General features: G+C 34.2%; 2 protein-coding genes across 2 annotated transcripts in view; both read left to right on the plus strand.

Moving 5' to 3' along the window:
* Positions 1–775, plus strand: part of LOC145804429 (uncharacterized) — a 3,433-nt gene extending 2,658 nt beyond the window's left edge. Inside the window, exons 4-6 of the mRNA XM_082898265.1 lie at positions 1–182; positions 304–352; positions 603–775. The exon at positions 1–182 is cut by the window's left edge and continues 7 nt beyond it. Coding sequence (XP_082754391.1) covers positions 1–70 — 70 coding nt within the window. The 3' untranslated portion in view covers positions 71–182; positions 304–352; positions 603–775. The remainder of the gene's footprint in view (positions 183–303; positions 353–602) is intronic.
* Positions 776–15,508: 14,733 nt separating this feature from the next.
* LOC114312448 (adenylate kinase 1, chloroplastic) lies at positions 15,509–45,399 on the plus strand. The gene is made up of 4 exons (XM_082896744.1): positions 15,509–15,514; positions 30,464–30,568; positions 41,643–41,915; positions 45,050–45,399. The coding sequence occupies exons 1-4, from the start codon at positions 15,509–15,511 to the stop codon at positions 45,062–45,064; spliced, it is 399 nt and encodes a 132-aa protein (XP_082752870.1). The 3' UTR covers positions 45,065–45,399.
* Positions 45,400–72,089: the final 26,690 nt, after the last annotated feature.

Consider the following 72,089-nt stretch of genomic DNA (forward strand, 5'->3'; position numbering starts at 1 on the left):
TCCTTCTTCTGATACAAGGAAAAGGACAGTTCAATTGCTCTACTCCTGGTATACAAGCCGATCTTTGTAATGCTACAAATCCTGAATGCTCTCCTTATGTTCTCAGGGTTATTCCTGGAAAAACATACTGACTACGGATTGGTAGCTTAACTGCTTTAGCAGCTCTCAGTTTCGAAATAGAGGTAATTTATTTTTTTAACATAGATTTGAACAACCACATTCTAAACCATTTCTTTTTTGCCGATCTTTGTTTCCTTGTTTTGCAATATCATAGATTTGACTTCTTTTTTATATTTTTGGCAGGCCACACCTTTACTTCTGACAGTGGCCTACTTTCTTTTTGATCTTCAAGGTATGTTTCGTTTCTCTACTTTCTTTTTGATCTATACAAATTGCATATATATATATATATATATGTGTGTGTGTGTGTGTGTATATGTATGTATATGATTGTGCTTATGAAGTTTAATTTGATTGTTGCTTGTTTGTTATTTGAGCTTCAAATCTGTGATTCTGTCTGTTTAGTTACTGAAAAATAGTTTGCTGGAATAAATTACTGTGTAGATTTTGGGTTCTAATCTAAGGCTGTTTAACTTTTTAAGGCATTCAATTATGACAATGAAGGCTGCCAAGGGTAAGGGGGCACCAATCAGGGTCCCAAAGGAGGCGTTGAAGCCAGTTGATGACGGGTTTGCTAAGTTTGTGTAACATTTTGGTGGTTGTAGTTGCATCTTTGTGGGGTTTTTTTTGTTTGTTTTGTTTTTGGTGTTTACATTAATGTGAATGTGTAACAACCCTCATACTGTTTACCGATTACTGACTGATTGATTACCGATTACCGTTAAACTGAATTGATTATGACTGATAATTGGACTGATTAAAGTACTGAACTGACTGATTGAAATTGGAAACCGAATTGATTGAGTATATGTTAGTTAAATTGCATTTTATCTGTTTGACCGTATGATTATCTGTTCATGCTTATATGTTTAAACTGCTAATTGAAGGCCATATCGGCGGCCGAATTAGAAATTGATTGATGTTTTATGATCCACATAATTAATGTAATTTTATGGTATAATTATCTGAAATTTGACTAGGTATGATTAAATTTGATTAAATAATGAGTTAATTGCAGAGTTGACTTATTTACCGTTTCGCCACTTAGTGGCCACCACTTCACACCTCTTGAGCCTTATTACACTCCACGTGCTTGATCAAAACAAACTTTTCTTCTCCCATTCTTGCACTCAACCGACCCAAGAGGAGAGTTAGAGAGAGAGAGAGAGAATTGTTCTAGAGAATTGGCTTGAAAGGCTTGAAGAGATCATAGGAGATTTGCCTAATTGGACTCCTAAACCTTGAATACAAGCTCTAGGTAAGGATTTTATCTTCTCATTCTTGTGTTTGAACTGGTTCTTGTATGGTTCATGTCTAGTTGTAGAGCTAAGTCATGAATTGGTCCATTAATGGTGAATTGAAGCTCAATCTTTGCATGCATGTTTGTATTGTAGATGTTTGAGTTGTTTTCATGGCAAAAGGTTACATGCATGTTCATAATCATGTTTAAGTCCATGATTTCACCATGTTTTGAAAAAGAATTGGCTCCTGAGAGCATCAATTGAAGCTTAAGTGTTGCATGCATGTACATATATTGAAGTTTTGAGGTGGTAGTTCACCATACCTCACATGCATGTCCATCTTTTGGTCATACTCCATGAGTTCATCTTATCTTTGAAGGTTTGAGCTCTTTTGAAACAGCATTAAAGCTTTGAAAACGATTTAAGATCATGCATGTCATGTTTGAAGATTGTTCTTGAAAATGATTTGAAATTGGGTTTGAATTAAACACCATTGGGCTTTGATTTCTTAAAAATTGAGCTTTGAAACATGATATCCTATGTGTTTTTAAGTGTTTTCCAGAAAATGGGCCCAAGAGGATTGGTTTTGATGTTTTTGAGCTTGGTTTTAGACCTGGAGATCGAATCTGGGATTTCCAGATTTCAGTTGTCCGCTCGAGCGGGGGAAGTGCCGCTCGAGCGGGAAAATCGAGCTTCCAGCATCTTGCACTGTTTTACAGTCCGCTCGAGCGGAGGATTGGGCGCTCGAGCGAAGTCATGTCTCAAGCTCGAGCGGGCGTCGAGCGGAGATTTCACCCGTCCAGTATTTTCACAGTACGCTCGAGCGGGAAAGTTTACGCTCGAGCGTGTACCTTTGTTGCATGTCCGCTCGAGCGGGTAAACCTGAGCTCGAGCGGGACTCTGTTTTTCTGAAAATGCTTTTAAATGTACATCTTTGCATCCTCATCCCATTCTAGGCATTCTTAGGCCTAGTTTACGACATCTTGTTGAGGATATAGACGTAGAACACACCGAGGCATTAGGGATTAAGTTATTATATTTCCCAACTGTGTAGCTTAGTGTGTTCAACCTGTGAACTGTGTAGGGTTGGCGACTGGGGAGACACGCTCTAGCATACTGTAGCCCGAACTCTGTGAGTAACAATTGTGTAAAGATATGTTCAACTGATTATCTTTTGAATACTGAACTGAACTGTTTACTGAACTGGTATTACTGAATGAATGTATGTCCTTATTTCTGAACTATACTGTGGCATCCTTAGTACCTACGGTTTACTGTACTGTTACTGTTACAGAGATCTCTGTCGGTTCCCTCGTGGAGCCACTACTGTTTACTGACTGATGGCCATCATTACTGTTCGGTCTTTTAAGACCTACTGTTACTGTTATGCTAATGGATGTACCACATATGACTGTTTACTGTACTGAACAACTGGAATACTGATTGAATTGAACTGTTTTCATTACTGTAAGGACATTCATTCTAAACCCCTTTACGCATTATGTTATTCACTGGGCTTTAGCTCACTGCTCATATATATATGTAGGTGTACAGGCACCAGATCGGAGCTAGGAGCGTCAGGGTAACTCCAGTTTTGTCAAGCCAGCCTTCGTGCCTCACTGCGAGGTTCCGAGCCTATCTGCTAAGGCTTAGGGGCGTTTTAAGAATTCCCCCTTCCGTATTGTTTCACTGTTTTGTATAGACTGACTGTTCACTGTACCGCTATCTAGGGTTGAGTCCCTAGTTTGAATGAATGTAAATATTGTGCATACTGTTCTGTACTGTTTATGTATGAATGCATGAAAAATCTTTTTGGCATACAGACTGTCACAGCTCATTGGACATTGTTTAATTACTGTATTGGCTTCCGCCAGGCCCTGTACTCTGTTTTACTGTATTACTGTTCTGCAGGCCTTCGGTAATCTCAGATTACTGGCCGGTTACGGTGCTAAACCCATAGGGCCGGGTTTGGGTCGTGACAGAATGACTCTGTTTAATAAACTTCTTATACAATTTTTGGGGCTGCAAAAAATAAACTTTGTCAGCCTCTGACCAGTAAGCAAGTGAACATAAACTTTATCAATAGGCATTCAATAAACATAATATTGATAAAGTTTATTTTTTATCCTCTGACATTAGGTTTAACCTGTTCAAAAATTGATTTTCAATAACTACATTTGCGAACCCGTTACTGATTTCCCATTGCTGGTTATGCCTAACTCTGAAAAATGCTTTTTCTGTAACCCAACTTTTTCTATTATGTAGTTTGCTTTGACGTAAGTTCTGTTTCATATCCTTGCTCTCTTGAAACTGTGCTTGGAGAAACAAGCCCTTCATTGTCTTAGTTTCCTTGAGAATTGTTACAATAATTCAATATCCATTTCTGCAAGAAAGTGTTTTTTTTTTTTTTTCTTTTTTTCTTTTTTTCAACTCATGATATAAGAATGTCTTTTTGCTGCCAATGTATGCAATTCTGGGAAACCTTGGAGTGGTTCTTTTCAATACTTCAAATGTCATTTCTGCTAGAAAATTGATTTCCTCTTCTTCTCCCCCCCCCCCTTCCCCTCAACAAATCCTAGACCCAAACATAGCATAAGAGTGTGCTCTGATTGATGAGAATTTCTAGCTACACTGGTGTTCGTGGCCTAGATTTCCCTAATGGATCTGCAGGAGTATACCTTTCCGAATTTCTGTCTGGAGAGAACTCCATTGCCTGATCCTCTATCTCATTGCTTATAATCCCATGCTACTTTTTCGTATTATGCATAGTAAGGTTGTTTTGTTCTTATTCCTCGCCTTTGTCATGAATATTTAGCATGAAATAAATAGATGTTGAGATGTCTCTTTCTAATTATGGAATGGGAATTTCACAGTAAGTTATTTTTTTCCAAGTCAAATGATATCAATATTATGTTTATTGAATGCCTATTGCTGGTCATACCCAACTATAGAAAATGCTTTTGCCATAAATTGACTGTGCTTATGTAGTTTGCTTTCTATGCTGACAGAAGTTCTGTTTTCAGATCCCTGCTATTTTGTAACTGAGCTTGGAAAACTAATTCCTTCTGTTGTCTTAGTTTCCTTGAGAATTGCTTCAGTAATTCAAAACTCAAAAGTTATTTATGCTAGAAAGCAAACTTCTTCTTTTTTTTTTTTTTATCCCTTTTTCAGATAACGATACAAAATGTCTTTTTGCTGCCAACATGTGCAAATTCTGCTAAAACTTGGAGTGGCTCTTTTTAGTAATTCAGTAGTTGTTTCTACTAGAATGCAGCTTTCTTTTTCTTCTTCCTCAACAAATCCTTGATCCAAAGTTCCAAACACAGCTTGAGAGTGTACCCTCCTATTGATGAGAAGTCATAGTTACTTTGATGAGAAGTCAGATGGATCACTTCGTGCCCTGAGAACCAAGGTATGTTTGGCAATACAAGTAGAACTTTCTTTCTGTTTTCATTGTCTGATTTGGGTGCCCTTCTACTTTAGTCATGACTTATGGCTATTCTGGACTTGTTTACTGTTGATAATGATGATGTTCTTCCACGATGAAACACTGCCTATGGAAACTGAATGTTTAATTCAAGTTTTGAAGTTTCAATGGCCACATGTTGAACTCGCATACTACGAAATTAGTACTATTTAATTCAAGTCTACTGTCTGTGGTTCAAATTACCTCAAAGTTTACTGTCTCATGTTCTCTTTATATCCATGTGTGACAATAATTCAAGTCATAAAATAAATATTTAATTAACAAAACCATATTTGATGTCTTGAACTGCTACAGGTTTGTACTCTTTCAAGCCTACTCATATGTGCTCTCTACTTTAGTCAAGCAGTATGAGTTTTAATTGTTGAAACTACGCTCTTCACTGTTAACATGTCATAATGAAAAGATAAGTGATTTCTAAAATGGGTTTAAGCAGTGTTTTTTTCTCTTACTTTTCTGGAGCTATATTCTTTTGTCTCTAATGCTTCTAAATATGAGGATACATTCACCATTATGTCAATTTCTATGTATGAAAATATATTTTGGTTTATTTAGATGATAAACATTAATTAGAGAACTCAGTAGTGATTACCAGTCTGTCTATTGGTTAATTTGGGTATTGACTTAAATTTGATTTTTTTTTTTTTTTTTTCTATCACTCATCTATCTTTCGTTATATTTTTTCACAATATTGTATTGAAGGTCATTCGCCAAAGCTGGGTTTGGCTGGAACAGGTTTGTCATTGATTTATTGATTGAAAAGGAATTACATAATAAAATGTTGATCTAGAACCAGGTTCCTCCTTCCCGTTCTCTTAGTAGCATCATAATAGTGCTATTATTTATCTTGCTTGCTTGTGTTTGTTTTTATTTGCTTGTGTTTGTATTGTTTCTTTGTTTCTATTACATCTATACTTCAGTAATTACAGTTTGGGGAGTACATAACAATACAGGCTAAACTAATCTAAACACAAAAATAACTAGCAAGTCATAACAATACATAACAATATATGTCTATGCCAGCAGAGTCACATTTGAGAGATGTTTGGATGACAGGGAACTAACTAGCAATTAAACACAAAAATGATAACATAGGATATGTCCTCATAAATCGAATAAATAATAGCATTTATCCAAGATATTAATGTATGCTTACATGGGCTTTAATAATTGTGGATAGAGTTTTCGCTCGTTTCAACAATCCAAGTTCAATGCGATTCCTTTTCACAGTATCGCGCAGACTTGATATCTCAACTCCAAGAGAATAAAGTTTTCTCAGCAGGATAGAAATAAACTAGCTTGATTAATGAAACAAGAAAAATAAGGGGGTGAGGGTTAAATGACATGTTTCCACAATTTCATTATCAGTGAAGTGAACTATTATACAGCACATGTGATATGATGCAAAGATGTTGAACAAACATTTAATAGTTTCTAGCTTGGCTGTTCTTTTATGTGCACTTTTTGTTGGGAACACCACTACAAACATTTTTAACTGATAAATTACTTGAAAAGAGTGAAACCATCCACTATTGGTGTTATATAATTATCTTGCATATTTTTTCTCCCATCTTTATCTAACTACTTATTTTGTTTTGTTATTTTTTGGTTGGCATTATAGGAGTTAGCTATAACCTCTGACGAAGCCTTGAGCTTGGAAGAGTTACCTAAGCGTGCTGTCATACTTGGGGGAGGGTTTGTCTATATTATCTATCTGCTGTGTTGATTTTTCTTGGCATGCTTATGAATTTTAAATGACATATTTTTCTCTTGTTTTTAGGTACATTGATGTTGAATTTGCTTCAATATGGAAGGGTATGGGTTCTACAGTGGATCTATGTTTCAGAAGGGAACTTCCATTAAGGTGGTTGTACTTGGAAGAATTGCTTGTGCAAATAGCAACTCCCCTAGTATTTTGGATTTCATTCCATTCCTATCCCTAATTATTGGGTGTTAGGAGGGGTAGATTGGGTCTGACTTAACCTATTTTTTCTTTTTCTTTTTTGATTGTGTTTGTTGTTTAATTTTGGTTCAGACACAATCATGTAATGTTTATTTAGTCAATATATTGAAGTAGTTGTAAAATTTTATTCATATTATTATTTTTTTCAGCTTTATTACAGGTATGTTTTTCAGTTAAATATAATAGATTCAGAACAATTTTTTTTTTTAAAGAAAGAGCTATAACGGCGTTTTTTCAAAACGCCACTACAGTGCCAACGGATATTTTTTTTAAAATAAAAAAATCTATTACGGCGTTTTAAAAACGTCGCTAAATATTGGATGACGTCATTTTATCATTATTTAACGCATTTAGCGGCGTTTTTAAAAACGCCGCCTATACTAATTTTACGACGTTTTTAAAGCGTCATAAACTTATAGCGACGGCCGCGTCCTCGACGTTTGGTGATAAGCGTCACTAAAGGAATTAGCGGCGTTTTTCATACATATAGCGGCGTTTTTAAAACGCCGCTAAAAATCATTTTTCCAGCAGTAACATCACTTGATCGGGCAAATGTCTGTCCGGTCGACTGGCCAATGTAATTTTTTCAAAAATTTTTGCCTCAAGGTAGTCATCTGGAGGACATCTATGGAGATATTTGGTGGTAAAAATCCAACGACTATAAATAGTAATTTGATGGAAGGCACGAACATCCATCTTTAATTTGATGAAAGATTTGGTGTTGGGTTGGAGCTGTAAAAAGTGAGTTTTTTATTTTATTAAATTTAAATTTAATAAACCATTTGATAAATCATTAGAAATGGTCTAACCATAAAAAAATACTTAACAAAATTAACATGTTAATGGTAACCAAATTATACGCATATATAGTTTTAACCAAATCCACATTAGTCATAGCACAATCATTTGATCTTTGCGTATTAAAGATGTGTTTAAATTATAAATTTAAGTTAAAATTTTAATAGAAAAAAGAAAAAAATAAGTGAAATATAAATTAAATATAATTATATTTTACTTATAATTTATTCAATTTATTTTTTATTTTATTTATTTTCTTTCTAAATTAAATATATTATTCAAATACAGCCTTGAGTCACTAGTACAGTTATTAAAATGAATGGAGGACACCTAACCTAATTTATCAGCCATGTTATCCCATTATTGCCAATGAATAAGGTCAACATGCCCATCAAAAAGAAATCCAAAAGGGTCATGACAAAGCTAATTCCAAATGATACACTGTTGTACCCAAGTATAAAGTCAATGATGTGTAATCAAACAAAGAAAACTCCATAACAACAAAGACTAAAGTCACTGACGTTGTAGAAAACAAATTATGTACGGCCTGTCTGGTTGAGCATTTTCAATCCCTTTTTATCTCACCCTCCAACCACATCGAGCCGTGTATGTCTTGATGTTATTACAAAGAGCGAAAATATTCAGCGTTATATATATTAATTAGTATATTAATATAATATTATTATTTTATTAATCATATTTATTATATAAAATTATATAAGATCATCTATTAACATATTAATTAATATATTAATTGACACATATAATTTTATTTAATAATATTATATTTGTTATCAATTTAATAATTTAGTTGTATTATTTTATAAGATTTGCTGTTTTCATACAACAAAGTTTAAAATGCTAAACTAATTAATAATCGTGTTCAACCGTTGAAAGTGTGCAAACATTGAGACATAATAATGACTATTTTAGTAAGCAATATTTAAAAAAAAAAGTTTTGTTAACAAGTATCCTGAATAATGGTATGTGCATCAATTATTATATTAATTAATGTATCAATTGATTATGTGACATAATTTAATAAGTTTTTAATATTTATAATGTGTTTAATGAGTAGGGTCAATAATAATATTATAATTAATGTTAATATACTAATTAATACATTAATTAAAGCATATAAGACGGCCGCAAATATCCATGATATTTGTTAAGAATGCATCAAATGACATGAACTACCTTCACTATATAGAAAGTTAAGATGGTAATAAATGTCCTTGAATTGTTATTTTCTGAGGAGACCAAAATACCCTTCTTTATTTTTTGGCTATAATTCTTTGAATTTTAGTTTTTGTTTAATTTTTTTTTATCTACTTTTTTTTTACTTTTTATTCGGACACCACATGCTCTTATTAACAACCACATGTATATAATTATTTCATAAATTAAATTAATCAAACCTTTTTTTCTTAATTGAAAGATATTAAAAAACAAAATTTGATGTCAACATAGAAATTACTATAAAATTAAACACAAAATATACACGAATGAACACAAATTTACATGATTTGTTAGTGGGTTCACTTTTAAAAAAATTATCAATTCATATGTATTTTACATATATTTTTTGTTATATATTATTCTTCATATTTAAATATTAAAAATCTCACTTTTAAATATGCATGAATTTTGTATTTTTTTTTGTTAATTAAATACTATTCAGTGTGTTTAGTTTCAGTTTTCTAAATTCAATTTTTTAGATATTGAGTTTTTTGTTTTTCGTGTTTTTTTTTATTTTTAGTGAATATTTTTAAAATTTAAGAATTTTTTTATCTTTTTAGATGCACTTTACTTAGATGTACCTAAATAGTAAAATATTTGTGAAAAAATATTTTAAAAAATTAATAAATACACAAAAATATGAAAAATATACTGAATTTTTATATTTTTGGTATTTAGTGAATTTTTTAAATATTTTTTTCACAAATATTTTACTTTTTAAGTATATGTATGTTAAGTGTGTCTAAAAATTTAAAAAAAAATTGCTTAAAATATTAAAAAAATTTAGTGAAAACAAAAAAATACGAAAAACAAAAATGTAGAATTTTCTAAAAACTAAAACCAAGCAAAGTGATTAATTTTTATTTTTTTTTTGGGTGATCATTAACACTATTGCAGACAAAAACATAAAATTGTGAAAATTACAATATATATATATTGATAAGAAGGGTATTTTAGTCCCCTTAAGAAAAGAATAATTTTCTTTAATAGGATGCATTTATTATGTTGTCAACTCTCTATTATATTTAATACATTCTTAACACGTATATTAACTCTATTATATTTATCTCATCTAATACACTCTTAACAAATATGTTTAAGGTATTTGTTAACAAAATCCTTTTAGAAAGTGCCAAAACATTTGCTCAAAGGTGTTTCACTTTGTTTCTTCCTAGAAGCTGACACATATTCTCGTAGTCAAGATTGATACCTAATATTTTACTAAGCAACAGTTGATTGAGATTTAGATAGTGTTAAAAAATTGTTTTCTTGAAGCATTTCATTTTGTTCCTTCCAAAGAGTTTTGTACACATTTTCTTTGTCAGCATTTCAATGTCAAAGCAATCTACAGTGACAGAAAAAAAAAAAAATATATATATATATATATATATAGAGAGAGAGAGAGAGAGAGAGAGAGACATGGGTGTTTGTACTATTTATTTGTAATATTCCTTTGATAACAAGTCCTCAAGTCCCAACAATGGATTGTAAAGATGCCCTTTTGTCTTTGGTGAACACAACCAAACATGGCATAGTGGGGATGAGCCTATAATCAATCAAAATTCACTTATTGCAATGAAGAAAGATAGAGAAAACAATAATATACACACACTACGAATTCCTCAATTCCTTCGGGTAGATGTGGGAGTGGGGACGGTATTATTAATTTTGCTTGCCATGTTTGCCAATATTGCCTTTTTTTTTTTATAAAAAATAAAAAATTAAAAAACAAATTTGTCAATAATGCTTGGTTTCTCCATGTTTGTCAGTGTTTGGTGAGGAAATTAGACTTGATTTAGCATAACTTAAAAAAGTTAAAAAGTCAAAAATTTATTATCTTATACCTCTCTACCACATCATTTTAAACCCAATCCATATCTAATCCATATTTCATAAAAAGTAAAAAATTACACTTATTTAGTTTATTCCAAACAAACCCTTAACACCTTGAAAAGAAAAAAAAAATTACATATAATATATACTCAGCTACTTCTGACTGTTGAATTTAAAAGAATCGATTTTGAATCATTAATTTAGTCTATAAAATCACTATGAAGTAAGTTTTTATAAATTTCACAAATATGAGTAGTTTAGAATTTCATGAATACAGTCTTAAAATAAAATTTTAGATCACCATAAATCTTTCTTTTCTTTTTACATAAAGAGGAGGAAAAGAAAAAAAAAAAAAAAAAAAAAAAGCTATGAAAATTAAGGCTAACTTTATTTGACATTATGCTATAATATGGCAACCTTGACAACGAAACAAAAATTTGACTGTTAAATTATTTAAATGACCCCCAATGAGAATAATGAAACCTAAAATAAAACACACATATATATATACATATAACAAAATTCACTTTATCCCATGTGATTTGGTCTCGAAGTATTTTACTCCCCTATAATTTAAATATAGGCAGAGAACCTGTTTATGATTTTAGACTAAAGTAAAAATAAATACAAAATTACCTAAATACCCCTATATTATATTATCTTTCTCTCTTCACACATAATTTTCTATCTTAATCACATTTTTAACAAATTAAATCATGAATTAAACTATAGACCCTGATTTATTACCATAAAATTAAATTAAAATATTTTTTATTTAATAACTTTTTTAATTAAACATAAAATTATTATAAATTAATCTAAACACCTTAATTTATTAACCATAAAATTAAATCATAAAATTACGATAATCTATGTTTTAATTTTTAATTTAATTTCTTATTTAATAATGTTTTAAAATATATATATATATATATATAATTAAATAATAAATTAAACTAAACTCCTTAATTTATTATCATAAAATTACATTATTTAATCACGTTTTAAATTAAATATATACGTATATATATTTAACAAATTAAATCATAAATTAACCTAAATATCTTAATTTATTAACATAAAATTAAATCATAAAATTACCTTAATTTAATTTTTAATTTTTAACCCGATTTATTATTTAATAACATTTTAAATTAAATATTTGTATAGATATACATATATATATATATATATATATATAAAATAAATTAACCTAAATACTTTAATTTATTATCATAAAATTATCTTAATCTACATATTAATTTTTAGCCTAATTTCTCATTTAATAACATTTTAAATTAAATTCAATTCAATTATTGATGGAAGATGACAATTAGGATTATTGTTTGGTTAAGATTAAGATTTAATTTGGAGAATAAAATGAATATGAAGGTATTTTTGACATTTGATTCAATTTTTTTATTTTGACTTAGAACTTTTGCATTGCCCGCTCTCAATTTAGGAGAGTGTGGCACACCTTCCGATATCTTTAACCAAAAAAAAATTAATCTAACACTTTAGTCCAAAGTCACGAGGGAGTTCTCCGCCTATATTTGAACCATATGGGGGTAAATTACTCTGAGGCCAAACCACAAGAGGATAAAACTACAGTTATGTGGTACTCCATGATAGTATAATTGATAGAGAAGATGAAATATTAACTATTTATGTTACATGATTGAATAATATAAGTAGTATAATAAATGATAATTGGTAAGTGAGTATGACGACGTGATACCCCGGAAATATTGTGTAAATTTTCAACTGAATTTTGCCATATATATGTACACACACATCAATAACTTGGTAGATTATTTAACAGTGTATACACAAAAGATTTCCAAATACAACTCCACAACCACTAATCTAGACTCTTGCAGTGGACCCTCTTCTCTTTGAATACCTGAAAAGATAACCATCAAAGAATGTGAGCTAAACATACTCAGTGAATGAATTGGCTCAACTGAAATGAAGCAAGTAGTAGTACATAACGGACAATGATTATATATGTAACTTTCTTGGCCCTAAGGAAAATAAATACATAATTTGTGTCACTGTAAGATGCAAGTGAATGCAGCTCAACACAATTCAAGGACTCTTCGGGCTGGACTCTCTTGGCATTAAGCTAGTATAGAATAGAGTACTCAGGCCTAGGCTCCTCGGGTCAGAGCCCACATGAAATATCAATTCATTGGCTAATACCAAACGATAAATTGAATTTAAAATATTCTATCACACATAAGCTTAAATTTTCATTAAAAGATAATATGTCACACTCACACCAACCAAAAAAACGATGAATCTCCAAGTCACTTTTTAGGGGAAGCCGAAGTGTGTGTCAATCGCCTCTGAGCCTAACATAAATGGTATTAATATCCAAACATAAATTTTTAATACAATGATCAATGAAAATGTATAATAATTCTAGTTCCATTCTTAATATGGCATAAACTCTTTTTCTTAATCACTTCCTAGGTTAAAATCACGTTTGGTACACCCAAAAGTTATTAGCCAGTGCAATATCTCACAAGATAAACCCTAGCAGTCATGTAGCGTCTCAAGTCTTAAACCTGACTTGTTTATACTAATCGTTACTTGTTACTTAGTACTTATATTGTTTCCGAACTCATGATAATGATATATTTGCATTTGACCTTTAATTTTTATAATTGGGACATCCTTCGATATGTTTTGAACCTTGATTGAGATAATAACATGATGGATTGACAAGATTGGACCAAACACTCCAAATTCAGATATTTATTTTTGAGTAGTCTTTACTTTTTTGTCCTTTTCTCTCTCCACATTTTGAATCTTAATGTGAGGATAGAACCATTAGAAAATTTACTTCTGAGGCTTATATTTTGACATAAGAATGACTTAAAATAAAGTTTGGACGAGAGAGTTATGCCCCTTCAAAATTTGGACCTCTGAGTTCTTAGCATAGTTCGCTCGAGTTAACTTTTGACTGCTTGAGCAGTCCGTAGACCTAGACAGATCTAAATTTTAAAGATTTAGATCCTGCAAGCATCAAATCACCACTCAAGCGCACTTTTTACTGCTTGAGTGGTCTGTTCCAAAAACCGAGTTACCACAAGTACGATTTCATCGCTATTTGAACGGTTTGTTCGACTTTAGTGCTACTCTTTTGGTTTGATTTGTTGGACTCAAAGCTACTTTTATGACTCTACTACATATATGGAATTCAACCAATATTATATACCACACCTTTCTGCTCTATATCTCTCATTTCTCTACACTTTCTCTTTGTACCATTACTCCCCCGTTAAATCTTGGATTTCACCACCTTGGAGCAAGAATCTATCTCTAACACAATGTAACGCATTGTAAGGCTCTACGAGGGCTTCGAGATCATCAAAAGCCAAAAACCCATCTAACTTATTTTTGATTTTCGGATTTCTTCTCTTCTCCATTTGAAACAGTTTTTTATTTCATTTGTTCAATATGAGTTTGTGGATGTATGTATGGTACTTTTATGCAAAGTATTTTTGTTGTCGGAGATTTTTGGGAAATAGCATGCGGGGTTAGGGTATATGAAATTAGTTGGGTGATTCTCTATATTTTTGTTATAAAATTGATTTTTCCTATAAAAAAAAAATTGCATGTGGGTACTTAAAATTGAGAAAGCCGCAATTTGTGAAAAGCTCTAAATTTTGAAATGTCTTTAATTGAGAAATTGATGAGAAAATATTGAAATTGGTGATACTGTATTGGTATTTGTGATATCAAATTAAAAGATAAAATATTATAATGATATTGGGAATTTGTTAAATTATAATGTTATAGAGAATGTGGCCATTGATAAGAATTGATGTTGTTGTTGATATTAATACAATAGGATGGTGGAAATCCACATTTTTTATATTATTGAATTGGTTGATTTTAAGAGAATGAAAACCCATTGTTGAACGAAGATGCAAGGAACATATTTTATGAGAATTGAATATTACATTGTTGCATTGGTTACATTAAAATATCATGTTTTAATTAGTTATTAGTGGTAAATCCGGGTCATGTATAGATAAGATTGAGGTTATTGGCTTGATAGTCCATGGTGAAAGATTGAAAACATGAACGGTGTATGTGTCATGGTCCTTTCAATCAGCAATCGAAAATTTTGGTGGGTTTAGATGGCTCTTAACGATGGTTACTGGTAGAGTATAGTTTCAGATTGTGCACTAGATTTGTGGTAGTACAAAATTTGATAAATGTGATGGAAGGAGATAAAATAGAAAATAATTAGAAATACTTCAAGGCGTGTTGCAGTGTCGCTCTCTTCAAGACGATATTCACTTCCATTAATTCTGTCGAATATGGTGTGTACCAGGTTATCCACGAATCCGCCTCCAAGATACAATGAAACCTAGTCTAAGGACTAACGTCTAACTGCAACATGCACGGACAAAATCAAATCCCAAGTACCTTCGAATTATCTAATCCACCAAGTAGAAGAGGAAAATAACAATATGAATCTTTGAGAGAAATTCCATGATTTTCGATGAATTTTGTATATCCAACTGCCAACCTATTTCATTTTTATATAGGTATGGGTTTGTGTCCCTTAGACCACAGGTCTTATCCTTTAAATTCAAAAGTGGCACGCTTTAGATCCAAGAGCATATCTTTTGTTTTAAATTCAATACTTACACCCAATGGTTTAAATCCAAAAAACACAGTTCTCTATTAATTCATATAAACAAAATATCTATTAAATATACAAATGTATTATGAAAATGTTCCAATAATCCGGCACCATTTTAAAAATATATAAAAATAATAACTCGATTAGATTAGGAAAATTTTGCATAGATGAAGGTATCTTTTGATTTGAAGCATTTACTTGGTGAAAACACATCAAAGTCAATTAAGATGGCATAATAGACTTATCTTTGAACTAGAAATCTTATATGACTAACCGAAACGTCTCACAAACAATTTTTCTTCTTCTTAGGTAATTCAAACGTCGACACGTAGATTGGCTTTATGTTTATATCTTGTTTCATGAGCACTCTAGAGTTAAGCCCTTGAACTCATAGGAAGCGGCACCACCCCCTACACTGTAACGCCCTCAAAAAAACAACATTAAACCCATTATTATAGACATGCATTGATATATAAAAGTTCCACATTCTTCCATTTATCAGAGTTTCATTACAAAAAGTATTACATGTTAACGACAAAAGCAAATGCCCTAAAGGCTTACAGCTTTCCAAGTTAACACTTCGTTACAACAAAAGAGTACTAACTCATTTACACATTAAGCCCTTGGCTTGAATTTACATGTAATACATCAAAAACAAAACGACAAAAGTGTGTCCGCCTCTAGCCTCCCAAGCTATGTCCTTGGAGGTGGCATGTTACCTGTACCTGAAAATGATATTCCCATATAGGGTGAGCCACAGCCCAGTAGAAATACACTAAACCAAATATGAACAATGACTAAAAGATTAGCAGTTGATAGATGGCCAACACTGATACTTTCTCTTATCACACTTTACAGTTTCATGACATGCAAGTCCATGTTACAATTCATTTTTTTTCAGTTCCTTTCAATTCTCATTTTAAAACCATGGCTCAGAACCTGGCCAAACAACTCACATGAGACAATAACTCATATCAAGCACTTCCCATTTCGTAATAGATAAGCATACTAGCTATATCACAACCAACAGATAAGCATACAAGCTATATCATCAATTCCACAGATATGCATATGAGCACTATCACACTTCCAATGACAAGCATATGAGCTCTGTCAATACGTCACTAGATAAGCATATGAGCTCTATCTACGGAGTCCATCCCCTATCTCCTCCCAACAACATCCGGTTTAGAGGTCCATCCCCTATCTTCCCCTAAACCGTGGAGTACATCCCCTATCTCCTCCAACACAACACAATGCATATAAACAACAATTATACACATCATCACACAATACATAAATTTAATGTATTCTTTCAATCGTCAATCTCAATGACACATTCCAGTGATTAGTTTCAGTTTGCCTAATCATCATGCATTGTCTACAACAATCACGACTATCCTCCACCGACAGCCCAAAGCAGTTATTTCTAAACAGAAAAATAAATGCACAAATGGATATTCAATCAACATTTCAATTCGGTGAGTGATAAATAATTCAACTACACCCCTTTTCCCATACATTCCCAATCTCAACATTTCCATTTCATTTCCTCATTTCCTCATTTCTCACCATTAATTATCCCAATTAATCAAACAATGTAATTAGGGCATTTTTCATAATTAACATTACAACCCTTAGGTTCCATTTTCATTAATGTCTTAACATTAATTCCACATTTTTCATGCCAAATATGCATCTAGGTTTTATATAGTTAAAACCCCAACTTCTGTAAATTTACACAAAAGCCCCAAACTTTCACCAAATTACCAAACCAACCCCAACATCTCAAAATACTAAAATTTAAAGACAAAGCTCATAGAAAGGAGTAGGATATCCCTACCTCAAAGTTTGAGCTCCAAAGGAGATGAAGACCAAAACCAAAATGCTCCAAATTCTGAAATTTTCAGATTAAAATGTAGCCCTCGACGATCAACACAACTTTCGTAAAGACGAAAAGTGAGCAAACAACTCCTACTAGATCAAATCTAAGAGAGAAGGGCCGGTTCTAGAGTGAGAGGCTCTGAAAATGACTTTTTGGAAAAGTAAGAGAGAGGAAAGATCTTGAAAAAGTGATCCAAAAGTCGGATCTCGGATTTATATAAAAGTCGCCCCGCTCGAGCATCAAACTCCCCGCTCGAGCGGCACTCACAGATTCCCGCTCGAGCGGCCAAACTCCCGCTCGAGCGCCGGATGCACTCTCCCAGCATCTCGACACAATAGGTTCCCTCTCGAGCGCTCGGATCCCCGCTCGAGCGTCACTCACAACCTCCCGCTCGAGCGTCCAATCCCCCGCTCGAGCGTCCAACACTGCACAGGAAATACTGGATGGGTGTATTCCCCGCTCGAGCGTCAAAACCCCCGCTCGAGCGGACAAGCCAAAATCTGGGCAACTAGTTTTGGTTTCTAAACTCAACCAACCTGTAACAAACCTTCCCAACACATCCTATAACTCAAATACAAAGTAAGAAAGGATGTAAATAAGATAATGATCAACTACCAACATCCACGGACACATGTCCGGATCATTGTACAACAAGGGTAAACCCGGGATCGCTATATACACTCACATAGGTAAGTTTACTGAGACTATCCCTGTAACTCTAGTACCCTAACACCACTGTAAACTTATTAAGAGCTAAGTAGTTCAACCTCTTTAGTTAACATTACAGGTCCCAAGCACTTTACCTTGGGATGGTTATAAAAATAAAATTCAAGCCTTTGTAATCATGACATATGGTGTACTTGGGTTCATTGGACTCAACGACTTGATGTTTTTTCAAGCGTTGAATTGAGTTTTTACTAGGAGTGATTATGTTACATGGACTTAAGACCCATCCCCTTTTGATGATTTCATATCAAATCCCTTTCAAGTATTTCTACATAATTCACAATCATGTGGACAATATTCTTACATAGCTATGCGTTATCATAGTTTATGATGTGATCTACATGTCTAGACTAAGAATCATTGTCATAACTATCAACTCATACTGATGATGAGTTTGTATATCTTGAAAATTCAAGAAAAACTTGTGACAAAAATACCACGTCACTCCATTTCTTTTGTTACAAGAGACTAGAAAAAATTCTTCAATTTTGAAAGATAACCCCCACCAAGAGTAATCTTTATTTAATCTCAAGCCATAGTTTTAATTCTAAATGTTCAAACAAGTGCCTTTGTATCCCACTTAACATATCAACTAACTCTTCTCAATGATTTTGAGAAATTAAGTTATGGGGCTTTAAACAATCAAATACTCAAGATATTAAAAAGTACTTTCTCATATCTTAAGTTTCATAACTTGTATTTGTATTTGTATTGAGTCGTAAACTGACCAATCAGTATGAAATTTCCATTCAAATACAAGTTACATAAATTAGAAATTCTAATTTAATTAAATTCAAAAAATTTGCCAGGCACATAATATATACTCTATGTTTTCTCAATATATCCTGACTTTTTATAATTAAAATCATAATCTAATTTTAAAAACACATTCTTGAAACTTTCACAAAATATATTCTAATTCGTGTGGACTTTTTCATAAATCCAAAATAATGATTTTAAGTTCAAAATTCCAAACTTGATCACGTAGCTCAAAATATGGATTTGGGCCTTTTTCCAGTAAATTCAAAATTTATTATATTGGGCCCCTAAGATACCCATTATGATGGGTCGTTCTCATGGGCCCATAAATACAAAACCAAACAACTCATTAGTTTTACTATTTGGGCCTAGATAAAAAAATTAAGAACATTACTAAGTAGGTGTTTGAAAAGTGAGTTTTTTGTTTTTTGTAAGTTTTTTTAGTTGTAAGATATTACTGGAGAAATTTTTTTTTGTGTTTGGGAAGGTAGTTGGGTGTGATATTTGTGAGATAAAAAGTGAAATGCTTATGGGGTTTGATGTGATATTTTGTTTAAATTGATTTTTTTTAGTTTTGTAAACAATTTGTCTTTTAGTTAAAAAAAAAACAAAAAACATATTTCCCAAACAGCGCCTAAATGGTACCAAACCGTTTGGTTCATACCCAAAGTTAAATGAAGCGACACCACCGCATAAAAAATTTCGCTTACCTGTTGGTGACAAAATCGAACCGATGAGATTTATCGATGAAGAATTTCACCCTTTTAATTTTGATGTGAATGTAAAAGATTCAAGTTATTTCCCTTTGGTGTTATTTCACAAGCCACACTTCTAGCAGATTTGGCCAAAGACATAATCATTTCAATTATAAAAAAGTTAATAAGTGTCTTTGATTTGAGTTTTTTGGATTAAGTTTTTTGAAAATTGAATTTTTTGATTTTCGTATTCTTTTGTTTTTAGTGAATATTTTTAAAATTTTAAATATATTTTTTTATTTTTTTAGATGCATCTTAGTTAGATGTATCTAAAAAGTAAAAAATTTATAAAAAAATATTTTAAAAAATTAGTACATACATAGAAATACAAAAAATGTACTGAATTCTTATATTTTTTTTGTATTTTTGGTATTTAGTGAATTTTTAAAAGATTTTTTTACAATTATTTTACTTTTTAGGTATATTTATGTTAGGTGTGTCTAAAAAGTAAAAAAAATTACTTAAAATATTAAAAAAATTCAGTAAAAATAAAAAAAATACGACAAAAAAGAAAGTAGAATTTTCTGAAAAATAAAAACAAGCAAGCTGATAGTTTCATAAATCTCAATAAACAATATGGGTCAAACTTGTAAGCAATGAATCAATCATCAAACAACAAAACAACAAAAACATGAGTTTCATAAGGGAGACACCAACAAATCAAGTTTTGTTCATGGGCTAAGTTTATCATGATCAACTGCTAAAAACACAAAACTTGGTACAATCAAATTGTTTAACAGGTATAATGTTTGCCCCATAAACTAAATACGTGGTTTTTCCATTTGAATCACTAGCAGTTCTAATTTCTACTTATGACTTTGTTTATAATATGTTCAGTTTGTATATGAGCATGACTAACTTTTATTTGATGAATATTATGCATTTAAATTTTATAATTGTAAGAATTTTCAATAATGTATATTTGTTTGTAACTTAAGTATCTCGAAATCCTTATTTTGGATTTAAGGAAAGGCACAAAATATTTGAAATGTATTTTGTGGAAGTTTGCAAGAATGTGTTTTTAAAATCAGGTTATGATTCTAATTATTAAAATCAAGGTATAATTTTTGATTTGTAAATTCTTGAAACTTGAGAAAATGTGGTGTATATATTATATACATGGTAAATTTTTTTAATGTAATTAAATTAGAATTTTTAATTTATGCAACTCGTGTTTGAATCAAAGTTTTATATGAAAGTTTAAGTTTCAAATTAGTTGGTTAATTTATGACTCAAAACAAATACAAGTGCAAATCATCAAACTCAAGATATGAAAAAGTGTTAGTTGTTCATATATAAAGTATTTGATTGTTTAAGTCTCACAATTTAATTTCTCAAATTATTAAGAAGGGTTAGTTTATATGTTAAAGTGGATATCTAATTATTTGAAAAGATACAAAGATGACTTAACAATAAAACTATGGCTTAAGAGTAAATAAAGATTAGTCTTGGCAAGGATTTATCCCTTGGAATTGAAGAGATGGCTCTTTTTAGTTTCTTGTAACAAAAGAGAGGGAGTTACATGGTATTTCTATCATAGGTTTTTCTTGAATTTTCAAGATATAAACTCATTATCCGTGTGGATTGATAATTATTATGACAGTGATTATTAATTCGGACATGTTGATCACGTCATAAGCTATAATAACACATAGCTATGTAAGAATTTAGTCCATATGATTGTCACTACAAGAAAACAGGGCAAATAACACGGAACTTTTTGCGACGGGGTAAGTGTCGTCGCAAAAAATGGTTTTTTGCGACACAGTGTAGTTGCCGTTGCCAAAAAAGGTCTTTTGCGACGGCGTGTATCTGTCATCGAAAAAAATGACCTTTTGCGACGGTTCTGGCCTCCGTCACTAATGACTGTAAAAAGTAAAATGCAAGAACATTTGCGACGCCTATGCACCATCGCAAAAAATATTATTTTGTGACGGTAAAAAGTTACCATTGCAAATAGTGGACTATTTGTGACTGCAAAAGCCCATCGCAAACAAATATTGATAAAACGGCGTCATTTTGATTGGTTAATATGTAGCATTTGTGACAGTTGAAATATGCCGTCGCAAAAAATAAAATTTTTGCGTCCCACTCATTTGTATCCCATTCGCGGTCAAGTGTGCCCCAAAATCCCCAAAATCCTCAAAATCTGAAACCAAAATCCCCAAAATCTCTAAAATTCTGAAACCAAAATCCTCAAAATCCCTACTCGCATTCAACATTGCCGGAGTGAACGAGGGTGAACGACGGCCTTTGCCGAAGTGACGAGGGTGAACGACGGTCTTCGCCGGAGCAACGAGCAGCAGTGTCTGTGAACGACGAGTAACTAGGGTGAACGATGGCCTTCGCCGGAGTGACGAGTAGCAGCGAGTTTCGTGCTCCAGATCTCACTCCGCTCTCAACTCCCTTGATTTATATGTCTCGCTTGACTTGAATCTCGATATAAAATGCCCAAGTTGGAAGCTCGAAGGGACACCTCTCCACGGGACAAAAGGTAAGAAAGAAAAAAATAGTTCCATATACACTCCAATTTCTCTTCCCAAATTCCTAATTTACATGATTAATTTTCGATAAAATCCAGTAATTTTGTCACAGATTTAAGCCTTATCCAAAGCTCATGTGAATTGGGTTTTTTTTTTTTTTTTTTCAAACTTTGTCCCAATTTTGGTTTCCAATTTAGGGTTTCTTGACCACTTTGTTTGTTGATGTTCTTGATAGATCATTTTACTCGTAGTAGAAAAGTGGTTTGTGTTGGACAATCTTCACTGTATTTAAAAGATTTAATTCTATTGTGTACAAAACAACAATTAGAATTTAAAGAAATAAAGAAAATGAGAGAATTTGTTTGATTACAAAAATCAAACTCGAAATAAAAATAAATAAATAAAGCCACAGATTTTATTTTGTTACAAAAACAAAAAATAAAATCTGATTAAATAAACAAATAAAAAACAGAATAAAATTAAACAACTTACTTGGTTAATTTATTTGAATAACTTTTCTGATCAAGTCCAGTGTTTAACACTGTGTCCTTAAGACAGATTCGTCCTCTCCACGGTGCTTTCAGAATTTGGACGTCTATCTCCCAGGATGAAATGATCTTACCACAAACAATAGCAGCACTACAAATTGTTTGCCTTACGAACACACTAAGTATTTACACTCTTTCTTTCAGAAATAAAATGCAGCAAGATGAAGAATATAATTAGCAGAGGTGAAATACGAAATTTCTGAAATTGAAAACATCAAATGAGGGTGGTCCTATTTATAGATGTGAAGGTGGCTCTTGGTTTTGAATTGAACAGGTATGTGGCTCTTGGTTTTGAATTGAACAGGTATGATACCTGTTGGTTTTGAATTCAAACAGATAGCAAAACGGGAAGGGCTCTGTTTGGATGAGCAATAAATCCAAATCAGTTTAATTATGTTTGAAAACGGGAAGGGCTCTGTTTGGATGAGCAATAAATCCAAATCTGTTTAATTCTGTTTGAAAACGGGAAGGGCCTTGTTTGGATGAACAAAAAATCCAAACCAATTTAATTTGAATTCTGGATTTTATTTTAATAAAAAATAAAATTAAATTCAAATGGTTTTGGCCCAAAAAGATTAGAAGCCCAACCCAACCATGCACTCGCGCCCAAGCCCAGCCCGCCCAACCGGACGGACGGCTGCCGCCGTCCGAGCGCGCGTGGTGATTTTTGGGTCCAATGGGTCTAGCCCATTTTGCCCATAACCTCTCTCTCTAAAACACTTGGGTACCCCTTGGGGCACACCCCAAGTATCTCACCCTAAGCCTTATAAACCCTTTCAAAACTTCCCACCAAATCAATGTGGGACAAGCCAATTTACAACCTTAAGGAATTTCTATCAAAACTCCATTTCCATGGAGCACACTTTGGCTTCAATTTCCCATTCACTCGGTAATGGTTTTGAGCAACCAAATATACCACGTGAATCACAACGCGGCATAGAACGCGTTACCACTTTGACCCGAGTAAATCGACACTCGGGGCCCACCTAAAAAATAGACCAAACTTGAGGAAAAATTCTGGTTTTACCACCATTTCCAACAATCCCCCACATGAATGGAATTTGATGACAACGGAAATGCAACAATATGCAGACTTAACGAAAGAGTATAAGTCGAAAATATCTTGCATCAGGATAGGTAGTTTTCGGCCTTGAACCTTCCCTAGTGATAACCTATCGGACTTACTGGCTAACCAATGGACGCGATGCCTTGAATTGTTCAGCCGTTTGTGTAAGCCAAGACAATAGATTTCACACAAAATATCTTCTAACACATCGTGGTTCTCACTGTTGTGTTCATTTTGGCCTTGAACGCACCTGGTTTTCATAAGTGTTTCTAGAGAATTTAGCCTCTTCATTCTCATAGAACCGGCCCCAGTTCAACACTCATATAGGTGATTCTTATTGTGAGTATCGCCTTATACTCATCTTGATTTTATGCCTTAATCAAGATATAAGTAATCATTAAAAGCAAAGCTTATCCTTATACCCCTGCATACAACATATGTTGCAGATATCACTCTCACCATAGGAATGGGTAGGGAATTTTTTTTTTTAATCCCTTGGTGATTTCTGGTGAGCCATACATAACTTAGTTGTCCCTTTGAACTTAGTTCTTGGGATCTCCAGTCATATAAGTAGGGTTACCATTATGACGACTCTTATGTAATAGGCCTTAATCCCATCCCCTTTGATGAACTATACACTAACTCTTTTATCAAACCTTTTGTTAACGGATCCGCAATATTCTCCTTAGATTTTATATAATCTATTGAGATTATTCCGTTTGACAACAATTGCCTTACGGTATTATGTCGACGACGAATATGTCGTGACTTACCGTTATACATGTGATCCTTTGAACTTGAGACATACCTTCTGTATTTTCAAATTAATATTCTGGTTGGAAAAATAAATAGTGATTTATGCTATTTGACAGATAGTAGTAATATACTGTCTCTTTTCTTTGACAACAACTAGTAGTACGATACTGGTATCATTAACAATTCAGAATATTATTTGGTATTACAGAAAATTCTTGTTATATTTTATTTTTCTAGTTTTCGTAATAAGGAAAATAAAATTATTTTGTTGTTATAATTTATTTTCTGGTTTTAGTAACTAGAAAATTAATTTGTGTTTTAATTTTTTCTGATTTTTGTAATCAGAGATTATGGCTACTACAACTGAAACTGCATCTGGCAGTGGTACTCCTATTGTTACACCTACATCGGTCCTTATTCAGAACCATGTTCATGTACCAATCAATCATGGAGAAAAACTGGAAAAATTTAACGGTACCGAGTTTAAGAGATGGCAGCAGAAGATGCTGTTCTATCTTACAACTCTTAATTTGGCCCGGTTTCTCCATGAAGAGGCTCCAGCACTTAAAGAGGGTGAAAGTGATCGGCAAGTTGTTGCCGCTGTAGATGCATGGAAACATTCAGATTTCCTGTGCAGAAACTACATCCTAAATGGCCTTGACAATATGCTGTATAATGTATACAGTCCTCTGAAAACAACAAAAGAATTGTGGGTTTCTTCTTAGGTACATTAGGCTTCCAATGATTTGGGAGTATTTTAACTGAGACACTGCATCACCTTTATTTTTCGATAAATAAAGACTGATGTCTACAGGTGTTCTAGCTAAATTCAAATCATCCTTGATAAATTTATCAAGAATTTTCTCAATATAATGAGATTGAGATAATGCATATCCGTCAGATGTTTTAGTAATTTTCATTCCTAATATAACATCTGCGACCCCCATATCTTTCATATCAAATCTTTTGTTAAGCATTTGCTTAGTTGATTTGATCATGTTTTGACTGCTTCCAATGATAAGCATGTCATCCACATAAAGACAAACTATGACATATCCTTGGTCAGTGTTTTTAACATAGACGCATTTGTCACATTCGTTTATCTTGAACCCATTAGTAAGCATTGCTTGATCAAATTTTTCATGCCATTGCTTAGGTGCTTGTTTTAATCCATAAAGGGATTTTACAAGTCGACAAACTTTCTTTTCTTGCCCTGATACTACAAACCCTTCAGGTTGTTCCATATAGATCTCTTCATTTAGATCACCATTTAAGAAAGCTGTCTTAACATCCATTTGATGTATTTCTAATTTAAACAACGCTGCTATATCAATAAGCATGCGAATGGATGTTATTCTTGTCACAGGGGAATATGTGTCAAAATAATCCCGACCTTCCTTTTGTCTATAACCTTTAACTACAAGTCTTGCTTTATACTTGTCAATTGAACCATCTGCTTTCATTTTTCTCTTGAATATCCATTTATATCCAAGAGTTTTAGAACCTGGTGGAAGATCCACCAATTCTTAAGTATGATTTTGCATAATAGATTCAATTTCATTATTAACAGCCTCTTTCCACAAAGGAGCTTCAGGACCTATCATTGCTGCCTTAAAGCTTTGAGGTTCATTTTCTAACAAGTATGTCAGAAAATCTGGACCAAAGGATTTTGATGTTCTTGCTCTCTTACTTCGTCTAGGTTCATCATTAGTTAAATCCTATTGGTCGAGACTATTACTAGTCTCTTGTGTTTGATTGTCATTAGTCTCTTGACTTTGTGTACAATCATAAGTTCTTTTCTGTGAACTTAATTCCTGTCCTTTCTTGTAAGGAAAGACATGTTCAAAAAACACAGCATTCATTGACTCTATAATAGTGTTCACATTTATATCAAGTATTTCTGATTTATAAGTCAGAAACCGATATGCACTACTATTTTGAGCATAATCAATAAACACACAATCTACTGTTTTTGGTCCAATCTTAGTCTTTTTAGGAACAGGTACTTCAACTTTTGCCAAACACCCCCACACCTTTAAGTATTTGTAGGAAGGTGGTCGACCTTTCCACAATTCATAAGGAATGCTCTTGGTTTTCTTGTGGGGTATTCTATTAAGAACATAATTAGCAGACAATATTGCTTCCCCCCACAAGTTCTGTGGTAAGCCTGAACTTAGTAACATGGCATTCATCATTTCTTTTAGGGTTCTATTCTTCTTTTCAGCAATTCCATTTTGCTGTGGAGAATAAGGGGCTGTAGTTTGGTGAATAATGCCATGTTGTGCACAAAATTCATTTAATGGTGCATCATATTCACCACCCCTATCACTTCTAACCATTTTAATGGTTTTACCAAGTTGATTTTCAACTTCTGTTTTGTAGAGTTTAAACATTTCTAAGGCTTCATCTTTACTTATAAGTAAATAAACATAACAATATCTTGTGCAATCATCGATAAATGTTATGAAATACTTTTTGCCTCCTCTAGTTTGAATAAATTTTAAATCACATACATCAGTATGAATTAATTCTAGAGGTTCGGTTTTTCTTTCAACCGATTTAAATGGAGCCTTAGTTAGTTTCGCTTCTACACAAATTTCACATTTATGATTAGGATTAATTTCAAACTTTGGTATATGATCTAAACCAATTAATCTACGCAAAGCATCAAAATTCACATGTCCTAATCTACCATGCCATAAATTTGACTCAAGAATATAAACAAAAGATGTGTTATTCTTATTCATAGCAACTTTCGGTACAACTGTCATTACATTCAACTTAAAGAGACCATCACTCATGTATCCCTTACCAACATACATACCACTCTTTGTTAATACAAATTTATCAGACTCAAATACAAGCCTAAAACCATTTTTACTTAACAAAGACCCAGAAACTAAATTCTTCCGGATGTCAGGTACATGCAGTACGTTGTTGAGGGTCAGTTCTTTCCCTGATGTCATCTTCAATATCACTTTTCCTTGTCCAGCCACAGTAGAAGTAGAAGAATTTCCCATGAAAAGTTGTTCACCATTTGCAGCCTCATTGTAGGTAGTGAACATTTTCTTGTCCGCACATATGTGACGAGTTCTCCAGTGTCAACCCACCACTCTTTGGGATTTCCAACCAAGTTATCCTCAGACACCACAGCAGAAAGGTTGATGTCATTCACTCCGTCAGAGATGTAATCCAATTCTGTTACATTGGCCTGATTGGTGGTCTTCTTACTTGTACTTCCATGATTCTTTTTAGGGCGGCGGCAGTCAGAAGCTCGATGTCCAGTTTTGCCACAGTTATAGCATTTTCCTTTGAACTTCTTGCTACTATCGCCTTGTTTAGGACCATCTCCTGTAAACTTCCTTTTTTTGTTATGTGGTTTATGAACTTGTTCAACCACATTAGCCTTGGACTCAATGGGGTTTTTCCCATTCCTCTTTTCAGCCTTTCGGTTATCTTTTTCAATTCTTAATCTTACAATCAATTCATCCATAGTCATCTCTTTGCGTTTATGTTTTAAATAATTTTTGAAATCTTTCCAAGCCGGTGGTAACTTTTCCACTAATGCAGCGACTTGGAATGACTCGCTAAGAGACATACCTTCTGAATGAATATCATGCAAAATTATTTAAAAACTTTGAACTTGAGATATTACCGTTTGGGAGTCTACCATAACAAAGTCCAGAAATTTACCAACGACAAATTTCTTCGTGCCGGCATCTTCTGTCTTGTATTTCTTCTCCAAAGAATCCCACAATTCTTTTGCTGTTTTCAGAGGACTGTATACATTATACAGCATATTGTCAAGGCCATTTAGGATGTAGTTTCTGCACAGGAAATCTGAATGTTTCCATGCATCTACAGCGGCAACAACTTGCCGATCACTTTCACCCTCTTTAAGTGCTGGAACCTCTTCATGGAGAAACCGGGCCAAATTAAGAGTTGTAAGATAGAACAACATCTTCTGCTGCCATCTCTTAAACTCGGTACCGTTAAATTTTTCCAGTTTTTCTCCATGATTGATTGGTACATGAACATGGTTCTGGATAGGGACCGATGTAGGTGTAACAATAGGAGTGCCACTGCCAGATGCAGTTTCAGTTGTAGTAGCCATAATCTCTGATTACAAAAATCAGAAAAAATTAAAACACAAATTAATTTTCTAGTTACTAAAACCAGAAAATAAATTATAACAACAAAATAATTTTATTTTCCTTGTTACTAAAACTAGAAAAATAAAATATCACAAGAATTTTCTGTAATACCAAATAATATTCTGAATTGTCAATGACACCAGTATCGTACTACTAGTTATTGTCAAAGAAAAGAGACAGTATATTACTACTATCTGTCAAATAGCATAAATCACTATTTGTTTTTCCAACCAGAATATTAATTTGAAAACACAGAAAATTAAATACAATGAAGATACCCAAAAAGGATTCTGTCTTAAGATTGTTGGACAATCTTCACTGTATTTAAAATATTTAATTCTATTGTGTACAAAACAACAATTAGAATTTAAAGAAATAAAGAAAATGAGAGAATTTGTTTGATTACAAAAATCAAACTCGAAATAAAAATAAATAAATAAAGCCACAGATTTTATTTTGTTACAAAAACAAAAAATAAAATCTGATTAAATAAACAAATAAAAAACAGAATAAAATTAAACAACTTACTTGGTTAATTTATTTGAATAACTTTTCTGATCAAGTCCAGTGTTTAACACTGTGTCCTTAAGACAGATTCGTCCTCTCCACGGTGCTTTCAGAATTTGGACGTCTATCTCCCAGGATGAAATGATCTTACCACAAACAATAGCAGCACTACAAATTGTTTGCCTTACGAACACACTAAGTATTTACACTCTTTCTTTCAGAAATAAAATGCAGCAAGATGAAGAATATAATTAGCAGAGGTGAAATACGAAATTTCTGAAATTGAAAACATCAAATGAGGGTGGTCCTATTTATAGATGTGAAGGTGGCTCTTGGTTTTGAATTGAACAGGTATGTGGCTCTTGGTTTTGAATTGAACAGGTATGATACCTGTTGGTTTTGAATTCAAACAGATAGCAAAACGGGAAGGGCTCTGTTTGGATGAGCAATAAATCCAAATCAGTTTAATTATGTTTGAAAACGGGAAGGGCTCTGTTTGGATGAGCAATAAATCCAAATCTGTTTAATTCTGTTTGAAAACGGGAAGGGCCTTGTTTGGATGAACAAAAAATCCAAACCAATTTAATTTGAATTCTGGATTTTATTTTAATAAAAAATAAAATAAAATTCAAATGATTTTGGCCCAAAAAGATTAGAAGCCCAACCACACACGCCCAAGCCCAGGACGGCGGTGGCCGTGCGCGCGCGTGTGGTGATTTTTGGGTCCAATGGGTCTAGCCCATTTTGCCCATAACCTCTCTCTCTAAAACACTTGGGTACCCCTTGGGGCACACCCCAAGTATCTCACCCTAAGCCTTATAAACCCTTTCAAAACTTCCCATCAAATCAATGTGGGACAAGCCAATTTACAACCTTAAGGAATTTCTACCAAAACTCCATTTCCACGGAGCACACTTTGGCTTCAATTTTCCATTCACTCGGTAATGGTTTTGAGCAACCAAATATACCACGTGAATCACAACGCGGCATAGAACGCGTTACCACTTTGACCCGAGTAAATCGACACTCGGGGCCCACCTAAAAAATAGACCAAACTTGAGGAAAAATTCTGGTTTTACCCAGAATGTTTTCCACTATTTCCAACAATTTGGGGGTTAAAAGATTTGTGGGTTTTTTTGGGTACCAGTTTTAGTGTTAACGTAAAAGAAGATAATCAGACATCTGGGTAAGGTCTGTGCAAAAATAATAATAAAATAAAATATGGGTAAGGGTTAGATCTGTTGAATCTGATTCTCAAACTTTGTAATTTGTTAAATAAATTGTTGTGAGTTACAGATCTAGGATTTCTTGGTTTTTATGTTCTGGATTTACTGAATTTTGTTGTTTTCTTCAACATTAGGATGTGGTCAATGGAGTTTTGAGCTGCATTAGGTCAATAGACAGCTCAGATTCTTGGATCAAGATTATGTAAGCCTTTTTTTCTTGGATCAATTCTGGTTGTATTCTTTTTTCACACACACAGAGTAAGATTATAATAAACTTGTTATCTAAGAGACTTGAGGCTGGAGAAGCTAAAGGTGAATCAGGATTCATTATGGACGGTTTTCCTCGAACAATAAGACAAGCGGTGAGCAGATTTTTTGTTAGAAATTATTTGTTTTCAAACTTTATTTCTTTTGAAGGATAATTTTTAACCCTTAAGAAAGTGTGAAATGCTAGATACTAAGCTCCAGAAAACAGAAAAAGTCTTGTTTCCACGGGAGAGTTATTTTTTAGTTGGGAAATATTATGTTTACTGGCCATGTAATGTTGTAATTTGCAAGTTTCATTAAGAACTCCTTGTAACGACATAAATTAGTTGTTTGAAAGTTTAGATCTGTTTGAAAATATAGCTCAAAGACCTAAAAAAAAATAACAAAACACATCAGGAAAGTTCACTAATGGCCTTTGGTGGGCAGTTGGGAACTGTTCACTTTGTTGTAAGAAAGTGTGGATTATGGATCAACAACGATGGCAATTAAATTCAATAAACACCAGCAATGTTGCAAATATGTGGTTTCGGAATACATTTTTTACTTGAATGGTTTCTAATTATAGTGCATAAAAAATTTAATTTTCAATGGCCTTTATTTTAGGAGATGTGAAGAGTTAATAAGTTCGACAATGCTACGTAACTCAAATTTTGTGGCTCAAATGGTCAAAACGACGTCGTTTTGAGTACAGAACAACATAAAAATGGTCAAAACGACGTCGTTTTGGCCATTTGAGCCACTTTTGAGCCACAAAATTTGAGTTACGAGACATTTTCCTAATAAGTTTTAGGCATGCTATATGTGGGGCCACCAGCCAGCCAGGGTTGCATGAAATAGAAGATAGTAAATGCCCTTTATTTTTTCAATTTGATCAGATATACAGCTGCAATAGATTTGTCTGGGGATAATAAATTTTTTAGCTGACCTTAATTAAGACCAGGTGAGTGAGTTTGAGGTTCCCTTCATGTTATACATTTATGTGTTAGGGTTTTATCTCTGAAAAGCTTTTAAGCCCATCATTTAGTTGCTTATTTATTATGTCCTGCCATGGTGTTTTAGCCTCCATTTGAGAAGTGAGTTGACTTTTTGACTTTTTAATTTTTTTTTGGCTATTTTAGTCTGGGCTTAAAAGCTTGATTTGGGAAGGATTTTTTGACTTTTTAGCTTTTTTGAATTTTTTTATGAGAGAAGAATGTAACGATTATGGGTTGGATGTGATGTTTTGTTTGTTATGACTAAAATAGTCTATTTTATTTTTTGTGACTAAAATAGCCAAAAAAACCTGCAAACCCACTTGTCAAACACAGGATTAGTGAACTTAATACGTGGGGTTATTCTCTCAAGTGCTCTGACTCTCCAAATTTAACATGGTGTACATCTGTCTATAGTTATCCTATTCTGTTGCCATATTATATATAACATGGTCTTTGATCACACCAAAAGTAGTTTAGACTGTATTTTTCCTGTACTTGTCATTTTTGTTCAGCCTTGAAAAAAGCATGAAAGTTTTCAGATGAGTGGTTTTAGTTGGGTATTGAATAATGATGAGGTGGATGAGATTAAGTGGTTGTAACATCCGTATTTTTTTATCATCTAATAAAAAAAATCAGAGTGCTATTATGTTAGAAATTGGGCGCCCATGTGGCATGACCCTTAGAACCTTTTGAACCTCATCCAAATGGGTTTTGAATTTGAATTCAAACCTATTTGGATGAGCCACTCAGGATATATATCTATCATATCATGATATGGATAGATGATATAGATATCAGATATTATCTCATTTAACCAATGGATAAATGAGATAAATATAATATATATCTGATATATGGTTATGGGTAACCAAGAGAGAAAACAACGTAGGTTTTGTTTTCTACCCATAAACTGACTCTCTCCCAAGAAACAACGATCAAGTCAATTGCACTGTGGTTTGTGTGGGTGATATTCACCATTGTAATATCACCCCACTGCTGGGATTGATTTATCAGACTCTGGAAGCACGTGATTTATCCACGAGGTTCTATCATCGAAAGGTATGATATGATTATTTTATCCGCTGCATAATTGTTTGTTTTTATTTACATTGGTATCAGAGCCATTGATGGATATTTTCGTGTTTCTATTTTTACATGCGTATATATACATGTATATGTATGAATATTAATGGAGGAGGAAGATGAAGTGCACGGTTTTCTTTTTTGCATTTTAACTCCATTTAGATTGAGAGAGTGATATACCTCAATTTTATGTTGCTTAAATGTTATTTTTTATGCCATAAATGTTTTTATTGTGAAAAATGGAGTCCGTCAGTACAAAAATCGGACCGGAAAACACCCGGGAAGGCGGCGCGTGTGATTCACGCGCTGTATGACGCCGAGCAGCATCCCCACGCGCCACCACGCGCCTCCACGCGCTGAGCGCGTTAGGCACGCGCCCCCACGCGCCACACGCGCGATCTGTCAGCTTCCTTCCACACGCGCGCGTTAGCCGCGCCGCTTCCAGCCGCGCCACGTGTGCGACACACGCGCGCCATGCGCCGCGCCGCGCCGACTCGCGCCGAGTTGCGCTGAGCCGCGAGCCGAGCCGTTTTTCCCCCTGGCTTGGCTCTAAGGCTCTGTTTGTTTGTTTTTTAACTCTGAATTGCGTTAATTGGCCATAATTTATTCGTTATAGCTTTGTTTTAAGCATGGTTGGTACCCTTAGACTCAGAATTAATTTTTCTACATTCTGTAAAATTTTGAAAATTTTACGAAAATAAAAATATTTATTCTGTGTTAATAATTCATTTTTTATGCTTTAAAATGATTCTGGTATTACATAAATAATTTTCTGGGGTTGAAATTTTTATTGTGGACTTCTGAAATGTTTTACTATCTACTGGTAATATTGTCTCAGTTTATCAGTTTCTGGATTTTTTATTTCTAATTTTATGTGTGTTTATTAGTTATTTAAAATTCCAGAATATTTCAGAAAAATTCCAGAAAATTTCAAAATGATGTACACTTTAATTATGGCATAATCTGAATATTGAATACAGCATATTTTTTTTGGATTTGTAATATGTTGAAATTAGAAGAGCATGATTATTTATTTATTTATTAGAATTCCATTATTAAATAAATATAGCATGAGTTATTTGTAGATTTACATTAAAATGCTATTGTATGGAATTTATCATGCTTTGTATATGCCATAGTCAGTGGGAGGTTATTCGGTTGAGAGAAATCTTTGTAGATTAACTCCCGAAAACCAATATTTTGCGCATAAATTAAACTAAATTTTGGATAATTGTCACTTGTGGCGCAAGAGATGATTACGAGCATAGCGGATTTTCGATCTTGCGACTTGTGTAATATTGTCACTATTTAATTTAGATTTTTGCGGCAAAATTATATTATGCTAATCAAATTAATCCCAATGCGAATTTCTCTCTAAATTGATTTAGCTTATGGAAGTTAATTTGGTTGACCTAAACTTAGTAGAGATGTTCAAATGTGAACAAACTAATCCCATTCTTTAGATGAGCAAAAGTCTTGGAGACTTTAGGTCAAACCTTAATTGAGCCAAAGTAAGGAAACATGACTCAAAGTCGCCGTGTTTTTTGTTGCCTTGTTTGGCACAATAAAAACTAATGTGTGCGCTATAGTTAGCGGCACGCTACATAGTTTTGGTTGGCGAGTTTTGGAGTTATGAAATTAGTAAGCCCTCAATAGATCTGTATATGATCTTGACTAATGAGCTGCGCGGATTGACTTTGTAATTTGACTTGTAAATAATGTTACATCATTGGATGAAGTAACATTCAAGAGTCACGTCATCCAAGAAATGCGAGCTTAAATAAATTAGTCATTAAGTGTAAGACGAGTAGCCAGTACGAGCAGTGTTTTGCTCTCTATCCAATTATTGGGAGTGGATTGAGCGAAATTTCATGCACTATAATAGTGTGCGTTGAAATATCACGTGAAGTTAAAAGATTAGCGCTTAGAAGCTGCAAAATCTATTAACACTGAGTGAAAAGATTAGCGCTTAGTAGCTGCAAAATCTATTAGCATTGCCAACTTGTCTAAGTGTGGACACTTACTGTTTCCACACTTGAGTGTGAAACATGGATGAGGTGCTTCTTTGTGTGATTCCTTTACTAGGCTAACGTTTTGAATAACATTTACCACTAAGCGCAAACGTTGCAGCATAGTAATGAAAAGGTTAAGGCTGACAAGGTTGTTATGACTCTAAGAATTTAACGCATCGCTTGTAAGAGCATTGTGTTGAATTAGACTATTTAGCCTAATTCGCGCTTAAGTTACTTCAGGAGCTATCATAGTTGATAGCTTATTCTCTCCTTCTTGTGGATAGTAGAATTAATTGCAAGTGACTATGAAGCGAGAAATAGAGATGGCAACAGGAGTATCGTCATCTTTCAACTAGATGTATTAAAGTGTATGGAGAATAAAATTGACTTGAAGGTGCAGGGGATTAGCACTTACTAGTTAAATTTGCGACTTAGGCGCAGTTGATATCTCCATGATATCCTTTTTATGATCTAGTGAATATGACTTAGTCGTGAGTCATTACCTAGTTGGGCCTAAACCTTTAAAACTTGTCTTCGAGAACTCACACATTAAGATGATTGGAATTAGTTTATGACATTGGTCATGAACCAGTGGCTTATTATACTTAATCACATTAATGAGATGATGACACGATGGTTTGAGTAGGCCTTCTCGGGCCCACTCGCTTATGACATCCTGCTCTCATGTGAATGTGTAACTTTGTTCGCAATGGGTGCGCACAAGTAAGTAGGAAAGCCGCAGAAGGTCATTTGTTTTGGCGCATTTAGTCCACTATGATATTTTGTGACTAGATATGTGTGAGGGTATGATAGCTAAGCCTCAATCTCGACACATTTATAGATTACGATACGCATCTGAATCAAGACTATTTGATCTCCCATACGTCAAAAGTTTTGAGATGATTTTTGACATTGCACATATGAGGTCGAGATCAATTAGATAAGAGTTTTTTGTGCTTTTAGTTTTGACCAAGGTGGCGAGTATCTATTTGAGTTATTTTTCAGAAAAACTCTGTGAAGAGAGATGGATGCTTAGAAAATTGATTATTCCTAGTACTCAACAACACACTGGTGTAGTAGAGATAAGGAATTAAATATTGTTAATGTTAGGTGGATAATGGCGCAAAATGTTTCCCAATTGGGAATTGCACTAGTTTGTTGCCTATATCCCTAATTAAGTGCCCTCCATATTAGATTTTACACTCCATTTTGAGTAATGGGTTAGCAGAGAGCCATCTATGGGCGATCTGTAACCATTAAACAGCTTATCTTTATTCTACTTCTCATAAGATTGCGAAGTTAAGACCTAGGGTTCTATAGCGCATTATTGTATGCTGTCTTGTAAACACAAAGGGTCGTGTGGCGCATTATTGTATGCGGTCATGCAAACCCTCCGGGTCATGTGCATATAGGTAAGCATCTTTGTGGTAGTGTAACTAAGTCACATAAAGTTTTATTAGTAAAGGTGACGTGAATAGAGTTTTCGGAACTCTATAAGATGGAGAATTCCAAGCATAGCGCTCTATGTAGCCTAGTTGAGAATGGAAAGAAATTTCCAATATCCTAGGGACAGTGGGAGCGATGTGCCTACTAATGGATTACTCCATTAGAGAAGAATACTCTACATTCTTAGTTGCGTGGTAGCAAATGTGAAAATTTTCCACGTCATCACTGGGTGATTGAGAGGGAAACATTCATGATTGCTCCGCAAGATGATAAAGAGCCTAGGATAATGCCTAAGGCTCTAGTCCCCTATTTTTTGAAAGTGGATCAATGTTGCGCAGTTTAAGACAAAGTCTTTGAGGATTAACCATTTTTTATAATTTGGTTGACTTTCTATTATGACGCAAAACTGTTATAAAGTTATGCGTAATTTGGATAGTCATTGTTGAGGCATAAGGCTCGCTAGATACCGAATGGTCGCACCATTGAGGAAAGTGTAGACCATGAGAAGACTTCCTCCTGGGGAGTGAGGTTATTTTGACTTAGGCTATAATTGACATAAGTTCGGAACATTGATTTGTGGACATTGTGACCTGATTTCTCATTAGAGAATTGGATAAGTAGATCCGTAGGGATTTACCTTCTGCTTTTATGGTGAAAAGTTAGGAGCGCAAAAAGGTTGCTGGTTCCAATAAATCTTTTACAACCTAAAGCAGTTATCCAAACAGTGGTTCTTAGATTTCGTCAAGCCATGATAGGCCAACGATGATCAATGAAGACCACTGAGGCATGATCAATGGTCCAAAAGAAGTTTTTCCTTACTTAGTCATTATGAGCCAGGAATTTATAAGGTTGTCGCCACCTAGGGTGGGCAGTCCTCTATTTTAGATATGATGGACATGGGTGATGTAATTCATATGCTCGGATGTACGATCCTTAGGGATTGTTTTAGGAAAATTCTCGGTCTGTCTTCGATGACTTACATAGAGAATATCTTAGAATGATTCTAGATGCAAAATTGCAAATCCATTGACTTACCTATCGGTAAAAGCCAGAGCCTTAGCTATTGAGTGAATCCTCAGATTATCTTTGGGAGAAACAGATGACCTATATTCCTTGATCTTTTCTTTGTTGTGGGAGCCTAAAGTACGCTATGTGGGCGTATTCGGCATGATAAGTGTTATCTTTGATAAATGGTTAACTGAGTTGTTCAGACTTTGACCTTGCTCATTAGACTGTGGATAAAATGCTTTATTAGAAGCATATTAATTTGCTCATTGTAAAATTCAATGCGCTGGTTGGGCGCATCTGCGCTAGTTGGGCGCATTAAGAATGAACGCAAATTGGTCACCAAAAATATCTTTAGAGAGGTTATTGCGCAAGAGGTAGTGATCTTAAATCATTTCATGTGAGGCGCACATGGTGGATTCCGTTGTATATACTTATCGCAAGAGGTGCTGATATGGCTTATGTTTGGAATCCATAATTGCGCAAGCTGTGGTCATTTTTTTTTAAATCGATCACTTATTTTGAGATGATGGGATGTTGACACTATTATGGTTTGTGTCATAATGATTAGCAGATGATGATGTCAGCAGGCAAGATTGGCTCACTCACACGAGCAATCGCCCTTGGCGCTTGGGAGCGAGCAAGGATGAGACTGGTGGTTTATTTTATTCGGAGCCAAGAGAGGCTTAAATCATCCACTATGTATGTCGCCTTGGTTATAACCAAGATGAGGTCGTGTTAAGGACCAAACATGGATGTTAGTACCCACTTTCCATGTTGTGCCTGTTATGATTAGCCAGATGCGAGATCTCATTTGGCGCCTAGAAGGCGAGCAAATAGAGAATTCGGGTTAGGCGCTAGAAAGCGACTAGACTAATATCTGTACGGTGTATCGAGTATGACGTCACTCTTTATGGAAGAGTTACTCCACCGTAACATGTATTCATACTATATGTGCTTAGCGACCGAGTAATGAGGTGAGAGAATGGATCCCTGCTTCCTCACCGTGTGAGTCTTACGAGTCATTATTGATATGACTTTCATTTATATACCCTTTTGTGACTTTTGACTATGTCATAAGGTAAGGGGTTGATGTTCTGCTACTTTGGTATGTTGCCTGCGGTCATGTATGATTCGGCCTTAAGGGACATCACTGGGAAAGCGGTCAATCCTAAACTAAATGGCATGAGGGCAAAGGGAAGATCATCTAGTATTACACCACTGTTGTATATTCACTGCCGGCAACTCATATCGCTCTGTATGAGAGGCGAATTGAGTGTGAATATATTGCAAGAATTAAGAGGGTCAAACATGCTCTTTTTGAGGGATTAGAGATGTTTTTTGGACCGGTGTAATTAGATGGGTCTGGGGTATATGAGACACTATTTCTATTCTTTTTGGGTTGATGTCTCTATGCTGGCTCATTTTGAGTTTCTAGTATAGAGCTCCCACATGCAGGTGTTCTCAGCAGTCGCACGGTGCAGTGGCTAGTATGAGATTGTTTATTTTTGGGGAGATTGAGATTGAGACGTGGCAGTGTCATGCCAACTCATGTCCGAGTGGGAGATGTTAGAAATTGGGCGCCCATGTGGCATGACCCTTAGAACCTTTTGAACCTCATCCAAATGGGTTTTGAATTTGAATTCAAACCTATTTGGATGAGCCACTCAGGATATATATCTATCATATCATGATATGGATAGATGATATAGATATCAGATATTATCTCATTTAACCAATGGATAAATGAGATAAATATAATATATATCTGATATATGGTTATGGGTAACCAAGAGAGAAAACAACGTAGGTTTTGTTTTCTACCCATAAACTGACTCTCTCCCAAGAAACAACGATCAAGTCAATTGCACTGTGGTTTGTGTGGGTGATATTCACCATTGTAATATCACCCCACTGCTGGGATTGATTTATCAGACTCTGGAAGCACGTGATTTATCCACGAGGTTCTATCATCGAAAGGTATGATATGATTATTTTATCCGCTGCATAATTGTTTGTTTTTATTTACATATTAAAAATATATTTATACAACAATCACAAACCAAGAGAGAAGATTGAAGAAAAAATATGAATATTTGGCTGTTAATAGCCTCAAAATAGTAGAAACTAAATGAGAGAAGAAGAAAAATAAGAGCGCTGATAGGAATGGCAATGGGGATAATGGGGTGGATATTAATTTCTCATCCCCATTCCCCTATAATAAATTTTTCTTATTCTCCATTCTCCATTCCCCATGGCTACCACCCTCCCCATTTTTTAATGGGTATGGATTTTTCCTAACCTACTTTAATTCCCATTTTTATTTTTTATATTTAATATTAACAACTACTTCTTTTTTTTTTTTTTTTTAAGGTTCACAACAAAAGTTAAATATACCTTCAATCTTTTTTCTTTCTTTTTTTAATATATTTAATGTTAACAACCTTCTTTTTTTTCCTTTTTTTTTTTTTATAAAGGTTTTAGCTAAATATACCTTCAATCTTTTTTCTTTCTTTTTTAATATATTTAATGTTAACAACTTATTTTTTTTATTTATTTTTTATTTTTTTAAGGTTCACAACAAAAGCTAAATATACATTCAATCTTATTTTATTTTATTTGATTTAACAACAAAATCAAATACACATTAATTAATTAATTAAAAAGTTTGTTTTATAATAATCAAATATATAATTTTGAGACAATCAAATAAGTTTTAGTAATTGAAAAAAAAAATGTGGAAGAACGTAGAAGATTGAAAAAAAATTACAACCATCTCTCTCTCTCACTCTCACTCTCCCTCTCACTCTCTCCCCTACATGTTATAAGAACCCGATTACAATGTTATAAGAGCCTGTTTGAAGAAATAAAATATGAAAGAACATGTTTGAAGAAAGTGTTATAAGACTCATATTAAATTGCATCAGGGCATAAACAAGGAATTGTTTGTTGATCTCTTAGCCACGGACATTTTAGACATTAAACCATCTTTCTCTTAGCAAATTTGAACCATTCATTTTAATTTATCCAAAATCTAACTATATCTTTAACAAATCTGAACCACTCATTTTAAGATATCTATGCATTACCACACCCAATTCATCATCCATCTTCTTCCTTTAGTCCCCCACGAATTTTGTTGTTTGTTACTTTTAAAAAACAAAAAATATTTTTTCAATTAAATTTTTACTAATTTCACAACACCATCACCACTATTCTCACTTTCACTGTCACACTACCATCACCATAGCCACTACCATCATCACTGCCGCCATCACCCCACCACTATGTAACAATCTCTACTTTCACCTTCGTTCCATCACCACCACCACCAAATATAAAAAAATATATTTTTAATTTTTTTTACAAAAAAATATTTTTCATTAAAAAATAATTTCTATCTAAATAAATGAAGCATAACATTGGAAAACAAGCTGATTTCAGTTAAAACTGTTCATAACTAAGAAAAATTCTTTTAATTTAAAAAAAAAAATTATTTAGTAAGACTTTGTATCCCTTTTTTGTTTTTCTAGCAAATAAATCTTTGTACCGATCATTTCTAACCAATCACGACTCATGCTTGTTTTGATTCTCTACAATTTCCTTATTTTCAAATACATTCATATACATATATATATATATATATATACGTTGTATAAATTGTGTGATAACATAAAACAAATAGATTCATACTTGTTAATTGAAATTTCCGATCAAGCAAACCATTCTGAAAATTACAATACATAACAAAATAAAATAACATAGAAAAGCAAACTGAAACCTACACTAGACAGTGTCCTTAATTTTTTTAAATAAATTTAAAAAATTCTAGATATGTATAAAATTTGACAAGAATAATGTGACAATGTTAATTAATGTGTATTTGATTTTATTGTTGAGCCAAATAAAATAAAATAAGATTGAATGTATATTTAGCTTTGGTTGTGAATCTTAAAAAAAAAAAAAAAAAATTTGGTTGTGAACCTTAAAAAAAAATTAAAAAAAAAAACAAAAGAAAAAAGATTGAATGTATATTTAGCTTTGGTTGTGAATTTTAAAAATTAAAAAAAAAATGGTTGTGAACCTTAAAAATAAAAATGAAAAAAGATTGGAGGTATATTTAGTTTTGGTTGTGGATCTTAAAAAAAAAAAAAATTGGTTGTGAACCTGAAAAAATAAATAAATAAAAAAAAGAAAAAAAATTGAATGTATATTTAGTTTTGGTTGTGAATGGATAAGAAAAAGAGGGGAAAACCCATATATTTGGGTTGGATTTCCATGGATACCCACAACAGAGTAGGTTATCCATTGCCATCCCTAAGCGCTGAGCTTTTCGTAATTTGGGGGATGTACCAAAGAGGAAAATTTTATGGTTGCTAAGAAACCATAATAGAAAAGTTTATTTTTTCTGTTGCATCAGCTTCTAACTCTGTACCCTAAGAAGGTCCTCTTTCTTTCCTTTGCAATGGCAGCACTGCAAAGATAATTTTTTTGTAATTACTTTTTGAACATTGTTTTGAGATTGATAAAGTGCACTGCAACTATGTTAGGGTTAGTGGACTAATCACACATTATTTTTTTTTCTCTCTCTCTCTCTGATATTTTCTTTTCTGATTCTTAGGTATATCCTGTTTCATCTATCTTTTCAGGAAATCTTGGATGAGGTGATAGATATTGACTTGGTGGTTAATCTAAAGCTCCCAGAAAGTGTACTGATTGAGAAATGCCTGGGGCGAAGGATTTGCAGTGAGTGCAGGAAAAATTTCAATGTAGCCTCCATTAATGTCAAATGTGAGAATGGGAGTCCTGGAATTAACATGGCTCCACTTCGTTCTCCCCCACAATGTGTTTCGAAGCTCATCACTCGGTCTAATGATACTGAAGCTGTAGTAAAGGAACGACTCTGCATTTACAATGAAAAGGTAGTGCTTCATTCTCCCAAAATGTTCTTCAAAAATGACACTAATATTGTCACAGTTTTCCTGTTGTTGGAAAAGTAAACATCCATTTATGTCTTTGTTGCTAGAAAAATGTGAAGACACCTAACATTTTTGCAGGTGTGATTTTTCTTGTGTTAGTTTGAAGTTATGCTTTGGTAGAAATAAGAACCATAATAGTTGATTTGATGCAAGGATTTCTAATGGCTGCAACGTGGGGCTTCCCACTTGTACTAAACTTATTCCTTTTTTCCATTTTGGTTTATGGCTTATAAAAGTTCAATTATATTAAAGGTCTCTGTGATGGGGATTTATTACATGTTGCTTAAAAAAGTTCAATTATATTAAAGTTCAATTATATTCCAGGTGTTGACGCCTCAAAATTACCAAACGGCGTCGGTTTAGCATGAAACTTGGCACACACGACCGCCTAGGCACGAGAGACTTGTAGGAGAAGACGAGACTCCAATCGGGTTCTGGTCAAGGAGTTAGTGCCCAACTTTGATCTAGGCAAACTAGTTCATTAAGAAATTTAAATTGGAGGTGTTGACGCCCCAAAATCTCCAAACAGTGTAGGTTTAGCACGAAACTTGGCACACACGACTGCCTAGGCACGAGAGACTTATGGGAGAAGACGGGTCTCCAATCGGGTTCCCGGTTTGGGAGTTAGAGCCGAATTTCGGTGTAGGCAAACTAGTTCCTTAAGAAATTTGAATTGGAGGTGTTGACGCTCCAAAATCACCAAACGACTTCGGTTCAGCACGAAACTTGGCACACAAGACTGCCGAGGCACGAGAGACTTATGGGAGAAGACGGGAGTCCAATCGGGTTCCCAGTTTGGGAGTTAGAGCCGAATTTCGGTCTAAGCAAACTAGTTCCTTAAAAATTTGAATTGGAGGTGTTGACACCCCAAAATCACCAAACGGCGTTGGTTTAGCAAGAAACTTGGCACACACGACCGCCTAGGCATGAAAGACTTGTAGGAGAAGACAGAGCTCGAATTGGGTTCCCAGTTTGGGAGTTAGAGCCGGATTTCGGTCTAGCAAACTAGTTGCTTAAGAAATTTGAATTGGAGGTGTTGACGCCCCAAAATCACCAAACAGCTTCGATTTAGCATGAAACTTGGTACACACAACCGCCTAGGCACGAAAGACTTATGGGAGAAGACAGGACTCTAATCGGGTTCCTGGTTTTGGAGTTAGAGCCAGATTTCACTCTAGGCAAACTAGTTTCTTAAGAAACGTGAATTGGAGGTGTTGACACCCCAAAATCACCAAACGGCTTTGGTTTATCACAAAACTTAGCACACACGACCGCCTAGGCACGAGAGACTTGTGAGAGAAGACGGGACTCCAATCAGGTTCCCAGTTTGGGAGTTAGAGCCGAATTTCGGTCTAGGCAAACTAGTTCATTAAGAAATTTGAATTAGAGGTGTTGACGCCCCAAAATCACCAAACGACATCGGTTTAGCACAAAACTTGGCACACACGACCGCCTAGGCACGAGAGACTTGTGGGAAAAGACGAGACTCCAATCGGGTTGCTGGTTTGGGAGTTAGAGCCGGATTTCACTTTAGGCAAACTAGTTCCTTAAGAAACTTGAATTGGAGGTTGACACTCCAAAATCACCAAACAACGTCGGTTTAGCAAGAAACTTGGCACACACGACCGCCTAGGCATGAGAGACTTATGGGAGAAAACGGGACTCCAATCGGGTTCCTGGTTTGGGAGTTAAAACCGAATTTCGGTCTAGTCAAACTAGTTCATTACTAAATTTGAGTTGGAGGTGTTGATGCCCCAAAATCACCAAACGGCGTCGGTTTAGTATGAAACTTGGCATACACGTCCACCTAGGTACGAGAGACTTGTGGGAGAAGACGGTTCTCTAATCGGGTTCCCGGTTTGAGAGTTAGAGCCAGATTTCATTGTAGACAAACTAGTTCATTAAGAAATTTGAATTTGAGGTGTTGACGTCCCAAAATCTCCAAACGGCGTCGGATTAGCACGAAACTTGGCACACATGACCGCCTAAGCACGAGAGACTTGTGGGAGAAGACAGGAATCCAGTCGGGTTCCCGGTTTGGGAGTTAGAGCCGTATTTCGGTCTAGGCAAACTAGTTCATTAAGAAATTTGAATTGGAGGTGTTGACGTTCCAAAATCACCAAACGGCGTCGGTTTAGCAAGAAACTTGGCATACACGACCACCTAGGCACGAGAGACTTGTGGGAGAAGACAGGACTCCAATCGGGTTCCCGGTGAGGGAGTTAGAGCCGAATTTCGGTGTAGACAAACTAGTTCATTAAGAAATTTGAATTGGAGGTGTTGATGCCCCAAAATCTCCAAACGGCGTCGGATTAGCACGAAACTTGACACAGACGACCGCCTAGGCACGAGAGACTTGTGGGAGATGACGAGACTCAAATCGGGTTCCCGGTTTGGGAGTTAGAGCCGGATTTCACTCTAGGCAAACTAGTTCTTTAAGAAACTTCAATTCGAGGTGTTGACGTCCCAAAATCACCAAATTGTGTCGGTTTAGCACGAAACCTGGCACACACGACTTCCTAGGCACGAGAGACTTGTGGGAGAAGACGGGACGCCAATTGGGTTCTCGGTTTGGGAGTTAGAGCCGGATTTCACTCTAGGCAAATTAGTTCATTCAGAAATTTGAATTAGAGGTGTTGACGCCCCAAAATTTCCAAACGGCGTCGATTTAGCACGAAACTTGGCATACACGACCGCCTAGGCACGAGAGACTTGTGGAAGAAGACAGGGCTCCAATTGGGTTCTCGATTTGGAAGTTAGAGTCGGATTTCACTCTAAGCAAACTAATTCCTTAAGAAACTTGAATTCGAGGTGTTGATGTCCCAAAATACCAAACGGTGTCGGTTTAGCACAAAACTTGGCACACACGACCGCTTAGGCACGAGAGACTTGTGGGAGAAGACGGGACTCCAATCGGGTTCCTAGTTTGTGAGTTAGAGCCGGATTTTCGTCTAGCCAAAATTATTTACTTTATTATCTTTGTAATTATATAGTAGTTAATTTTTTATGCTTTTTTGTAATTAAAATATTAACACATAATTATATTGTCATTAATTATTTTTATTTTTTGTTTTCAGATATTTCCCGAGTAGCAGTTTGCTTGTGGAATGTAGGCGTGTGAAGATTGCGATTAACTTTTGCTTTTGTTACCCACGGAAGAATCATGAGAGAAACTTTTGTTTTTGAATTCCGTCACAAAAAGACAACTTTGCCGTCGCAAAAAAAAAAGTGACGGCATTGTGCCTCGCTAAAACCTTTTAGTAACGCCCTTTGTTGCGACCTCCCACTTGCCGTCGCTAAAAGTCACCTGCCGTCGCAAAAAAGCTTTTGAGACGGCATTTTGAGAATTTGTGACGGCGTTTTGCCGTCGCAAAAAGTCAAATTTTTTGTAGTGTGTGAATTATCTAAAAAATACTTGCATGGGATTTGATGTGAAAAACATCAAGGGGGATGGGTCTTAAACCCAAGTAACATAATTACTCTTGGTGAAAATTCAACTCAATACTTGAAGAAACATCAAGTCCTTGAGTTCAATGAGTCCAAATACACCATATGTCTTGATTACAAGCACTTAAATTTTTATTTTTATAATCATCCCAAGGTAAAGTGTTTAGGACTTGTAATGCAAAAGAGGAAGTTGAGCTACTTAGCTCTTAATAATTTTATAATGGTGAGTTAGGGTACTATAGTTACAAGGGTACTTTCAGTAAACTCTTATATAGGTAAGTTTACTGAAAGTACCCCTATAACTATAGTACCTTAACTAACACCGTTGTAAACTTATTAAGAACTAAGTAGCTCAACCTTTTCAGTTTACATTACAGGTCCCAAGCACTTTACCTTGAAATGATTATAAAAATAAAAATTTAAATGGTTGCAATCACAACATATGGTGTACTTGGGCTCATTGAACTCATGGACTTGATGCTTTTTCAAGCGTTGAGTCGAGTTTCCACTATGAGTGATTAAGTTACGTGAGCTTAATACCTATCCCTTTTGATGATGTTACATCAAATCACTTGTAAAAATTTCTACATAATTCAGAGTCACATAAACAATATTCTTACATAGTATGTGTTACCATAATTTATGACATGATCAACATGTTCGGACTAGCAATTATTGTCATAAATATCAACTCATACTAATGATGAGTTATATTGAAAATTCAAGAAAAAACTGTGATAAAAATATCATGCTAGTCCATTTCTTTTGTTACAAAAGACAAAAATTCTCTTCAATTCTAAGAGATAAACCCCCAACCAAGAGTAATTTTATTTACTATAGTTTTCATGCTAATTGTTCAAATAGGCACCTTTGTATCCCACTTTAACATATAAACTAATCATTCTCAATAATGTTGAGAAATTAAATTGTGAGATTTAAACAATCAAATACTTAAGATATGAAAAACTAACACTTTCTCATATCGTAAGTTTCATGACTTGTGTTTGAGTCATAAACTGACTAACCAATGTGAAATTTTATTAATACAAGTTACATAAATTAAATGTTCTAATTTAATTACAATAAGAAAATTTACCAAGTATATAATACGTATTCCATGTTTTCTCAAGCATCAAGAACTCACAAACAAAAAATGAAACCTTGATTTTAAAATACGTTCTTGAAACTTTCACAAAAAATATTCCAACTCTTGTGTTTCTTTTCTTAAATCCAAAACAAGGATTTTAAATGAAATATTGAAGCATATCAATTGAATTTCCAAGAACATTTTTTCATAAAAGATGAAAATATTATCTTAGTATCAGTATACAAATGCAATGTACGAAAATACGAAGTCAATATCAATTTGACAAATAATATCATTCTGAATTAATAAGTCGTGCCAAATCAGAAAATACTTGAAATGCAAAACAATGTACCATATGATAAATATTATATGTAAATAATGATTTGGCTCCCAGTTGCATTCAAATGACAAACTAATATAAAAGAATAAATTTAATCATTTGTATGTACCCATAAATCTGAAGTATTATACTATAATACGTTATTCAAATCGTTAAGCCCTTATTATAAACAAATCAAAAGCAAGATTTTAGCCCAAATCCACTGGCCATTTGGTGAACCAGCATAACCTCATCATTTTCTACTTCAAGTACAATGGCTATGCCGTAAGACCCAAACAAACTTCCTTTATCAGAAAACTCAAATCAGTCCAAATTTGAACAGAGACTTTGTTTTGTCAAAAAGTATTGCCGGAAAGCAAACTCTTTCATTGGATTCAAGAGTCATAGTAACAGTGACCAAATACAAAGAAAAGATGATGTTCTTTTCACATAAAATTAAAAATTCTACAAAACGTTTTTGATACACCGAGTAATGTTCACCAAGAGAAACTCAGCCTCTTTGGCCAATTACTAGATTGTGACACACTCCCTAGGTCAAACGTAGATCTCATGATCCAAAAATATTTACATGTATGAACATCAAGAACAAGTGGGTGTAGATAATAATAGAAGCATTAACAAGATTACATAACTGAAAGAACTAACGTCCCGTTTGTTTTGGGAGATAGAGATAGATGTAAGACTTACTATATGTTGTGTTTGTTTTGGGAGATGGAGATGGAATTGATAATTCTATGGGATAAGGATGGGTCTTGGTGTTGGGGTTGAGATAGAGGAGGTGGTAGTGGTATTAGGAAATTAGTTTTCTGGCTTAGGTTTTTTTTATTTTTTTTTATTTTTTTTAACATTTGGGCATTTTTTTTTTACATTAATGTTTAATGTTTTTGTATTTTTTATTAAGGAAAAATCATTATTTTATTTGTTTTAATATTTTATATTTCTTTTATAGGATAATAATTTAACAATCCCACACTAACAACTATTATCAAAACAAACACAGTTTTACTTAATTCTCTCACTATTAATCCCTTCACTACCAATCCCCTCTATTCTACCTTCGAAAACAAACGGGGCTAACAGTTATAAAATTCAAACAAAAGCAATCATGTTCATACCCAAAAACATACGCAACTAGAAAAATTCATTCAAACATCTTGTCTAAATCCAAAACAAGACAATTTCCTTTGCATAGATTTGATTTCAATAGTCCAAATTTAAAAATTAGAATCAAAACTTCCTTTCATGCAACTAATGATATATATTAGTGCTAATGCTAATAACATAAAAACATATAAGATCCAAAAATTTTAGATGCAATGAAATCTATATATATATATTGTAACCCAAACATTTTACTTAATCATGAATGCTATCATGTAAATTCCAGTTTGCGTCAATGCAGAAAAGATAGAATATAAATCCACTCATATGAAAATGCATACCCGTAAATATGCATATATTTATGTGTGACAAAACCATCCAATTCTTCTTGGCAGACACAAAACAAAGTGCAAATTTTACCAACTAATATAAAGACTTGCATTCAAATAACTCTAAAAGATAATTATCATACCTGAATTATTTTATTGCCAAGATTTAATACCTCAAAAGAAAATCACCAAATTGGAATTGAATCTTCCATCTCTTGAAAATATCGTCTTAAGATTGTTAGTACAAAATTGGTAAATGTGATGGAAGAGGATAAAATTAGAGAATAATAAGATTTCTTCAAGGCGCGTTATAATGTCGCTTTCCTTAAGATGATATTTTTCCCCACAAATTCTTTTAAATATGGTGTACATCGAGTTACTCGCAAATCGCCTCTAAGATACAATGAAGCCTAGTCTTGTAGCACTCCATACTTCTTGGTATAATGGAATTATATTTGACTATTTGATTATCATAATTGAGAACTTTCTTAGTCGATATTTGAGCTTTGGTTGAGGTGATACCATAGTGGTTGCACAAAATTGGATCAAAAACTCCAAATTCGAATAGTTGTCATTGAGTAGTCTTTACTCTCTTATCATTTTCTCTCCCCACTTCGAATCTTGACGTGAGAATAGAACCATGGGACGTGAGGATAGAACCATGGGAAATTTTACTTCTAGGGCTTCAATTTGGACACAAGAATGACACTAAATGGAGTTTGGACGAGAGAGTTATGCCTATTTGAAGTTTACGAATATGTGTTGTGTGCATAGTTTGCTCGAGCGCAAGTTTCATCGCTCAAGTGGTCCATAGATCCTTCTAGATCTATTTTTCAAAATTGTCTAAGTTACTGCAAGCCTTGATTCACCACTCGAGCGCACTTTTGACTGCTCAAGCAATCTATTCGAGTCAGTAAAGATACTAAGAGATTTCATTCACCACTTGAGTACAGATTTGACCGCTTGAGCGATCTGTTTGGGATCAGATCTTTAAAAATCACTTTTTGGGTCAAATCTCTTCACTTTTCACCTTATCTTCTCTCTCTTTCTTCCATTTTTGAGCTTCAAGTTCTTATGCCTTGGATTTCATCTCTTTAGAGTGAGAATCTCATCCTAGTCACATATACCAAAACGTAGAGCATGACAAGAGCTTCCTTTTAATTTGAGTGGATCATATTTTTATTGAAGTTAGATTTCCGTGCTTTCTTTTCTTTTGGCTTGAGGTGGAAATTCATTTTCTTCTTTTTAATACCTCGTTATAGATAGGCATGTGGTAGTTTTTATTGTATTTAAAAGCATGTTTGTTAAGGGATTTTTTAAAAGCATGAAAGGGGGTTTAGGGTTTGATTTTTAGGAGTTGAAATTGTATGTTTTTGGTTGTTTTGGTAAATTGGAAAGTGTTTAGTTATGGTTAGGCTGATAGTGGTGAAAAGCCCTAATTTTGTTATTAAGGGTTAATAAAATGAAAATGGGTAAGGTTGGGTAATGATTGTATTAAGTGTTATGGGATTGAATTAATGTTATGGTTGCTATAAGGAATTAAGTGGATCTTGTGATTGCTTGAGTTGAGTTGTTGTCATGACCCAAACCCGCCCCTAAAGGTTTGGATCATAACCGAACAGTAATCATGAGATTACCTACGGCCTCAGATAGAAATCTAATCATATTTAATCATATGGAGCCAGAAGCGGAAGTTGAATAATAAAATTTGTCAAATGAGCTGTGCATAAATGACATGAACAAAAACTTGATATATATTAATAACTCACACTCATACATATATAATAAGATTCCATATATCCAAGATCTCTCATACATCATTGTCATACAAAACCAGAACTCATATATATACAAGATCAAACATGACTAATAAAAAAAGACATAAATTCAAAAGACAACAGAAACAAAAGCCTCACTCGTAAGGCCTTCAAGACAGACTTCACAAAAACTTGGTATCCTTTACAGGTTCATTAAGGATGGGGCTAGACGTCTCACTACTCACGTACATACATATATATAACGAAGTAAGTGAAAGCCTAGTGAATAACATCGAAGTAAAGGGGTTGTATGAATGAGTTCTAATAAATGACATAAGCATTTCTATATCATAAGAAATTCATAATGGAACGACCTTGGGTCTAACAGATAAAAGAACGACCTCAGGTCTAACCTATAACAGATGTACAAAATGGAATTGATCATATCATAACAGAACGACCTCGAGTCCAATAATTTACAACTGTATAATGACCATTCGGTCAACTCATAATAGATTTCAGACTTATCAAATGTTTAGAACGACCTTGTGTAATGCCCTCAACATATTGCAATAAATATAACCCAAAGCATACATAATTGATAATAGCATAAATCAGAGTAAACAATCCTTTCATTACATAGATTTGGTATTACAAAAGAGTTCATGTAAATAAATGCCCTATTGGCTTACACATTTCCAACCCTTGACTTGGGTACAACAAAAGAGAGACTAGATCATACACATTTAGCCCTTGGCTTTACAAAAATATACAATTCAAATAAAGAAGCTCTTGCTCCCAAAATGTCCCTCCAAGCTATTGCCTTGGTGGAGGCAAGTCACCAACACCTGAAAATGTTATTCCCAAATAGGGTGAGCCACAGCCCAGTAGGAATAATCTAGTACAGTATATGAAATTTAGCAAAAGTATAAGTACAAGGAGTGTATACAATGTCTATGATAAACCATGCACGATTTATATTATCATCCACGCATGCAATTTCCTCACCCACAGCCGACGCTGTAGGGGTAGGTACTAACGAAACAGTTATGCCTCTACTAACACTCCTACTCCCTACAAAACCTTTATTCCTTCGAGAAGACATCCTATAAAACAAAAACCAAAACAAAAGCACCTTAGTAAGTAACACAACGGCGCTGCCCAAGGTACACACTTACCTCCTCTAAGTTACAAGATACGATTAGCCCCGAAACACATAATTTTATTACATATAGACAATTAAACACTTAATCACATAATCGAATCAAGTCCACAAGAAAACTACTCGCGTCGGAACTCTTAAGGAATTCATTTCAGAAACCACATTGATCAGGTATGTTTCCAATAGAATCTCAAAGTAATTTCACCGGTGACAAGCATTATCCAGGAAACTTGACCCCATGCTGACATAAATGCAACAAATAAGGTCCTAATATATAAATCATCTATATACAACGTCCTCACCAAACATAGCAAACCCCACTATGGAAAAACCACTCCCCACGAGCCCAAAGTATTCTACCCAACCTGACTCTGATACCAAGTTGTAACGCTCTGACTTTTATTACCTGAATTCATTACCAAATCCTTATATTATTACCATTTTAAAAGATTGCATCCATTCTAGAACATGAACATAATAGATAATAACATTCTCTCGCGACAATGATGATGATATATAAATACGACATGGTACAATCTTAGGCTTACATTGAATAAACAATAAATAAAAACAAAAGGATTTACCATTGTACAATACGAGGCTCTCGGCCAACAACTAAAAGGCCCCGTGACCAACAATTAAAGACTTCAAGTCATGAATAATCCTCCAGTCTTGCACCTGAAAAGTTTGTCAACACGTGGGATAAGCACTAAGGCCAGTAGAGATCCCAAAGATCTTAACCAATCACAACATATAGATAAAAATGATAATGCATGCACCACGATTTACCATGTAAGTAGTATGATAGTTAATATCCAAAAGTATACTCATATAAATATGTTTGCCTCAAAAAAAAAAAAAAACTCGTGTTGACACATTACAATATAAAAATCACTTCTTCTCATTTACACTATCATTTTACTCCAAAAGAAAACATTTCAAAACCCCATTCTTTCTTTGATAAAACATTCCAATTTAACATAAAGGAATCTCACTTAAACATCTGTTCTGAAAATATAAAACCACATCTCAATACACCATACGCATCTACGCACAAATAAATCTATTGTCTTCCCTAGCCACAAGCCCAAGAGCTAAAAGACAACCATGACACGAAAACCAATAACGCATATATCTAAAAAAAACAACCAAGAATAATACATACGACCAATTTCATCTCCATCGGCATACAACACGGATGGAAGATTCTACAACACAGATAATGCATAACACTTTACCGACCTCACCCAGAAGGGGGTGCTCCTTAAGCCATATTTTATCGGGCGCAAACTGGAAGGGAGAACCTATCACAAGGAGCCATGCTTTGCCGACACAGATACAACGGGAAACGGACCCCCTTTCACACCTTACCGAGCGCAAACCGGAAGGGATGAGGAAACCTCTGTCAAGGCACCACGCTTTGTTGGCTCAATATGGTGGGATACGAACCCCCAAACAACATCACATTAAAAGCATAACAAGATAACCAGCACCAATAATACATTGGTGTAATACATACACCTAATCCAATTATCACAATCTCGTCCGTTGACAGTTAAATACATTAACCCACTTTCTTCAAAATGTGCTCCACGCACCGTCGTTCAACAACAAGTGTTTTTACATTTTTAAAATGTTTCCAAAACATAATACGAATTACTAAACACCAAAATCATACTATCCAATGACCGTCTCATAACATAACAACATTTATAAGTGTTCCAATTACCTCTTTAACAACATAATCCATAACTCAACAATGAAATTGTCTATTCGCAATGTCCATTTACAATCAACAACATACCATCCTACATTATATAGCTCACCCTACAGTAGTACTCATAACCTATATCTAACAACAAGCAATACCATCCTCCACCAATGGCCAAGGATAAAACTCTAGGCACCATTTACGTAATCAAAACCGAAGATACACCCTTAGGTAATTCCATATTCTCGTTCATTGTAAACTCTCATGTTTTATAAAAAGGTAATTAGTTCCACTTTATTTTGAAAACAAAACCTCATTACTCTAAATCCCAACAAGCACAACAATAGCCAACATCCTAAACATGCTTTTGCAACCCATGATAAATTGTAAACATAATCCATAAACCCACCAATTTAAACCCAAACCAACCCATATGCTTTTAACAAAATCAACTATAAAACTCTATATTTTTAAATGCTATAAAAACTACCACAAGTATATCTGTAGTGAAGTATTGAAAAGAAGCTCAAGAATCCCTACCTCTTGAAGCGAAGCGGAGAAAAATTGAAAATCCATCGGTGACGAAAACACAATCCGCTCAGATTAAATGAAAGCTCTAGGCAAGCTCTACCTTTTTTCCCAAAGGGCTATGGTTGAGAAACCACTAGATCAAGGTGTATTTGTAGAGAGAGTGAGAGTTTTAGAGAGAGAGAGAGAGATAAAGAAAATCTAAGATTTTGAAATGTTTAGAGAGAGTGAGAGAGATGAAAAAGTGATCCAAAAGATGACTTTTACGAACTGATATTCGTGCAGACTGCTCGAGCGTAAGGAGTGCCGCTTGAGTGATCAGACACAATAAGTGGGACTGCTCGAGCACAGAAAGTGACTGCTCGAGGGTAGAATGCACCCTTCCAGTAATTTTGTAGACCTGCAAAAGTATTGAGAGTTTTCAAAGACCGCTCGAGTGCATGAAGCTTCACTCGAGGGTGGAGACAAAAATCTGGGCAACAAAAGTTTTCAAAAACAAACTACCAAATTGTTCCAAACGCAACCAAGATACTCTAATAATCAAATTCAATGAGGAATAAGATGAACAAGACATGAATAACCATATAAGACAATGAAACCTGGATTCCAGGACATCAAATGGGTCGGGTCTAAACCAAAATCACTATAATCTCCAAATCAATAAACCTTTTCTAAAGAGCAAATAACCAAGCTAAGAATCATACCAAAGGTTAAAGAAATCCCTACCTTAAGAGTAGAAGAGGAAGAGAGCAACGGTAGAAGTTTGACAAGGCCGAAAATGAAATCCTCTCCAATTCAAATGAAACTTTTAACGAGCTCTACATTTTTCTTCAAGGAGCTATGATGGAGAAATCAATGGATGATAGAGTATTTGAGACTTTAAGGCAAGAACTAGAGAGAGTGTGTGAAGAAATTAGGGTTAGGGGAGTTTTAGAGAGAAGGTGAGAGAAAGTGAAAAAGTGTCAAAAATCATTTTTTCCCAAACTGACATATTTACAGACCACTCAAGCAACCAAAACGTTGCTCGAGCGTTAGACACAATAAGTGAGACCGCTCAAGCAACCAAACCACCACTTGAGCACACAATGACCCCCTCCCAGAAGTTTTGCAGAATGCAGAAGACTGACTAAGTGCAAGAAAGACCACTCAAGCGAAGATCCCTCTATTCCTAGAAGTTTTACAAGTCTGCAAAAATTCTGATAGATCTCAAAGACCGCTCGAGTGACCAAAACCTATTTCTTACACAACTAACAACTCCCGCTTAACAACAACAAGATAAGAAGAAACGTAGACTATGAATAAGAGTATCAGATCCCGAATCCAAAAACATGATAAGAGTCGGGTCTAAACCAGAACTGTTATAATCTTCCTTTTAAGAAATTTCATCTCTGAAATTTAAATCAAACTCCAAATCACTGGATTTTAATCCCATTGACAAACCATACTAGCCATAAAGATAAAACAAAGTCTTCCAGCACAAAATATTACAATTCAAATCTCCAAAACACTTACAAAGTTTATGTACTACAACATGGGAAAACTTTTAATAAGAAACTCAAACATCAACGAATAGGTTCGGATACTTTTCACGGACTTCTGCCTCACGCTCCCAAGTCGCCTTCTCAACCTCGTGGTGTCACCACAACACTTTAACCAATAAAATAGTCCTGTCTCTCAAGACTTGATCCCGGATATCTTATATCTGAATTGGTCTCTCTTCATACGAGGCATCCTCATCTACCTTTAACTCGGTCCAATCTAATACGTGTGAAGGATCAGGTTTGTACTTCTGGAGCATACATATATAAAACACATCATGTACCTTGGAAAGTTGGGTTGGTAAGGTCAAACGATAAGCTACCTCCCCAATTCGCTCTAAAATTTCAATGGGCCTAATAAATCTAGGAGACAACTCTCTGCTCTTTCTGAATCTCATCAAACCCCGTTTCAGCGATATTTTAAAAAACACATGATCCTGCACTTCAAAAGACAAAGGCCTCATTCTATGATCGGCATAGCTCTTCTGACGGCGTTGGGTTGAAACCAACCTCTTACGAATAAGAACAATCTTCTCCATTGTTTCCCGAACTAATTTAGGACCTAACATACGTGTGTCACCCACCTCGGCTCAACACACTGGAGATCTACATGGTCGGCCATATAAGGCCTTAAAAGGCATCATACTAATACTCATTTGGAAACTGTTATTATAGGAAAACTCCACCAAAGGTAATTTAGAACGCAAGCCCGAAGCATGTCTTAAAAAATTTGAATGGTGTGCTCGGACTGCCCGTCAGTCTGAGGATGATAGGCGGTACAAAACGTCAACCTAGTGTCCAAGGCATTCTGTATGCTCTGCCACAACCGAGCCATGAAACATGAGTCTCTATCCGAGACTATAGTCACTATGACCCTATGAAGTTGAACTATGTCCCTAACATATAGGTCAGCAAGATAATCTACCGAGTCACTTGTGCGCATAGGTACAAAGTGTGTTGATTTGGTTAACCGATCGACTACCATCCATATGGCATCATTACCTCGTTGAGTCCTCAGAAGACCCACGAGAAAATCCATCGTGACATGCTCCTACTTCCACTCGGCTATAGGTAAGTGTTGTAACAAATTTGTTGGTCGTTGATGCTCGGCCTTCACTTGTTGACAAGTAAGGCACCTCGAAACAAACAAGGCTACATCTCTCTTCATCCCTCTCCACCAAAACTGGCGACTAAGAATGTGGTACATCTTTGTGCCTCCCAGGTGTACCACAAGGCGTGAATGATAGAACTCTCGGAGTACCTCATTTCTATAGGATTCTGGCACAAAAAGGCATCTAGATACCTCACCCACGAGTCAGAATAAAGGTTAAAGCCTTTTTTCTACCTTCCCAGTGGATATCTTCTAACGGATAGCCTGTACTTCTTGATCATTCTGCTGTGCTTCTAAAACTCGGCTAACTAGAGTAGGCTATGCAACTATAGTGAATAAAGTGGCCAACTCGACGGACTTGCCAAGATGCAAGTCAAACTAGCTCACTATGCCTAATATCTCCCATTCCCGGACGGCGATACTAGCTACACTACTTACGAATTTCCTACTCAAAGCGTCGACCACTACATTGGTTTTTCTCGGATGATAATGTAACTCGAAATCATAATCCTCCATAAACTTCATCTACCTCCTTTATACCTGGCTAAGTCCAAGAAACTTCAAATCTCAAAAGCATTCTTAGGTTGTTCCCAGTCTTGCACTGTGCCTATCTTAGATGAATCTACAGTCACCCCTTCTCCGGATACCACATGGCTTAAGAACTTAATTTCCTTTAGCCAAAACTCACACTTCTCAAACTTAGCATATAAACGGTGTGTTCTTAGCAACTCAAGTACGACTCGCAAGTGTTCCTTGTGTTCCTACTCAGAGGGTGAGTAGACTAGAATGTCGTCAACAAAGACAACCATTAATCAGTCTAAGAGCTTATGAAAGATTCGATTCATCAAATTCATAAACGAAGTCGGCGCATTAGTTAACCCAAAAGGCATCACTAAGAACTCGTAGTGACCATACCGTGTACGAAAAGCCATTTTCTGGATATTTTCCTCCTTCACCCTCAACTGGTGATATCCCGATCTCAAATCAATCTTAGAGAAACAACAAGACCCCTCAACTAGTCAAACAAATTATCTATTCGCGGTAATGGGTACTTGTTATTAACAGTTACTCGGTTCATCTTCCGGTAATCAATGCACAGTCGCAATGTGCCATCTTTCTTCTTCGTAAAGAGAGTCGGTGCTCCCCAAGGTAAAGTACTAAGGTGAATGAAGCCCTTATCTAACAAATCCTGAAGTTGCACTGTGACACCCTCGTCACGTATTATGCTATTAATTTTGAATGTTACTTAAGAGCTTAGTGTAAATTTGAATGCTAATTATGTGTTTTATATGAGTTTTGGAATCATATCTGTTAGCCGTAGGAATATCTATTGTGATTTCTGTAATAATCTGAAATTAAAGGCCTTAATGGCATCAAAAATTGGAATTGATTACTTTATTATGAATGGCATAATTTTTAGAGCTTACTGACAAGTTTGATTAAAATTTGATTTAGATTAATCAAATATGTTAAGCTTTTGATTAGTTAACATTAGCTTTAATTACTTAGCTTAATCCTTAATTAATTAACTAAGCTAATCTAGCCTATATATATATATTAATATAAAAGCTTGAATCATTCTTGCACTCAAAAATATGAGAAAAAAAGTTTTAGAGAGAGAGAGAGAGAGAGAGAGAGAGAGAGAGAGGAAGAGTTTGGAAGCTTGGAAATGCTTGTAAGATTGAAGAATTGTGAAAGGAAATTCAAGTTCTTGCTAGAATTTGCTTGATTGAAGACCTTGGGTACGCTTTTGAGCCTTAATTTAGGAGTTTAGGTCATCAAAGATGTGAATTCAAGAAACATATGATTAAATACAATAAATGAGTTAAGGATGATGAATTTGAAGCTAATTCACACATGCATGCATAGTTTTGTTAAGTTTCATCCTTTTGAGCAAGTTTTTGTTATCCATGTTAGAATTGAGGATCATATCATATATGCATTCAAGAATTAAGTTGTTGTGAAGCTAATCTCCATGTTTTGTAAGCTTTGGAAAGGAATTTATAGTTAAATGTTACATGCATGATCATTTGAATTCATGAAGTTTGACCATGAGGTTTGAGAATTGGTTTTATATCCATGTTTATAAAAGAGTTTTTAAGTGTTTGAGAGGTTGTGTACAAGCCAAGCAAGCTTTTGATTTGAAAATACATGTTTTGAAGTTCAAAACTAGTTTTGGAAAACTCAGAATTGAACCATATCTCTCGAGTGAACAAGTGGCCACTCGAGCGCATTTCTCATGTATCTAGTATTTTTGCAGACATTAGCAGTTGGTTTGAGTGATCGAGTTACTGCTCAAGTGATCGCCTTTTGTTTTTGCACCTTGGCTCGAGCGACCATCAAGTCTAGATTCAGACCATCCAGTACTTTTGTAGATCATGTGGTCTGCTCGAGCGACCATCAAGTCTAGATTCAGACCATCCAGTACTTTTGTAGATCATGTGGTCTGCTCGAGCGACCAATGTTGCGCTCGAGCGAAGTGCTCTATTTCAACATATTTTGAAAAGATATATTTTGATCACGTGTGCATGAATGACCTAATAAGTAAGAAATAGAGTGAAAAGAATTAAGTAAAGCAAGAATGATTTCAAATGGTCAAATGTTCCAATGTGTGTTGTGTGTTATGTGTTATGTGTAATCTAGGTTGGATCATAGAGGCATGACAACACTTCGAACACTGTGAGTAATATCTTAGTAAAGATATTTTATTATATGCTATTTTCTTAAATGCTTTTATGGTAAGTCTCAAAACTAATGATTTTTGAAATATGAATGAGACTTCGAATGTTTCAATGTGACTTTTGAATCTAATTTGATAAAGATTAAAGTATGATGGACCCAAGGTTGTTTGCATATAATAGACCTAAGGTCATTTTGTATATGAGTTGGACCCAAGGTCATTTTATATATTTGTCTTAATGGACCTAAGGTCGTTTTGTACATTTATCTCAATAGACCAAAGGTCATTTTGAATAAGAATATATTGGACCAAAACTCTTTTTGAATATGAATATGATGGACCCAAGGTTGTTTTGAATAAGAATATATTGGTCCAAAGGTTGTTTTGAATGTAAATATGTTGGACCCAAGGTCGTTTTTAATATGAATATGTTGGACCCAATGTCATTTTGTCCCTTTGATATGTTTTAAGTATAATGGACTAGACCTGAGGTCGTTTCGCTTCGTTATGATTTGCTTAAGTCTGTTTTGAATAGGAATAATATTCCACATGTAATATGTATAAGTATGATTTATTTATATACGAATCTCATTCATTAACCTCATTACTTTGATGTTATTCACTAGGCTTTCGCTCACTCTTTATATATATGTTTGTAGGTGAGCAACCAGTTGCCCAACCTTAGAGTCTGCCCAAGAGAAGCTTGTGGTTTTGAGATGTCAAGTGCCTTTTCTTAGAGGCTTTTGTTTATTTTGTTTTGATCTTTTACTTTGTTTGGTTGGTCATGTTTGACCATGTCTGTATATAAGTTTTGGTTTTTATATGGTTATGATATATGTATGATCTTGGACATGTGAGATCTTTTTATATATGTATGGATGTGAGTTATTAATGTACAAAATGTTTTTGTTCACGCCATTGGATTGGCAGTCTTCATACCGTAGGCTTATTGGACAAATTTTATATTTCTGTTTCTGCTTCTGGCCCCCATATAATTAAATATGAATCAATTTTCATCTAAGACCATAGGTAATCTCATGATTACTGGCCGGTTATGATCCGAACCTCTAGGGGCGGGTTCAGGTCATGACATGCACCTTTAACTCACATAACTCAGTTGGTGCAAATCTATATGGTGCCAGGGAAATCGGTGTCGTGCCAGGCACTAAGTCAATGGAGAACTCAATCTCTCAGTGGGGTGGCAAACTAGTAAAGTCTTCTGGAAAGATGTCTGATTATTCACAAACTACCATCGGTAAGTCACCTTAGACCACGTTACTCTCATTACCCGAGAAGGTTGCAAGCAGGAAATTAAGCTCGCCCCGACCATGTGAGTTGTACAATGGCAACTCAAGGTGTACACGGTACGGTGGCAATCTATGACGACACGGTATGAAAATAACCAATCCATGCTTATGATGACATCAAAACCTAACATGTCTAATGAAATGAAATCAAAAGGAAGACGGGGAGCGACAACTTCTATCTAACAACTGCGACATCCCTGATCCAAACAACCTTGTCCCCAATTGGTGACTCCACCCTGAGCGAAAACGCTAACCGAGCCATTTCTAATACCAAAATCGATGCGAATGCAGATGAAAATAATGAATGAGATGCACCAGTATCAATTACCACATTGGCAATAGAGTGGAACAACAAAAAGTTACCTCTCACAACAGAAAGTGTTGGCGACTGATCCGACATGGTAACAACATACACACACCCTGAAGGCCTCTACTCTACCTGCTCATCCCTCGGAGCATAGGTCTAATACATGGATTGAGCCGAAAAGACTCCCTGATTGGCCCTTGAGGCCTGTGCTGACTGGGTAAGCTTATGGCTCTGTGTTTGTCTTGAGTTAGACGCACCACATGTGCCACCTGACTGACGGCAAAACCTTCTCAAGTGCCTCGATTGCCCACACTAATAATAGATAGGTGGCTGACCTCTCTCTTGGCCCTGATCTTGAGAACAAGTTAAGAATGGTATAGACTTTTGCCCTCCTCCTCTGTGCGGACAAACGAAAGACTTGTGGCCCAACTGACCATACTTGAAGCAAGTGAAACCACCCTGATTACCCCTCCCCGAATCAGAGCTCGATACGAGAAAGGTGGATCTAAACTGCGCAGCCTGGGAGTACTGTAGGGTGGAACCTTTTTGCTTTTTTTTGTCCCTAGCATCCCTCTGAACATCTTGACTCCTCTGCCTGGAGCCTCTCATCCGTTCCTCATTTGCTTGAATCACGGTCTCTAAGTGAGTCGCCGCCTCTTCTATGTGATCGTAATCCCTAATCATAGACCTGGCCACCTTGAAAAGGAGCCCGATCCTCAACATCTTCTCAAACTCGATGCAATGATGTTCTTCCATCGCCTAAAGTTCAGGTGCAAACCTTGATAAGCATGTGAAAGCTGTCTTAAACTCGACTACCAGTGTGTTTAGCTGTTTAAGCTTCAAAAACTGCTGCCTCGACTTCTCTCTTGCAGTGGGTGGCAAAAACATTTCTTGGAAGGCATTGACAAAAGCCTCTCAAGTCACCCCAATATGCTCTCGCGCATACTTCCACCACTGACTCGCATCTCCCTTGAGGTTAAAAGATGCCAAGATCATTCTCAACCCATCATCCTTGATTCCAAGCAGCTCAAACGCCTTCACCACCTGCTCTAAGCATTCATCAGCCTTCAGTGGCTCCATAGGATCCCCAATAAACTCATCCAGATTCTACCGAAAGAACTCTTTCTTAAAAAATCAGGGCCCTATTTCTACAACATGGGCTTGGATTTGACTTTCAGCCTTAAGAATGTCAATAGATTCTTGCAATGCTCTGGCCATTTGCAGGCTAAAGTGTCCATGGCTTGTTGACATGCTGTCTCAGCCACGTTGGCCTAACCAACTCCTTCCTTCTGTGCTAGAATTTCATCTGGTATCGACACCTCCTGCCGCCTTGGCCCGCTACGCCTACCACCACCATCTCTTCATCCTGACATTCTAACAAAGGTAATACAATAGTTTAGCACATTTACAACTGTGCCGAGGCTAATTCACTCACATCCTAATACAGTGGACAACAATTAATTCATTCCATATAAGCACCGTGTCACATAATATAATTGTTCCGCGACATTGCTAGAGTTAGAATAAGCAGTATTCAAGTGCTCTTCTAATAGGACTTCTAGAAACTTGTAAACCCAATCAATATCTTAGAAATCAAATCTTATACCCATTTAGTCATATAAACATGTTATCACATGGCATACCAGGTCTACTTCTAACATCACCTAGCAAGATAAACCCAGTGTGGTAAAAACTACATTCCATGATCCCAAAGTATTCAAACCCGGTAGTTCTGATACCAAGTTATAATGCCCCGAAATAATAACAACAATTCATAGCATCACATTTTGTAAAAAGTATAACTTGAGAAATATTTAATGTTTCATTGATACTTCTTAATCATATAAAAGATGGCATATGCATGTATATATTTATAAATCTTAGATCATGAATCTATACCATATACCATTTGTAAATGAATGCAAACAAAATGGTGTACAGATAAGTTTATGCCCTACTGCCTACATCTTTCCAAGTCAATGCTTGGGTACAAAAAAAAGTGAGTCAAAGTCAATACATAGAAAACCCAAGGCTTGTACAAAAATAATTACACAAAAGAAGAAGAAGAAGAGAAAAAAAAAAAAAAAAAAAGCTCTCGGCTCCGAGTCATCCCAAGCTATGTCCTTGGTAAAAGCATATTATCAGCACCTGAAAGTAGGATGAGTTAAAGCCTAGTAGAGATATTTTCATATAATGTATAAAACTTAACAAAGTCATAAGGTGAATGCATATGTATGTCATTTGCCAAACATTATACATTTTTATCTCAAAATAATGTAATGCCAATATTATATATCAATTCATGAAAAAATGTACTTTTATATCAGAAAACAGGGCAGTAGATACAAAACACCGAAAATCTCTAGGTACGTATCTAGTAGTAGGCTATACAAGCACTACCAAAGCCATTTTACCGGTACTGATCGGAAGGATTGGTACCTAACCGCACAAGTTTCTGGATTTTTACCAAGGACATACATGCCAACATACTAAACCACAACCATACCCCTTAACCAAATTCACCAAGGTATACACCTTTTTTTCTCAAATCAATACATTTTCAATGTAAAGTATGAAGCAATGCTCAATGCAAGATGTATGAGTAATTAGTTTCAATTAACCTAATCCTCATGCAATTTCTACAACAATCAAAGTTATCCTCCACCGATAGCCCAAAACAGATATTTCTACTCAATAGATAATTTTTCAACAATAGATAAAATCTCATAAATTTCAAAATGAGAGTGATAATATACATATCAAACTCCACTCTTATCATCAAGAAATACATTCTTCTTGTCTTTTCTAACCCAACATCTTTTCTTTTACTTTTATAAACCAAACATCAATGATTTTCAAACAAAATCTCCTTCATTCTTCAAAATCACATTTAAGGAGGAAGTTTTCAAAATTTCAACACAACCCAACAATATACACACTCTCACAACCTTTCTCAGGAATTTATTCGAAAAATCTCTCTTTCATATTTCAAAATCAAATCCTAGATTTAACCCAAAATCTCTAAATCACTAAACCTTTTCTAAAGAGCAAATAACCAAGCTAAGAATTATAGAAAAGGTTAAAGAAATCCCTACCTTAAAAGTAGAAGAGGAAGAGAGTAAGGGTAGGAGTTTGACAAGGTCGAAAATGAAATCCTCTCAGATTAAAACGAAGCTTTCAATGAGCTCTACATTTTTCTCCAATGAGCTACGGTAGAGAAATCAATGAAAAAGAGTGTGAAGAAATTAGGGTTAGCAGAGTTTTAGAGAGAGAGAGAAAGTGAAAAAGTGACAAAAATTCCTTTTTCCCAAACTAACATATGCACAAACTGCTCGAGTAATCGAAACACTGCTTGAGCGTCAGACACAATAAGTGAGACCGGTCAAGCGACCAAAACCACTCAAGAACATAATAACCCTCTCCCAAAAGTTTTGCAGACTGCAAAAGACCGCTTGAGCACAAGAACGACCGCTCGAGCGAAGATCACCCTATTTCTAGAAGTTTTACAGGTCTGCAAAAGTACTGATAGATCTCAAAGACTGCTCAAGTGACCAAAACACCGCTCGAGCGAACAAGAAAGTAACTAGATAGCAATTCTTTTGAAAACTAACTTCCAACCTATTTCTAACACAACCAACAACTCCCACTCAACAACAGCAAGACAAGAAGGAACATAGATTGCGAATAAGAGTATCGGATCCCGGATCCAAAAACATGATGGGGGTCGAGTCTTAGCCGGAACCGTTATAATAATATCAAAATAAAGAGGTTAATGAATGAAGTCCAATATATTCAAAACATGTCTTATATCGAATTCAAACAAGGCATTTGTTGTATCAAAGTCCATTATCAAGTATTATACGTGGTAACATCCAATAGAGCAACAAAAGGGCCTAAAGACCTAATCAAAGGGACCATCAAGGTCTAAGCAAAAGCACCATAAAGGTCTAACGAAGGGACTATAAAGGTCTAACGAAGTGACCACTCAGGTCATACATTAGAGATCTTTGTAAATCCAATAATCGAAGAGCCATGGTATTATATCCCCTAGGCAGGGCCTTACTAAAGAATGACATGAATACATTTAACAAAAAAGAATCTTCATTCATTCATATAAAATAACATTTCATAATATCATTCGTGTAACAATTTTCAAAAAACATTTCGAACATATTTTTATAGAGATATTACTCACTGTGGGCTTGAACAAATGCTAGACTTCGAGTGCCCAACCTATACCAAACACATAACAAAAACACATTGAACAACACCATACAAACAAATACCTTCTCTTTAATACAAATCCTTAGGTGGGTTTCTAACTCATTATTACCTTAGTGAACCTTATACAATGTCTAAGAATGCTCAAAAAAACATGAGAGTGAAAATATGCACATGAGATTGTTTTTCGAAATTTGCTGAAAATAGAGTGTTCACTTAAGTGGTCTATATGGTCTACAAAAGTACTGAATGGTCTCAATGTAGGCTCAAGTGAAGACTTGATCGCTCGAGCGGAATGCAAGGAAAGCTGAGTTAGCTCGAGCAGACTCTTGGTCGCTCGAGCTTTGGCCAAAACTCTACCAAAATACTGGATGTTCACAATTTGTGCTCAAGCAGTAACCTCATCGCTCTAGCAATAAGGCCGAATTTTGGGTTTTCAAAACTAGAAATTGAGTTTCAAAACATGAGTTAAAAGTTCAAATATTTGCGTGGCTGGTAACAACACATGACAACACTTTGACAAACATGAATATATAACCAATTTGAAATCATTAACTCAAAACTTCATGAATTTGACAAGATTGAACTCAAAACTTCATGCATGTATGAAATTGTTTTCAAACTCTTTCCAAAGCTTTCAAAACATGAAATTAAACCTTTAAAACTTGGAATTCTTTGATGCATGTAAAATTGAACTCCCAATTTCAACATAGATGATAAAATTCATGTTCAAAATAATGAATGATCATATATTCAACCATGCTTGTACATATAATTCAATTATCATCATCTTCCTAGCAATTTATTTCCATTAACTCATATTAACCTCAATCTCTTCATGAATTCATTAATTAGATTGATAATCTACATGAATTAGGGTTCAAATCCTTGCCTAGAGTCTTGAATTAGTAGAATTCTTGTAAAAACTTTGATCTTGTAATCAATTCTTCAAATTTGAGCCTCCACTCTCTCTTTAGAATTTTGCTCTTATTCTCTCTCTAAATCTCATACCAAAGTAAGCAAAAATGAGTTCATTCCTCTTCTTAATCCATATATATATAGGTGAGATTAGATTAAGCTAATTGAGCAAGCTTAAGGCTAATTAATCTAATTTACATCTAATTGATTATTTCTAATTAATTTTAATCTGAATCAAATTTTAATTAAACTCCTCAAAAGGCTTTAAATATTAAGTGAGACTAATTAAAGTCACCGATTTTGATTTCTAAATTCATCTAAACTTTCAATTTCTATTTCGAAACAGACATTTTGACAGATATTCCATAATTCAGGCAGATGCATACAAATTGAGCACATATCACACATTTAAACATTCAAATTTCACATAATATTATAAATGCAATAAGGATATGCATGTTGGGGTCGTCACACTCATTAAAAAAATGAAAAAATAAAAAATAAATAAAAGAAGCTCAACTCGATCACTAACTTCACTGGAATTGGGTTGGAATAAGTTTTAGATTTCCATACCTGACCTGTTGTTGTCCCTAATCAAAAAATTCTTAATGACATTAAAAAATTTAATGAGTAGATATACAACAATACTTTAGTACAACTTTTCCTTATATTACAATTAAAAAAACAAATTCTAAAATAAGCATAAATCAATCTAAAATATATGTTTTTTTTTTTTTTAAGTTTCGGTGTATGCACAAGTTTAATGCGAGGGTTATATATTATTAACAACAAAGATAAGAATGTTTGAATTGTGACAATTCCTACTCAAGCTCTGATTGAATTTACTTTGAGTTGACAAATTTTTATCTTAGGCCTATTTTGGAAAGTTTGACTAAAGGGCACTACAAAAAAATTAGGTAAGAAGAATTTTATGCCCTTAGGACTATTTTTGATTTGTTCAAGTTGTCTTGAGAATTGACTTTTTTTTTTTTAGTGGCATTTTAGCTTTTTGAGCCAAAAAAAAAAAAAAAAAAGGTTCAAACAAATAGAGAAAAAAGGTAATAGATATTGCTCTAAATTTTATGATTTAAAAATTCATACAATGTTAATAAATATCCTTATCATATATCTCAAAATTCAAAATAACAATAATTTTATAATTTAAAAATTCATAAAATATTAATATATATCATTATTATATGCATTTAGCCGCGCATAGTATGAGTTGAATGGTAATACATATATACATATATATTTAAAAACTGTCACTCGCTTTCTAATGCTATTAAGATAATGACAATCTTTCAATAGCTAATAACATTTCTCAATTTTGATAAATTTATAAAACCCTTTGATCACTTAGAGGAATGAGAAATTGAGTGGGGAGGAGACTAACAAAATTATTTTTATTCTAATTTTTAATTGACCAAAAATAGGAAGAGAGCGAGAGAGAGAGAGAGATCCACTAATTCATTTGACCATTGTGGATTCCAATATTGCATGAGTGTCATTTTAAGGGCAGAGGACAGTGCAGAAGACTCCTTTGTTTCATTTCCATTTTGTAATAATGATAATAATATGGAAAAATTATCAGAAAGTTCTTTCTCAGGAACAATTATTCTAATTAGTTTCACCTTTTTTTTATTACACTCATAAGTCTTGTTGGTATTGACAATATAACTGTGAGATTCTATTTTGTATGTTGGGTAATTGTTATTAGACGGTTGTACCCTTGCCTCATTAGGTGACGTCATTTTGAGGAAAGTATAGGTGTGGCATGTGGCATATTTCACAACAAGAAAAGATTTTAAAAAAGTTATAGTGTACTTTTTCTCACTGTAACATTTACATTTTTCTCAATTTAACACCCAACAAAAGGTTAAGAGATTGCTAATGTGACATGTTCCACCACAAGAAAAGGGTTCTAAAAAGACTATAGTATACTTTTCCCATTGTAACACCAACTTTTTCCTACTGTAACATCCAGCAAAAACTCGACAAAAGGTTGGGAGAGTGCTGATGTGGCATGTTCCACAAAGAAAGGGCTCTCAAAATGCTAGTGTATTTTTTCCCACTGTAACACCCAATAAAAATTGCACCAATTACTGATGCCTATGGTTTAAAATAATGGTAGATTTTTCATTACTTATTCAATAGAGCCAAACGGAACGTAAGAAAAATCTTGGGATTATCCGGATCACAATTTCAACATTAAGATTATTGGAAAATCTCCCTAATAATAATACAAAAATATTATAAACTTACCCTCATCAATCCATATTTTATCTCAAATATGTTTGTGTGGTAGAAATTAAACTGATGAAATATAAGATGTCTAAGTAAAATGAATTTGAACCCTTGATTCATTTTTCAAGGTAAATTATGGATTCACAAATTTGAGTTCCTAATGTTGTTGAAGCCTCCTTTCCTTTTTACTTTATTTTGGACCGTGCAAAAGCAGAAGCCTCCTTTTTTGTGGGTTTTTTTTTTTTTCCATCCTTGAATATTCAAAAATAATAATTTATTTACAACAATAACACATTTTTTAAACTATTTAACAAATTAATGTACTTTTTGAAATCTTGTTTTCACAATTCGATTTTGTTTAAAAACACAATTTAAAAAATGTCATAAAGTAACATTTTCGAAACATAATTTCTACGCAACGATCAAATTGCATTTTGAAAATGAGATTTTGTACATTTTGATGACACGATTTTAACATATGGTTTCTTGGGGGGCACTTATCGGTAAGTCCCATATACAAAATCAAAACTCATCTAGTCCAAAAAAAAAAAAAAAAACACTCTCACCAATTAATCTTATATATTTGTTATTGTTACCAAAAAATTCTTTTTAAATTTTTTTTTGAAGACACTGTTACATCCCACCATTGCTAGACTTCTATCAAACGATCATCAGAGACTCGCAGGAATGTTCAACATCATCGAGGAAGTCGGCAGAGTATCACCGGAAATTTGTTACAGTATTGTTAGAGTGTTTTGAATGTCACTGAAAATCGCTGGAATGTCCAAAACGTTCGCTGGACGTCAAAAGTATCATCAGAGTCTCACCGGAATGTCCATAATATAGGAGAGAAAAAAAAAAAAGAATAAATGGAGAAATTGAAACGAAAAACCGTAACGAAATGTGCTAAATATTGATAATAAAAATTAAAATTAAAATTAAAATTAAAAAAAAACGTAATAATAGTGAACAACAACAATGGGAAAACATATGTTATTTTCCAATTTTATAAGGTTTAAGCAAATAATATCCAATATTAATCAAATTGAAATTTCAAAGTATGATTTTATTAAGTATTTATCTTATTAATTAAATTGAAAAATACGCTATGAAACTGTAAAATTTTATAGTAAAAACACGTTATGAAACTACAAAATTTTGTAATTTTAAAATATGATTCATTTCAACACCAAAAAAACTAAAGTTGAAAAATTTTACAGTTTCCATCGCTTATAACTAAAATTTGAAAATAACTTGTTCAGAATTTGAAAATTTTCTCCATTAAACCAGGAAAATAGAAGTGTGTAGGAGAGAAAAATTAGAAAAACTAAGAGATCAAAGGAGAGAGACAAATATAAAGAGATGATTGTAATCCAATAATTATTTTTGGTTTAAAAATCTAACCTGATTTGATATAGATCTACTCAGATTTGATGAACATATCTAAATCATATTTGAGTAGATCTACTCATCTTCTTCGCTGGAAACTCATCTCTTTCGCTGTCGATGAGAGTGAAGTAAGGAGTCAGTAGCTGATAGTTGCTGGTGAACCCCCCAATTGATGGTGGTCACCGGTGACTGTGTATCAGAAAGAGAAAGAGAAGAAAGAAGGTGTGGTCACCAGATACCAGAAAGAGAAAGAGGAAGAGAAAAAGAGAAGAAAGAAAATGTAGAGAAAGAGAATAAGGAAAACATGCAGGACTTTTGGGTCTACTCAAAAGGTTCTGGGATTAAATAGAATACACATATTTCAAAGAGGACATGTAGGTAATTTTCCTTTTCTTTTCTTTTTTGGGGTTAATTATTAAGAAAGTAATTATAAATATAAAAAATATTACTCAAACTCGCATTTTGAAAACAAAATTTTAATTAATTCACATTTTGAGTGCATTTTCAAGAAATCATAATTTAAGGAAAAACTATTTTCAAATAATTGCAATTTTAAAACACGAAAGAAAGAAATTACAATTTTAAAACGCGATTCTATATTGCAAAATAGTTAAGATAGCAGACTTTTGCTCAATGACAATCAAGATTCTTATGATATCAGTACATAAAATAAAAAAATAAAAAGGTTTTCTACTTGACTATTTAATAAAATCCTATAAGAAATTGTACTTAATAGAAACTTGCTATTTTAACTATTTTGCAGCATGAAATTCCTTTTTCAAATTACAAATTTTTTTTTTTTATTCTCGTTTTGAAATTGCAATTAGGTGAAATTAAATTACGATTCCTTGAAAATTGAAATTTCTTATTGAAATCTCATTTTCAAAATGTGATTGCCCAGCAATATTAAAGTCGCATATTGAAAAATACAATTTCATGGCAGTGCTAAAATTGTACTTTAAAAAAGTAATTTCAGAATAAAATTAAGTTATGATTTCTTGTGAATTAAAATTTCTTATTGAAATCTCATTTTCATAATGTGATTGCGCGGCAATATTAAAGTCGTGTTTTAAAAATGCAATTTCATGATAGTGTTAAAATTGTATTTTAAAAATGTGATTTCAGGGTAAAATTTTATTCTGAAAGTGCAATTCCAACATGGTCATGTTACCATGAAATTACAGTTTCAAATCATTGTTAAATAGTTTTGAAAAGTATGCTATTTATGTAAATAGTTTGATTTTAGGAATATTAAAAAAAAAAAAAAATTTCTATACTAATCGTTAGGTATCGGAATGTTTTTGGAGAAATGTATTTATAGCAAAAAAATGGCTTTGGCATAATGGGCACTACATTATTAAAAATGAAATGAAAAAAGGCTGACTTTGCCAATTTATTTATAAGTGCATCTCTCACGGTTCAACGTTTTGTTTTTTTATTAAATTTGAGTAAAATTTTGAGCAAAAATTTTATTTGATTTCAAGTGCTCCAATAGAGGTTTTTAAGGTTTCATCAGAATATTGGTTGACCGGACGGATGTCTGATCGGTCGACTGGCCAATGTAATTTTTTAAAAAATTTTTGCCCTGAGGTAGTCATCCGGAGGACATCTATGGAGATATTTGGTGATGAAAATCCAACGGCTATAAATAGTAATTTGATGAAGCACACACATCCATCTTTAATTTGATGAAAGATTTGGTGTTGGGTTGGAGCTGTAAAAAGTGAGTTTTTAATTTTATCAAATTTAAATTTAATGAACCATTTGGTAAATCATTGGAGATGATCTAACCATTAAAAATACTTAACAAAATTAATCTAGTCGCATGTTAATGGTAACCAAATTATATGCATATATAGTTTTAACCAAATCCACATTAAGTCATAGCACAATCATTTGATCTTTGCATATTAAGGATGTGCTTAAATTATGAATTTAAGTTAAAATTTAAACAGAAAAAGGAAAAAAAATAAGTGAAATATAAATATCTTTTACTTACAATTTATCTAATTTATTTTTTATTTTATTTATTTTTCTTTCTAAATTCTTACTTAAATATATTATTCAAATACAGCCTAAGTCACTAGTACAGTTATTAAAATGAACGGAGGACACCTAACCTAATTTATCAGGGGCTTTTCCCTAAATAAGCTAAAATACCAACCTATTTCCCAAACTAGGCCTAGATTGGAAGGAATTCCCAAAATAAGCTGAAACACTATTACAAACCACGCTTTCACCGTTTTTGTAGCCCAGCCACAAAAAATTGGTGAAATCATAAAAGCGTGGTTACAAAACACACATTTAAAGAAATTTTATTTGTATAGAAAGCGTGATTAGGAATCACGCTTTTAAATAAAATTTGTTTTTTTCAGAAAACGTGGTTAGCATCCACGCTTTTAACCAAAATGAAAAACGTGGTTAGAAACCACGTTTTTAACTAAAACTCGAATTTAAAGGAAAGCGTGGTTCGTAACTACGCTTTTATAACTAATATAAAAAGACCCACCTCTCTCATTTGTAACCACGCTTTTTACACTTAGTTTTTTTCCCTCTTCTGATTTGCTTTCTCTCACACTCTGCTCTCGCTCTCTCTCTGCTCTCACTCTTTCTCTTCGTCCGTGGGTTCTCTACTCTCTCTCTCTCTCTATCTCTTTCTCTCTCTGTGTGGGTCGCTCTCTGCTCTCTCTATCGCTGGTATGACTGTCTGTCTCTCTTTCTCTCTCTCAGTTTGAATTTTATATGTGTTTATTGTGTTTGTGAAAATGTGAATGTGGGTACAATGTGGATAGAATAGGGTTTGTGAATGTGAAAATGTTGTGAATTGATGAAAACGTTGGTAGAATAGGGTTTGTAAATGTAAAAATAGTGTGAATTGAAATTGAAATCAATGTGGGTAGAATAGCCTTTGTGAATTGAAATTGTGGTTTTGAATTG

The sequence above is a fragment of the Camellia sinensis genome, chromosome 12 (assembly GCF_055761805.1).
Source record: "Camellia sinensis isolate YWXY chromosome 12, ASM5576180v1, whole genome shotgun sequence".
Classification (NCBI taxonomy): Eukaryota; Viridiplantae; Streptophyta; class Magnoliopsida; order Ericales; family Theaceae; genus Camellia; species Camellia sinensis.

Bases quoted from the DNA above. Each gene is read 5' to 3' on its own strand.
- LOC114312448 (XM_082896744.1), top strand. The intron at 30,569-41,642 runs GTGAGCAGATTT...CTATCTTTTCAG, and splicing joins CTCGAACAATAAGACAAGCG to GAAATCTTGGATGAGGTGAT.